Below are 72,089 nucleotides of genomic sequence, written 5' to 3'. Positions count from 1 at the left end.
CATTAAGAACCTCTAGAGTATCTTCCATTCCAGAAATATGTTCTGTTAATACAGTTACAAGACTCAGCATGTCGTCTCTAATTTTATCAACCTTAGCGTCAAATTTCTCATACAGCTCCTGTTTAAGTCCTTTTATTTCACTTTTGATTTCTTCTTTCATTTCTTTTATTTCCTCTTTTCTCTCCTCTCTATTATCTCTAAACTTATCTTCCATTTTAAATGTCTGTGCATTAAGAGCCTCGCTTAGATTACTCAGGAAAAATTCTTTCGTTAACACATCCCCAGCAGGGGGCGTAGGAAGCGGAGGCTGCAGCTTTGTGCCAGGCACTGAAGATGTGCCCCTGGAAGTAGAGGGTGACGACTTCAAGTTAATATTTGGTTTTGAGGCCATTTCAAAATTTATCTGCCTGCAGTTAGTAGAACTCTATTGCCTGAATATGCAGCTTTAAGTAAAGAGGCTTTTATTTTGAAGTTTAAGGCTTGGCAAAACTTTCAGTGAGTAAACATTGTATCAAAACCGTTCAGCAGATTCATCACCATTTAACTTCCAAATAAGCAAAGTTAATGAAGGAGTAAAATTCTTCTATTGTGAAACCAAAACATATGATAAGCAATCTCTTTTGTTTTGAATTCTTGTGAGGATTAGCAAAAAGTGTTCGTTATTACCGGAGAAACCAGCCTGCTCGGCGCCATTTTAAAAGCCTCTAAGTAAATAATTTTTCGGAGGAGAAAAAGAAAAGAAGCTAAAATGTTGATAAACAATTATTGTCCACGCAGTAAACGGATTCAGCTCGTGATAAGATTAAATCAAACAAAACTTTGAGCAGAGTGGGGGAGACTTACTTTGTCCCTGCATAAGGCAGTTTGAAGTTCCCAGCACGGACAGCCGTTCTGCCTTGGGCTAGCCCCCCTTGCAAGCACAAAAGCTGCAAAAATCGAAGAGCATTTGCCAGCAAAACAGTTTCTTCTTTCCTTCTTGCCTGAAGGATAAGAAAACCTGATAAGACGTCAGATGGAAGATCCTCTAAACAGGTACGTAGCCAGGAATTCGGAGGCAGCTGATTTTTTGCTGCCTCCACCAGCAAGCTCCTCCCAGGAAGTCCCCTCCTAACCATACTGATGGGCTGCCAATCAATTGATGATGTCCATTCTGCTCTACGAGTTCTAGGAGAGCTAAACCTAAACCTAAATGGAATTTTCGCAAATCGGATTTTTCCATGTATTTTGCCAGGAAATGTAAATAAGTCTGGCTCAAAAGGTGTGCACCATCCTAACCATACTGTTGGGCTGTTAATCCACTGATGATGTCCATTTTGCTCTATGAGTTCATGGAGAGCTAATCCTAACTCTAAGTGGAATTTTCCCAAATGGGATTTTTCCATGTATTTTGCCAGGAAATGTACATAAATCCTGCTCAAAAGTTGAGCACCCTGCTAACCATATCGACTGGCTCCTAATCCAATGGAAAAGTCCATTTTGGTCTACTGGATCATGGAGAGCTAACTCTAACTTTAAGTGGAATTTTCACGAATGGGATTTTCCCCACTATTTTGCCAGGAAATGTACAGAAGGCCGGCTGAAAAGGTGTGCCACCTCCTAACCATACCGACTGGCTCCTAATTCAAGGGCAATGTCCCTTTTGCTCTGTGAGTTCATGGTGAACTAACTCGAGGCCTAAGTGGAATTTTCCCCCATGGGATTTTCCTATTTATTTTGCCAGGAAATGTACAGAAGCCTGGAGAAAAAGGTGTGCCCCTTCCTGACCATATTGACAGGCACTGAGTCTAAGGGTGATGTCCATTTTGCTCTGCTAATTCATGGAGAGCTAATCCTAAACTTTAGTGGAATTTTCCCGAATGGGATTTTCCCATGTATTTTGCCAGAAAATGTACAGAAGGCTGGCTCAAAAGGTGCACCCTAACTATACCAATGAGCTTTGAATCCAATGGTGATGTCCATTGTGCTCTGCAAATTCATGGATAGCTAACCCTAACCCTAAGTTAGTAGTTCCCCTGATCCTGCATCAGGATCAAGGAGGGACAAGGGGGGAGGGAACCCGCTGCAACACCCGCTGCAACACCCCCAGGCACTGCAAGCATGCAGCCCTGATGGGAAATCTCATAGCCCTGATGTCAAAATCCCCACCGCACCAGTAGAGTAGCGCTTCTTGAGAAGCTTCCCTCCACCTGAAAATAGGCCCTGCACGGCATCCTGTCTCTATATGCTCTGCTCCACTCAAAGGCATGAAAACGGAATGCAAAAGGGGTGCCACACATGACTGCAGGGCACACGTGAACATGTGCATTTCGATGTCGAGTCCCATTGTGGAGTTCGCCATACATGGGGTGGAAGTGGTGAAGGGAGAGGCATGGGGGTGTCCATCTTGCTGATGGATGGCTCCCTGGTGCCCACACCAGCCATTCCTCAGCTTTTTATAGGCAGCAGCACAATCCACAGCAGCAGCATGCTCAGGAGCGGTCCCTTGTCAGCTATGGAGTCTGAATGTGGCCAGGGGGTGGCCAATTGTCAGGGCCATGCTGGGGAGCAAAGTGAGAGCCTGTAGATGCCGACAGCGCTTCTCTACCAAGAAAGCACTTCTCTACCAGTGGGGTGGGGAGTTTTGACACCTGGGCTTTGTGATTTCCCACAGCCATCAACGAGGCTGGAAGTGTTTTGGGAGGTTGTAGCTAGCTCCTCTTCCCCCCACCTTGTCCTGAGCTAGGATCGGGTGAACTTTCCTCCCTCCCTCCCTCCCTCCCTGCTTGCACAGTCCAGCACCTCTACCTGCATTTTTTCCTATCTCCCACCCTTTTCTTTCTGTTTTTATCTCTCCCCCCTCACTTGCCCGCTGGATTTATAAACACAGGCTTGGCCTCTGAACTGCAAAGTTGAATGCTTCAATTCCTTCTAGGAAACTTATGACTTTTCCTGGCTCTGTGCTCCGCAGCCCGCTCGGCCCTCTTGGCTGGGCACGTTCCATTGCCACCACTCAACTTACCCATTGCAGGAATTTGATGAAGCTGAGCAGCTCCTTAGCGGGCCCCAGATCCAAACTAAACCCAGACATTTCCAGTGGGGAGTTAGTGGAGCACAAAGGAGGTGTCTCTTCCAGTTTCTTACTTCAGGACTTGGGATGCAACCCTCTCCTGCCACTGCTGCCCTCTCCAGCATGCTTCCCCTGTCCTTGCCACAGCTGCAATGGCAGTGGCTTTGGGATACCCTGGCTTGTGGGGAGGGCGGGTTATGCTAGCACAGATTCTTAATTATGTAGACAGGATGTGGCAGTTCTGTGGATGCATGTGGTGAAGGCAGAGTGAGCATTGGAGCGGGCTGGTTCGGGGGCATGACCAGCCAGCCATCACTACCGGTTCAGTTACCTGTGCCCAATTACCCCTATTGGTTTGGCTAAATTGGGCTGAACCAGGGGCAACCCACCTCTTGTAGTGGTGTATTAAAAAGTGCAAAACAAGATATAAACTGGTATCATAGTGCCCAATGCAGCGGATGAGAAAAAGACAGCAGAAGAAAAAGAAGGAGCAAAGGTGTGTCACATCTGATACAGGTGTATCCTTATTTTAGAGCACCCAAAGAATAGTTAAGAAAATATGCATTAAATTTTAAATAGCATCCAAATAAACCTGGAAAAAAGTGCTTCAGAAGACCTGGGTGTTTACACACACACACACACACACACACACACACACACACACACACACACACACACTGAAAGAGTACTTAACTCCCAGGCTGGACATTTAGAGTCGCTTTCTTCTATGGCAGGGTCAAAATGATTGGAGGCCATATTGATTATGACATCACTTGCACAATTTGAATCACTTCCGTATCTTTATCAAGGCAAAGAATTTTAAGATCATATGTGTAAAGGGAGGAACACAGTAGCAATCAAACATTGAACTCTACCCTTTAAATATCCTGTATATGTACAGTAGAACCTCTGGTCACGGACACTTCTGACAACGACCAAATTGGGTTCCAACCAAAAATTCACAATTTTTTTACGTGGCCAATTTCCCCTTTTATGGCTTTTTTCCCCCTAAGAGTCAAATTTCCAAAATTAGGTTCGAGTCATAACCAAATCAGGTTGTGACCAAAGTTATGGGACAAATTATGGTTGTGACCAGAGTGTTGTGGCACGGCAGAAGCTATTGGCCACCAAGTGGCGGCAGAGCATTGGATCAGAGGGAGTGTTCAGGGAAACACTTGGGAGTTGTTGCAGGATGCACCCCATCGAAGGGTTACTCGACGGAAGGAACAACTGAGTACTTACAGGAGATGATTGCGAGCAGCTGTTGCTCATTGGGATCCTCTCCTGAGTATAAAGACACTGCTGGTGCCACGCCCTGGTTGCAGAAGTCAACGTTCCATTCCTGTTCTAGTGATTGTTCTTGTTTGCGTTCACAAACCAAGAGAAGCCAACTTGGGTAAGTAGTTTGAGATAAGAGAAGCTGTGTTTGCATTTTGGTGTGAGTTATAGGACTTTCTGCCGGAGCTATTATCTTTGTTTATTTGGGCTTGCAGCCAACAAGAGTTTGGACTGATTAAAAGAAACCTTTTTAGTTACGTGGCTTATGGCTTTCATTCCTAGATGGACAAGGGGGGTCAGAACAGAATGACTTCTGCCAAGACAAAGTGTTTACAATGGAGCAACTCCGTGCTGAGAATGCCTAGCTGGCTCAGCAGATTGCAGTATTGGCTGGTCAGGTTTCTCAGCTGCAGAGACCTGTAACCCCCCCCCCCCCCAAGACATGGAGGAAGTGCTTAGTGGCTATGCCGGATAAGTTTGATGGAAATCAATCCATGTTTGCAGCCTTTCTGGGACAATGCCAGCTGTTCCTGAGTTTGAGAGCGGAGGACTTTCCCACTGACTGGACGAAGGTGGGATTTATTATTAGTTTGCTCTCAGGCACAGCTGCCCATTGGGCTATACCCTTTTTAACCCAGCCTAGCCCTTTGTTGGATGACTTCCAGGGTTTTTGTCAGTATTTTAGGTTGATGTTTGAGGATCCCATTAAGGGGGAAACAGCAACCAGATGTCTTAAGTCACTGCAGCAGGGGAGTGGTTCATTACAAAATTATGTGAGTGAATTCCAGCTGCATAGCCAGGATTCAGCGTGAAATGAACCAGCTCTCATGGATACGTTTCAAGATGGCCTGTCTGATGACTTACAGGATGAACTGGCGAGGGTGGACAGGCCACTGATGTTCGATGCCTTGGTTCACTTGTGCCTCCGGATAGATGCCCGGCTGCAGAGGCGGAGGGCTCGCCATGCATCCTAGGAGACCACTAGCGTGCTGATTCATCAAGAGACTGCAGTCAAATGGGAGGAGCCCATGGAGTTGGGTGCTGCCAGACCTTGAGTATCACGCACAGAGATGGACAGACAGTGTGCTGGGGGGCTGTGTTTTTACTGTGGGGATCCTGGACACCTAGCTGGGAGGTGCTCCAAGAAGAGTAGGAGGGTTGCGCGGCCTGCAGCCTTCCCTCAGCAACGAACTATCGTGTCGGGAAACCGGCATGTTTGTGTGGCTCTGGTACCCCGCTCGCACAAGGTAACGTGCATCCATGGTGTGTGGAATCAAAGGGCGGATGCCCTGTCTAGGAAACCGGAGAACTCTGACCCTGCCGACTCACTTCCACCCCGGACTGTTCTACCCATCGCATCCTGCGCTGCAGTTCATCATCCCGTGAGCATACAGTCTCTGATACTGGATGCGCAGCAGGGTGACGAATGGGTGGAGCAACAAAAGGCGGAAGTAGGGCCGGCTTCCCCATGGACCTTTGAGGGGGATCTTTTGAAGTATCGGGACCGGCTATATGTTCCCACAGGGACCATCTGTAGACGGGTGCTCTCTCAGTTTCATGACGCTCCCGTAGCGAGACATTGTGGGTTTTTCCGGACATTGCACCTGGTCTCCCATACGTTTTGGTGGCCCCGCTTACGAAACAACATGCGGAAGTGCGTGATGTTGTGTGTCCAGTGTCAAAGGGCCAGGTCTGCGAGGGGGGTTTCTCCAAGCTTATTGCAGCCCTTGCCAACCCCGGTCCCTGCAGCACAGGACTTTGTCTCTGGAATTCCGGTGGTCCACCATGTGGGCTGCTATATGGGCCGAGCGAGGAAGGATCACCAAAGGGCAGCTAAAAAGTTCGGCCACCAGTGTCTTGGACCATGTCCTGTGGAGGCCGTCATCAACCCCTCCCGGCTGCATCCTGAGCATCGGACCTGGGGGAAGGGCCCTGCGGTGGGCGATAGTGTTGTGGCCCGGCAGGAGCCGTTGGCCACCAGGTGGCATCAGAGCATTGGATCAGAGGGAGTGTTCAGGGAAACACTTGGGAGTTGTTGCAGGATGCACCCTGTCAAAGGGTTACTCGACAGAAGGAACAATTGAGTACTTACAGGAGATGATTGCGAGCAGCTGTTGCTCATTGGGATCCTCTCCTGAGTATAAAGAGACTGCTGGTGCCACACCCTGGTTGCAGAAGTCAACGTTCCATTCCTGTTCTAGTGATTGTTCTTGTTCGCGTCCACAAACCGAGAAAAGCCAACTTGGATAAGTGGCTTGAGATAAGAGAGCTGGGTTTGCATTTTGGTGTGAGTTATAGGACTTTCTGCTGGAGCTATTATCTTTGTTTATTTGGGCTTGCAGCCAACAAGAGCTTGGACTGATTAAAAGAAACCTTTTTAGTTACATGGCTTTTGGCTTTCATTCCTGGACGGAGAAGTGGGGTCAGAACACAAGAGCATCTACTGTATATGCATATGTATATGCATATTTATATGAATCATTTTAGCCATTGCCTGTCCACTGGAGAATGAAGGCCTCTTCCACATGTTTCCAACCAAGTTTTTTTTTTGCCAACTGGGCTCTTGATACTTGGTGATGTTGTTGATCTGTCTTTTTGTAGGTCTCTTTCGTGGATGCTTTTTATCATGTGGGATCCAATCTACGACTGCCTTGGACCACCTGTCATCAGTTCTTCTTGCTATGTGACCAGACAATTTCCTTTTCAATTCTTCTACTCTCTTGATGACACCATACTTTTTTTTTTGTTCTCGAATCCATGTGCAGGTCTTTCTATTTTTTCTTGTAATTCTTGTAATTGTAATTTTTCTTGTAATAGTAAACCATGTATATTTCCATGGTTCCTTTCCCCACTCGTAGCTTTTATATCAATTGTGATACATACATACATACATACATACGTACGTACGTATGTACGTATGTATGTATGTTATATTTGTGCTGATAAATAAATAAAGGGAGACTAGTATAGGTCTATTTCAAGCTATTTAGCTCTCATCAGCTAGCCGATGAGAGCTAAATAGCTTGAAATAGACCTATACTAGTCTCCCTTTATTTATTTATCAGCACAAATATAACAAATGTAACAAAAAGGCAACAGTAAAAAATATTGGGTTTCTGTCTGGATGGTCTCTTGTGACGAGCCGAAGGACAGAGAATGGAAGTGTGATCTTCCTCCCATATTTGGGCATACCAGGGTGTGTGTGTGTGTGTGTGTGTGTGTGTGTGTGGTGTGTATGTATATATGTATATATATATATATATATGTGTGTGTGTGTGTGTGTGTATACATGTGTGCTCACACACACAAATACATGCATAAATACATATTCCTTTTATCACCCACCCTTCTCTTATTTTATCTGTTCCTCTAGAAGCCACCCTTCCTTTCTTATTCACACAAACACACATATGCACTGCCCTCACCTATTCATGTGTGTGCATTCACAACCCCACCACAAGCACACTTTATTTCTGTGTCTCTTATTTTTCTTCCTTGATTTTACACAAACATACACACAACACACACACACACTGTTGCCTCATTTTCTTTATTTGTAGCAGGCACCGTTACAACACACCCATTCAGCCAGTGAACACTTATCCATATTTCATCTGACCAAGGTGGACAGATTTCTCCAGCTAGTCAAAATACCCAGGAAAAGAAGCTTTCCCTTCCTCTTGCTCCTTAGTATTTTTGCTCTAATTTCAAACAACAGTTTGAAAATAGTGGTGAAAAGAGGCACCTTTGCTCACTATACAAATAGTGGTAAGAATACACAGAATCACTTCCTCCATCCTCCTCTCCCTGTCCCATACATTATCTTTTTTCCTGCTCTCCCCTTCCTTCTTGGTCTTCTGGGAAAAAAAAGATGGCTCCCATCCCATTTCTCTTATTAAAAATGTGTTTGTCTCCATTGAGCAAGAAATGGAAAAATTAAAGGCTGCTGGTAGAGTGTGTTGGAAGAGATGTATTCTTTTAGGTGGTTGGGAGGGTCTCACCTTAATCATAGCTATGTGGGATGGGCAGTTGCTGTGTTTTAGAAAAACCTTGTGCTGTTTTAGGGGGATGCAGCCAACAGGGCAGTGGGGTAACTGGTTTTCCATCTCTATAAAGAAGTCACATCTGTCTATAAATAAAAATAGATACCTCCTGCAGTCTTGATTTCTCCAAATACAAGGTAGAATGTAAATTACAAGAAGAAAAAGGAGGAGGAGGAGGAGGAGGAGGAGGAGGAGGAGGAGGAGGAGGAGATTAAAAAACTAACACTGGAATTCAGGAAAATATAAGAGCTCACAAACCTCATTCAAAAGCAGTGGCACCATATAGCACACCATGTTCCCAAGTCTGCTTTAGGAAGACAGCATGAGAATCATGTACAAATGTTTTTAAATGTTATTATAGGAAATTACATGATAAATCCACATGCCAGACTTAAAAAAAATGTGGCAATTTAACCAGCTGCCTGAAAAAGTGGAAAACAGTACTAGAGGAAGATTGAATCAGTGTTAATGAGATTCAAACAATACAGACTCAACTGACTCCAGATAAAGGAGAAATGCTGGTATCTCTGCATTTTAATCAGACAGATCACAGTTTCAGATGAACATGCCTGGGGGATTTTTTTTGCTTCCAGAGTGAATGAAAAGAAACAAATTGAGCAGTTTTTATATTGCACAGTTAGCGATGGATGATACCATCTTTAAGACTAGCGGTGGAAATATGGGGATAATGAACTTTGCCCCAACTTAATGAAGTGCTTGCAGCAGATTACTTAAAAAGGGATGTCAAAGCAAATTATTCTCTCAGAGAAAAACAGCAGGATCCAAATGTTGATTGGAAACACAAACAATCTTTTCTATTGCCAAGGTGCAACCTGCAAAATTTAAATAAAACAACAGTAACCATTTTGTCAGGCACAGATTGTACATGATATCAGAATTAAATTTTTCTCTTACAAAAAACTCATACATGAACACAAATAAGTGATCCATTCATATTTTTAAACAAAAATTCATTTGTTCTCTCTCTTCCTCCCTCCTTTTTAATTGATGTGCCTCCTGCCATCTTGCAAATGTGATTCTTGGCAGCTAATATTGAGTTAAGCACCCAAATACATAGTGTAAATGGAGGGCAACATAAATAATCAGGAGATGACATGTCAGTCTCATGGACCCAATCAATACCATGAACCCCCACAACAACAACAACAACAACAACAACAACAACAAACACCCACTCATGTATTTGAAGCATTACAAGATGCCATCAAGGTTGAAGCCAACTGGGTCTCAGGGATGGGTGTTTCAGAAGGCAAGGCCTGCAACTGAAAGGTCCATTTTTTAAAGGCTATAAGAGTGAAATTATTTGATGGCATGTCCCATCTGTTGACCTATAATAGGATGTCTAGAAACAATCAGAGAAAGTTGGTCCTGAAAAGTTAGAATCAAGTTAGAATCAAACCTCATGCCATGAAGGATTTTTATAAGTGACAACCTATCTCTTAAATTTCACTCAGAAGCATGCTGGGAACTAGTGAATTTGACAAGGCAGAAGTATAACATTGGTGTGACTAAAACACATCTATAATTATGTGCTACTGCATTTGGGATTTGCTAGTATCTGGCTGTTCTTCAACAACAGCCCCTTGCAGAGCATGTTAAAATATTCTATTTAGGAGGTGACTAAGTTAAAAGTGACCACAAGCAGTCCTTGACACAGAAAAAACCCAAAAGTGGTACAAAACCTTTGTATCTTCAACTAAAACATAGATTTCTGCCTTATTCTCAATCTCAAGTAGAATCTATAGTCTCTCTCTCTCTCTAGATATAGATAGATATAAATATGTCTGTCTGTCTGTCTGTCTGTTATCTATCTATCTACCATCTATATAACTATCTAATCTAGCCAATCATCCACTCAACTTCTAATGTTTTGCCCCACAAGTATAGCATGTTCATTAAGAATATGTTATATTTTATTAAACTTACATATTATTACATTTTACACCATTCTATTATTTCTGCATAAAGTTGCATAACATTGTTTAATTTATGGCAAAAAGAATTCCACAATAGTTTGACCTGATTCGAAGCTACATACAATATTTATACTCTTCAGGAAAAAATAGCATTTTTGTTCTAGTGAGAAACTACGGTGTTTTTTTTTTTTTTTTTGCTTCAATAAACTTTGTTCCAGTGAGAGCATTTTTTTTCCAGTAAAGTATGTGTATTTATTGAACATGAGAGAAAAATTGGATATATGTATATTTGTGCATATTAATATCAAATGAGGTTCAAATTAATTAATATCAAATGATATTCAAGTATTTTAAACATTTGTGTTCAACATTTATCTTCCAGAACTTTACACAGACCAGGTTAGCTATTAAGAAAATGCTGTGTATTTGTATTATTTTGTATTATATTTGTATGCAATATAATCATAGGTCACTTTGCTTACAACACCACTGGCCCAATTTAAAAAGCTTAAAGCCTATATAATCAAATGTTAGGGTAATGCCCCATGTGGAGCATCATCATGATTTATTCTTGATAACTTAATGAATTAGACTTAAAGGGGACTCTATCCAACAATGAGTTCCATCAAATTCATTTCCTAAATCATCAGCCCAGAGGTTGAATATATGGGAGACAATATGTCATGCTTAATTTAAGACTTTTATAGAACAATGATCGGATTCCCTTGATTTTCATTGAAGGAGATGGAAACTAATTTTGAAATGTTGTCAATGATCTGATGGATGGGATAGAGATTATTTTAGGAAATAATGATGTTTCTGGATTCATCTGAAATCAAGCTGTCCCATTTAGAGGTTTGAATTCATGTACTTGCAATATGACCGCCATGTGGCTTGGGAGCTGTTGCATTCATAAAATAACTGCCAATATGTATGTGGCCAGTCAGAAACATTGGCAGGCCAGATGGAAAATTGACTGAGTTGCTTTCTACCACCTGCTTTTAGCGTTCCAAGTTTCTTCTTACTATCCAATTTACTTTCGACTTTGGGAAGATTCACATAAAGCACAAAGTTGCAGCTATTGAACTTTTTTATTTTGTAAGAAGAGTGTCAAACTTGATGCTGAAGCAAACCTGGCTGAGGCCATCTTTGAAGCTTCAAGAGGAAGAAGAAGGGAAAAGGATTGGGGGTGGGGAATAGATAGCTGGGGGTTTGTTGTCAAAACAAAAAAGTTTTCCTATGGGAACCAAGGACATTCCAACAGGTGGCTGGGAGAGGAGACCTGGAGTAACCAAGCAACCGGCCAGCACCTCTATCGGACAATGTGACTAATGACTTGGGGAAAGGGGGAACTTTTACTTTTTAATCAAGTGAAAACCATGGAAACTTTCAGAGTCGGTTTTCACTAGTTGTGCCAATATGCTACATCCAATAAATCATTCCTTGAGAAATCTACTTGCCTTGGAGTTCTGCTTTCTACATTACTTGGAACACTGACAAAGAGTCAGTGCATTGAGTTACTCTTGTGTGTAAATACAATCTATTTATTTATGATTTATTGCATTCATGTCCCACCTTTTCTCTGGGAACTCACAGTAGTAAATATAAAGAAGGGCAATTCTTTTGCTCCTCATTCTGCAATAACAGAACAACAGTCGTCTGAAATTAGTTGGTCATGAAAGAATGACACCCTAAAATCACACTGGAGCACCATGATTGAATGGGAATTTGAATCTGGTCTCCATAATAAAAGTTCAACACTTGAATTATACATTTAGTGGCAGGCAGGCTATTTTAAAAAGGCTATTGTTTTAAAATTAAAACAATATTTTAAAAATCAAAGCTAATTGGGAGAGAGAACCTGGTGAGTATTAAATGAAGTTCCAAATATTGGATCCTAGAGACACTCTGTTTTTTGTCCATACCAAGGTGGGTTCTGACAGACACTACTGCCGGTTTGCTAATGTGTACGCTTTGCGAGTGCATGCTTGATGCATGTGCACTTCATGCATACTGTGCACGCATGCACAGTGTAATTAAAATTGTTCTGCGCATGCACAGAACTGAAAAACAAGATTCTGGTGCTGCCCGGGGAACCAGTTCAGGGGCATGGCAAGCCTGAGTAGCTGCCGGTTCCAGCAACCCAGGCTGCCAAACCACTACCAGTTTGACTGAACCGGTCCGAACTGGAAGCAACCTACCACTGATCCATACCCTAGGAATGTTTCTATGAAGACATTTCATAATACTGTAATATATAAATAAGATGTTCTCAAGATATATCTTACTTGCCAATTACAATTACCTGAACTTAGACAGGACTTCTATAGTCACCAATTCCTTAGTTACAGCCGACTTGGATTATTAAAATGTTCTGCTCTGTGTTGATGCACGTGAGCTTGATGCATGCTATGCACTCATGCACAGTGCAATTTAAAATGTTTTGTGCATTTATAAAACTAAAAAAACAAGATGGTGGTGCTGCCTCCGGCACCCAGGGAACCAGTTCGGGGGCGTGGCAGGCCTGGGTCACTGCCGGTTCCAGCAACCCAGGCCACCAAACCACTACCGCTTTGGCCGAACCAGTCCGAACTGGTAGGAACCCACCACTGCTCCTATTCCTATCTCTGTTTTTTTATACCAGTGTAATACATGAAAAGAACCAGTATATATGTAACAATTACATCAGTATCACATTCATTTTGGTTATTAATTAATGTGTTGCAAACACTTAATCACTTTCCTCTTCTCTTCCTCCCCCCACTCCCAATAATGCTTGCTGGAAAAAAAAATATCTGACAAAACAAACACATGGAAAACAGTTGGAGGATGGGTATTTTCTGTCATTCTAATTAGAAAAAAATATTTTTCTTCATAAGATTACACTGACTTCCTCCAAGTTGTCAAATAGGGAGTAAGAGCTGAAGAGGAAGCAAATTAATTTTCTATTTGTGTGTTAGAATTCTTCTTTTAAGAACAGTGAATCACTAGTTTTTCAAATATTGTAAGCAGATGGGCCATTGCTATAGCAACCACCAAAGACATCAGGTCAAGTGATTGGAAAAAAAAATTACACTTGGAGACCTATCCCTTACATTTATATTCTGACAACATTTAAACAAACAGCTTGCTACCTATGTAAAACTACCTGAAAGATGAAAGGCTCAAAAACTGAATGGCAAATAGAATCCTTCCTATCCAATGGTGGGATCCTACTGGTCATTGGTTTGGTGAGTGTGCACTTCACAGTAAAGCTATGCAACTGGGTCCCTAAACACATTCTGAGGCCCAGGTCTGAGTACATAGCCAAGTATTAAAGCCTTACAAAAGGCCAATGGTTTTGGCCCCTTCTAATTTCCAAGGGGATTCTCTGCAATTTTCAAAAGAAAGACTTCCATTTGAAGGGACAAGGAAGCACATCCCTACTTCTGGCTGATTAGTAAAATGCTACTGTTTTAATGTCAGTTTATTTTTATTCATTGCCCTACTTTAAGGTAGTGTTCCCCCATAAATTCTTTCCCCAGGGATTGAGATTTAGGAAACTCAAATGAGAATTGCTGTCTGCTGAAAGAAACTTTTCCTTGTGTTCATAACTAATTGTCCTATAATCTATGTTTTCTGACATGTGCATGACTTTCCCCCCTTCTGTGATGATGATCTATGAGATTAATTCATCCTGAGTTGCTGATATAGTGTGGTTTAGGATTTTTTATTATTATTATTACTAAAGGGGTATCTCCACAGGATTTGAGATACCTCCTGAATTTTCTCTTCTGTTACTGATGAGAGTTCCTTCATTAATATTGGGAGGAATCAGATTATCTTGGGATCCTGGGTGAGGCAGGTACAACCTCTCTTTTTCTTTAAGCCATCTGAACAAACTAACAACTTCCACAAATCTAGCACTCAGCTTTGCAAAGAGAATGGGTGGGAGGGAGAAAATGGAGAAATTGAATTCTGCCACCCCACCTAAGGGGATTGAAAACTACAAGAGTCTTGCTTGAGGGGGCAGCTATTTTGTTAACGATATTTAAAATTAGTACCTGGACAGTGGTAGGTTCCTGCCAGTTTAGAACCGGTTCCAGCTCCCTCCCTCTGCCCATCCACACATCATCAAGATGAAGAGCGAGAGGAGGAATTCTGGGAGTTGAAGTCCACAAGTCTTAAAGCTGTCAAGTTTGCACACCCCTGGGGTTTTTCCCCTAAAGGGTTAGGGGTGCAAGGGTTGTAAATTGACAGCTTTAAGACTTGCGTGCTTCAAATGCCAGAGTTTCTGAGCCAACATTTTGGTTGCTAAGCAAGAGCGTTGTTAAGTGAGTTTCACCACATTTTACAAGTTGGCCACTCTCACCTGGTCACATGGCCAGCAAGCCACTCACACAAAGCAGGCCACACCTACAAAAGAGGTTCTAAAATTTTTTGAAACCCACCCCTATACCTGGAGCAGTGGAACTATACAGTGGGCCAGAGTTACAGCTGATTGGTTGAAGAGTGCTGGTTTCTGCGTGAGGCAATCTGCGCTGTGATTGGTTGCTGTGGGTGTGAAGGGGGAGTTTCCCTTTCTTTCCCAACTTTCTCTTCTGTGTGCCCTGAGTGCTCTGTGATTTACCTCATGATGCTCCTATGTGCCTGACCATCTTGTTTGCTGTATATATTGATGTAAATATATATTTATTTATATAAAACTGCAAGTATCAGCATCTCTGACTTCATTTGGACACTTGCTGTGCAATTCCATGACACTTTTCAATCTGTCTACATCTTGTTGTGAAGCTTCTCCCTTTTTTAAAAATTATCTTATTGTGGCTGTTGATGCTTTTTGAGGAAAGAAGTTTAAATCACCAGCTGGTGAACTAGGGGGACCAAGAAGAGGATTTAAAGAAATAGAAGATCAGGAGGATAAAAAGGATTCATTTCCAGAGGAATATAACATAACAGCTGAAAAAATATATGGGTGGATGGCAGGATGGATTATAATTGTGTGTGAGAGAGAATGTGTGCGTAGTGTGAGACAGAAAGAGAGAGAGGGAGGGATAAGGAAGTGACATGTTTTCTGAAAGGAGAAGGAGCTTATTTCATTTCAGAAATAAATAAAAAATCCCTTTATATTTGGAGTGCTTTAGATTTTAAATATGTCTTATAGATGATAAACAATCTGGAAGGGAAATATAGACAAGATACAGACTAGATATATTTGGTGTGGAAAAGGGAGCTGTCTGAAAGGCTGCCACATATAGTCTTCCAGAAGACAGCCCCCCCCCCAAAAAAAGATGCAAATTTAGTGAAGTAGATTATAGACATTTTTAGGGGTCAAATGTTGAACACAGTGCCTTGAGAGGGACAAAGTCTCTTTCACTAGGCATACTATAACAGAAGCTACAATAATAGACTTCTGTACGTGTCAAACCAAGACCGATCTATGAAGATTCTTCTAAGCAGATTCCATTATTGTTCCTCGTCTATACAGTAGACAGAAATCTTGCCAAATTAAAGCAGATTACTTGCACCATTAAGCATATACTCTGAGAACTGCTAGGATCTGTTTTAATGCTATTTCTTTCACACAAAGTATCTCAAGTTCCCTGTCTTTTGCCCCATATAATGCATCCTCTCCCTCCTGGGAATCTGGATTACTGAACTAGATCATCTCAAAGGTGCTTTTTCAAAAGACCACTGGACTATGTTTCTTCTTTGAGGAAGAAGACTTTTCACTTCTCATTGAAGAAGCTTCCTGTTGTGGCCCAACAGTGGCCAGCTGAGCTGTTGCTGGAATCTGACAGTGATGAACACTATGGGACTGCCCTGGAGGCTGAGGAAGACTCTGGAGGGTGTTCGGAGTCAGAGCAGACCACCAGATGGCATCTGAGTCAAGGAGCAGTGAGGAAGAACAGAGGAAGGCTGTCCCTGAAGTAGGTATGCGTAGGGCTGAGAGGAGGAGGGAACAGCTTTGGAAAAAGGCTCACAGAAGGAAATAGGAACAGGTGGCTACTGATTGGCCCCTCCCAGAGAGCTTATAGGTAGGGCAACAGGAGGGGAATTTTTCAGGAAACAACAATTTACTAATCCAGGCATAGTGAATGATTTGGAGAATTTTGTGAGTTCAAACCTTGTTTTCATAGAGGTAATTTTCTGGGCTTCTAGCCAAGGGGTTGCTTATCTCCCTCCTTAGATGTAGCAGACAGCCAAGTCTGCATCAGTATATATTAGAGGCTTGGGAAAGAACACTTCCTCAGTTCTGACCAGTCAGAACTTATGTTCTTGGATGAAAAGTGAATGACTGAGAATTTCCATTGACACTTGAACTACACTATCTCTCAAATCCTTTCCATCTCTTGCATCTGATTCTATAGTCATGATATTTCTATCCATATGAAAAAGGCACATAAAAAATAATAGTCTCAGGCCTTTTCCATAAAGTTTGGAATTAGAGAGATACCTCTTTCTTTGTCCTGATCCCTCCTCATACATCACTCATACCTAGGACTTTGAAACTTTGAAACTTAGCATGCATTCAGTTATTTACATAAACATCTATAAACAGATCTGTTGATTAAGATATCCTTATGGTGAGGACATACATCTTAATCCTATGGATCCCATTCTTTTGAGGAACTACTTGCAAGTTTGAGTTCCCTTGCAAACAGTTTCTGCAGACAAAAGCTATCAGAATTCTGATGGAACAGAATTAAAACTGCAGTCCTGCTCTAGCATCAACCTAATAAACCTTTTCATATGCGCTGGTCATGAGAATTCCTCTGTTAACCTGTATGGGTATTGAGTCTTATGTAAAGAATGATATTTGAGAAAGGTGAGTCATATTTGACTCTGCCTGATTCTTAAGTGCATGGCCTACATTCATTGAATATGCTCTCTGGGTATGTTATCCTCTGGTTGGGCGCAGATTCTAATGAGAGGAAACTACTTTCCATTCATGAGGTTACAGAACATTGATGTTTAACTCTGAGTTCTAAACCTTGGAGAAATGAAAGAGAGCAAGCAGCACAGGGAAAAATTGGCACCATATGCACCACAACATATTATTGCATTGTTTGTGTGATGGCATTATGTGTGTAATATCATCATGAGTTCTCTTAAATAATCCTGAAACCTAACATTTTTTTTATTTTTTGCGGTGAATGCATCATTGAGTTCCTTATTCTGCTTTTTTCATGCACACATGGATATCTTTCCTATGATGCTAGCAAGAAGAATTTTCACTTTGATGGCTTAGTTTTCTTATAATTTTACAACTGAATGCAGACTATGATTTCAAAATGCAAAGTTTTAATTCAAACCAAAGTGTTAAACCATCCCTTTGAAACTGAAGAACTAATAAAGATAGCTATTTTCAGAAATCAATGAGGATAGCCATTTTCCCCCACCAAAAAAATATTCCTGAATAAAGCACCATATCATGTTCCATTTCCCCCCAATATTTTAAAAATGTGATCTTATAAAATTTAACTCTTAAAAAGAATTACATTGTGAAAAAGATTTATGTTGTGGAGGAGGAGAGCAGGTAAGCCTGTACTGGAATATAGTTGCACAAAATTTATTGAGCAACTTTAATTACATGACATCTAACAGTGATGGGTGGAGATGTTGTACATGTGTTTAAGCTATTAAAAATAACTTTCTTTAAAATTACAAGTGCATTGTGCAGTTAAGTTATCTGTCTGATTTCTTGCCATTATGATCTGTAAATTAGTTTACTAAAACATTATTTGGAGCAAAAATGCATCTTTACAATATAACATGAAAAAGGATAGGGAAGAAAAAGGAGGGGAAGAGATGCCATTTTTAAAACTGAAATGCCTCAATTTTATTTGCAATTTCAGTTAAACCCTACTACTAAGATAGTGTTAATTACAAGCAAAAACAGGTGTTTCAGATAATTAGAGATGACTAACAGTTCCTCTTTTGTCTCTTAAGCTATGCAAAAAAAGGACCTAAATAATATATAACATTACTTTTTTAACTTTCTTGTTCTAACTTAATTTAGTTTTCTATTTATTTTGAACATGAATGCTTGATGGGAGAAATTATATTTATTTTGAAGTTTGGTATAATGACCCATCCAAAGTTTAGCCTTTCAATTATCATTTGAAACGAATGGAGTCAAAAGTGTCTATCACCATTATGTCCTATATTTCTGATTAATCCCAGATGTTTATTGATTTATGAAAAACCCTTGATAATGATTGGGAGAGTTACAGAAGGAACTACAGCAGAATGTATTATTTATAAATGAATTATTTTCTATTTACATCCTACTATCTTTTCAGGTTGTTTCTCTAATAGTAATAATAATAATCTAATAATTGAACCAACTTGAAATATACATATCTTCTGTTTCTGATAAATTTGGTGGGAAAGGATTTAACAGTCCATTTTATCTAGCCCATTTTGATTTATGGACTGTATTTTTCTAGACAACGATAAATTAATTTTACTTCTGAATTTCCTATGCACAAGATCATTTGACAAGATATACATCTACCATCTACAACAATCCTCAACTTATAATCATTTGTTTAGAGTCCCTTCAAAGTTACACATTTATGATTGTTGCAGCATCCTCATAGTCACATGATCAAAATTCAGGCGCTTGACAACTGACAAGTTGGACTATTCCGGGTTTATGTGATCAATATTTGTCACCTTTCCAGCTGGTTTCCAACAAGCAAAGTCAGTGGGAGAAGCCAGCTTTACTTAACAACTACATGATTCACTTAACAGTTGTAATGACTAGCTGAACAACTGTGGCAAAAAAATGTTGTAAAATGGAGTGCAAGAGAAATTTGAGGCTCAATTGTGGTCGTAAATTGAGGATACCTCTGAAATGTATTGAATGGTAACAAGCACAGCCGATGTCCTTACAACCAGATAAAGAAGTTTCATGGGGTATTCTGCTGGTTAGTTGTTCACTAATGTGCTACAACCAAATTCCATGACATAAATTCCACCTGCTCAATAAGAATTCTCCATCGTCTTCATCTTTTCACCCTGTGAGCTCTCCACATCTCCAAAAGTTTGTTGCCCTTTGGAGCTGGATTATAACCCTTTCCCATTTTATTTGCTTGCTCTAGGAGTAGAGTAATTGTTACAATTATTCTTGCTTCACACTTGTTCCATGCTTGATTGTGTTTTTTGCTACCATCATGATATAAAGATGATGATGAAGATAGATGATAGATAGATGATATATCATTTTCATTACAAAGATCAGAAACAAGTAGAAATATATACAGAATATATATCATCACTTATTAAATTCCAGAGTCTTGTTAAGACTTCTCACACAGTTTGGCAATTAATTTTCCCAAGGGGTCAAATGAGTAACAGACTATTGTGGAGGGTCAAACCAAAAGGCTGCACATTATTGCCCATGTGTTGAGGGAGGACGGAGCATGGAGCCTTACCTCAACCTGGCCGCCACTCTAATGCTGCAGGCACAGAAAAGCACTTTCTCTCACCAGCTGACTAAAGAAGCACACTTGGCTTCTTCTTCTGTTCCTGCAGGGCTCTTATTTACATTTTATTTTCAAATTTCCAATTGACCACATGTGGGCCAGACAGGGATAGCCAAAGGGCTGGATATGGCCAAGGATCATAAAATACCCAGGTCTGATTTAGGATGATGCTAACCTTCAGGATCGTTGCTTTGCAGAATTATTGCCTTACTTCTATTTTACAATATAATATTGCATCAAGAAAGTAATATTTTTTCTGCCTGTCTTGGTGAAGGAGAGACTGTAACCCAGCAAGTGTCAGTTTACAATTCCTAGGCAAGGTCCTGCATGTGATTATTCTAACTGGAGTTCCAGCTCATTTCTTTAGCATTCCATTGGGCCCTCTTGAAATGGAAGATCCAACTGGAAATCAATAAGGCTGCACACAGCTGTCAGTTCCAGTTGAGCCTCAGGTTAACTTCCAAAGCCCAACAAATAACTGTTGATTGCAAGGAGTCATTCCTGGGTCAGCCTTCCCCAAAAGCTTTCCAGAACAGTTTCCCTAATCAAATTTAATTTTCACAGCAGTAGTTAATCTTCAGTATCTTTGCATTTGCAAACCCGACTGCAAACAGTTTGTATCTTTATAATGTTCTAAATGTCGATAACGTTGACCTGGTCTTCTCTATTAAATGTACATTTTGGTTTATCTAAACCATAAATTCATCTGCTACCCCACCCAGGGTGAGATTTAACACTTCTAAGTGGATATTGAACAGTATCTACCACAGGGAACAGGCAGAGCAGCTTGAATCAATTTCCTTATTTCCAGCATACAATATGATAGTCTGGAGTCTATATTTAATATATTTTGTGTATGATAAATAAACCTTACAGTCCTTCAAAAAAAAGGGGGGAGAGCACAGTTCTTGTTTTAACAGTTACTTTCTCACTGTGGGTTTCTTTCCTTTTTTTTCCCCACCCTTCAAAAATAGTCTAGCTGGAACAGCATGTTTCCTCTGACTAACCACAGTTTTAGCTTTAACACCTCCAGAGACAAGTTGCAATAATTTCATTCCAGAGGAGGCTGGGACTGATTCCAAAAACCTGGAGCATTCTGGGATGCATTGATTCCTTCCTGAAGCTCTCCATTGACTAAAGGTAAATAGGGCAAGGCATTCTGCCAACCATAACTGAAGCCACTTAATGGGGCTGGGCAAAAAAAATAAAATAAAAAGCAAAATCTAAATGCTTGCTTTGCAGAATGTTCCCTTTGATTCACGAATGAAAAGTAGGCCTAGAGACTCTGCTGCAGCCAGGTCCAAGTGCACAAAGTTTCAGTTTTGTACATAGCCATAGGTTAGAGGGAACTTAAGGATAGGAATGAATTTGAAAGTTCAACTTTAAAACTTGGGAATCATCTTGATTTTGTGCTGTGCCCCAAATTTGAAATAACCGTGGTAAAATTACACTTGGAATAACAAAAGTAAGCAGTGTGGAATCATTCTGATCAGACAAGTGTTAGCCACACTTCTGTTAAATTACTTTATGAAGCCCAGAATTAAGAAACTTTAGAAGTGTTAAGATCAGATCACAGAAAAAAGGACAAAAAATTTCTCCATCTCAGTTATGGTATCTGGGGGTTTCTTTTTTAAAGATTTGTTTTTAATCCTTGCTCCACTTATTTTCCCCACAACAACTTTGTGGTGAGGTGAGTTAAGCTGAGAGAAAATGACTGATCCAAAGTCACCTAGCCAGATTTTGCTAGAACTCATAGTCACTTGGTTTCTACTTCCAGCAACCTCACTATCTGGAAGATTCTAGGGAGCAGCCATAATAAGATTCCCACTCTACAGAGCAGTTATTAGTACTGACATTTGAAAAAGCTTGACACAGGTATTGAGAAGGTGATATTTCTAAAATACTGATCATCTTTAACTCAGGGTTTCAAACCATTTTAGGCAAAATGGCATATCTATGATTTTGAAAGTGTGCCCTTGGTATTCCCATATAATGACTCTCATGAGGTACAACTATCATAGCCACTGATTTATGGAAACTGAGATGTTCTTCTCTGTGTCTTTTGTAGCTTCTCCTTATTCACCCTGGTCTTCCCTTTCTCTTTTTTCTAGATGGGGTGAGGAGAAAGCACTGAATTGCTTCCTTTTTATTTTTAAAGAATGTTTATGAAAGTTATAACTCCGAAAGGTACCCCTTGAAATAAAGATTCAGAACAGAGTTGAAAGGAACCTTGGAGGTCTTGTAGTCCAACCCTCTACTCAAGCAGGAGACCCTATTTATGTCTGACAAGTGGCTGTCCAGACTTTTCTTAAAAACCTCCAGTGATGAAGCACCCACAACTTCTGAAGGCAAGCTGTTCTACTGGTTAATTGTTCTTGTTGTAATAAATTTCTCCTTAATTCCAGGTTGCTTCTCTCCTTGATGAGTCTCCATCCATTGTTTCTTCTCTTGCCTTTTGGTGTGTTGGAAAATAAGTTGACCCCCTCTTCTTTGTGGTAGACCTTCAAATACCACAACACTGCTATCATGTCCCCTCCCCCTTAGTCCTTCTTGTCTCTAGAGTAGCCATACCCAATTCCTGCAACCATTTTTCATGTGTGGTGCTAGAGGCTGGTATTTTGTGTATAGCAGCTTATTAATTTTCCATTTCCAAGAGAAGAAAAATATAAAAGTTGGTCAGGCAGAAAACCTGGGAATTATCAAAAGATATTCACAAGCATTATTTGTCTATGGGGATACTGAAGAGTCCAGGAGTCTGCAAACTATGGTGACATGCATAATGATGACATGTGGGCACTTAGGTTGTGTACAATTATCCCCCTTAAATACATGCATCCCAGTGTATAGCACGTATGTCAGACAGGATGTTTTGTGTCACAGTGTCATGACATACATTTTGCATTCTCTGGTGCATGTCCAATGCTAGGATTATAAAACCTTGTCAAGAATACCAAGATTGTGGGGAGTAAATTGTCCAATGAAAGGTTGTTCTCCTTACTTCAATCTAAAGTAGGAAGCTTCTAAAGCTATCAGCATATTGTTCCTGTTTGCCCCAGATTTGCTTCCATCAGCGGCCATAAATCATATCCTATCATCTGAGCCATTGTTGGCTGAGAGAACAGGTACTTTAATGGAGTAGGGAAGATGTCTAAGTTATCAAATGTGCCTTATAGAGCATTTGGAAGCTTCTATTAATGCAAAAATCCACATTAGGATAGCAAATAGATTTGGGGCAGTATTTCTCCAAAATATGATTGCTGTAGTTGCCAATTTTTCTGTAATTTTGCTGTCTTGAACAATATGCTGATAGCTTTACATTCAAAGGGCTGACTTAAGCTTTAAAACATGGACACGTTTTCCTGCATCTTAGAACAATAAAGATATGACATACTTAGGTTCAAGCATATTAACTTATTTCATTTGGTTACTTTTGAAAGATTTTTTAAATCCTTTTTTTACATATGTCTCAAAATGGCAAATATGACAGTTCTCCTTCCCTGTCCTCTTTTGTACACAACAACAAAAATAAATTATGTGAGATGTATGGGAGAGAGAGAGGGAGGGAGGGAGGGAGGGAGGGAGGGAGGGAGGGAGGGAGAAAGAGAGAGAGAGAGAGAGAGAGAATAAATGTGTGTGTAAGTTGCCTGGTTCAAAATCACCCAGCCATTTTTTTCATGGCTAAGGCAAAAGTAATGCTCACAGTCTTCTGCTTGCTAGGCCATGTTAACCACCACCATGTCTCAATTTTAATTAAATATGAATTAAAATACATTTCATGCTGGCCTCCCTAACTTGTATCCTAACCTGGCTTTTTAGTTTCTTTTTGATTGTGCCCTCTGGCATGTCACTCAGGAATTAAGGGTGGCCTTCAACCCTACCGCAATCCAAAGTTTGACCGTCTTACTTTAAAGCTTTGAATAGCTTAGACCTGAATATCTGTGGAACTTCCTGTGAATACTAAATTTTCTGCTTCACTTACATAACTATTTACACAGGCAGCACTATCACGATCACTGTTTAGCTTCAGGGTGCTGCCAGAAGCTGCATAAAGAACACTTGTGTATTGAACAAAGAACCTGGGTTTCATGTAGGTATATAAAAAGCATGGGAAAGGGAAAAGAAATCAGAGAGAAGCAGAGAAACACCACTATAGCCCCAGATCCTACACCAGCCTTAAAAAGCAGAACAGACTAAACAGATAACATTTGGAACAGTAACATTTTGGAAAGGCATATTTTAAAAATTACATTTATCACTCTTATCATCATGAATCTGAGAAAAAGAGAAAATTCTTTCATAGAATTGCTATAGTTAATAATGGTGGAGTTCAAAGATAATTTATTAGTGAGTATATAATCACCTTCAAGGAACTATGACTAGGATACACACAGGTGTTCAGAACAGATTGGCTGCCAGATGAGAAGATGTAATCCTGCAGATGGAGCCTACTCTTTCCTTCCATCCTAATTGAGTTTGAAATTGCACCAAGAACTGTTGGAGAGAGCTAGGTAATAGTTCCTTCAACTTTGCTCACCAATGTATCAGAATCAAGCAGACAAATATCTTCTTTCATCATTGGGGTTAAAGCATCATTTCCCATTGGTAATCTGATATTTCCCCTGAAGCATACACTCTTGTGATGTAGACATGGATGGATGATGTATGGATGGATTTATACATTATTCCATAAAATTCTGGGCAGCTTATAATTAGAAGTCTGTCTGTCTGTCTGTCTGTCTGTCTGTCTGTCTGTCTGTCTGTCTGTCTGTCTGTCTGTCTGTCTATCTATCTATCTATCTATCTATCTATCTATCTATCTATCTATCTATCTATCATCTATCTATAAAAGATACAACAGACTGGAAAATCAGAGTAATCAAACAAAACCAAAAAAACAACAGGACAAAGAGACTTTACAATCACTCTTGTGAGCTATAGCGCTACTGCTATTCAGAGATCAGACGCACTGAAAAATTAGACTTTTGTGCTCATATGGAGAAATAACACCTTTTTGGCAGTGCTTTCATTTTATGTTTGGTGAATACACTTGAAAACTAAGCCAATATATGTTGGCTTGTTTAGCATATTCTATAAAATATTTTCAAGGTTTGTTATTCACACTGAAATACTGGGGATACAGAGCAAAAGTTGGCAATAAGCATCTACTACATTATTACTAAAGAAAGTGATGCACTTGGAACACCAGAGAATTAAGAAGCTGATAAATGGAAACTTTTCAAGTTAAAGATATCACCTCGCTTTTTAAAAAGTGAGATGATTAATGAATTATTTTATGTATGTCTAAAAGGTTCCTTCAATCTTAACTTTCATTTAGTTTAAACAAAAAAAATTCATTATTGCAAACAAGTTGTATGAGTTTGCAATCATATCCATGAGACACTGTGTAGTAACTTGAAAATCATTGTAATCTACAAGATGGCAGGCAAGACTTCAAGACTGAATCTTTGTCATAATTCACAAATAGTCCAAATTTGGGTAGGGCTGTATATCTGAAAACAAATACAAAAACAACATTTGATTGAAGCAAAGAGATCCATGATATCTTTAGTGATCATCCAGTTTTTGCATAGCAGATATAGATATGTTGGCCCTAAACTCTAGTAAATGTGTGTGTGTGTGTGTGTGTGTGTATGTGTGTATGTATACACACACACACACACACACATCAATAGATAGATAGATAGATATAGATATATAGATAGATATTGATATTGATATTGATATATATTTATATATTTATATATATATATATATATATTGATATATATATATATATATATATATATATATATATATATATATATATATATATATATATATATATATATATCAATATATCACTTTTGATATATATATATCAATCAATTCTCCCAAAAGTGTGTTCCTATAGATCAAGGGTGGCAGCCTGGGGGCCAGATGCATCACATACACGCCATGCCTACTCCTGTTCTGCAAAGGCAAAAAAAAATGTGATATGTCATGTGACGGGATCAAGTTTGACAGCCGTGATCTAGATCAAAGAAACATTAATTAGTAAATACTAAAGGAGCCTAGCAAACTGGATGTAATTTCAACTTTAACCTGAACATAAACATGGACAATCACCATTAATCCATAACAGTTCTGAAATGTGAATTCAGTGAATTTGGTTACCACAACATTAAAAATATGTTGAGACTCTAGGAGTACAGAAAAGAGCAAAAAGATGATTAGGGAACTGGAGGCTAAAACATATGAAGAACGATTGCAGCACTTAGGTATGTCTAGTTTAATGAAAAGAAGGACTAGAGTGACGTGATGGAAGTGTTCCAATTATCTAAGGGGCTACCACAAAGAAGAGGGAGTCAAGCAATTCTCCAAAGCACCTGAAGGAGAACAAAAAGTAATGAATAGAAAGCAATCAAGGGGAGGATCAAACTGGATATAAGGAGAAATATATCTCTGATCGTCTAGAACGATCAGTGGAACAGCTTACCTTCAGAAGTTTTCCATGCTCCATCACTAGAGGTTTTGAAGAAGAGATTGGACAACATTTGTCTGAAATGGTATAGGATCTTCTGCTTGAGCAGAGGGTTGAACAAGAACTCCAAGGTCCCTTCAAATTCTTGTTATTCTGAAGAGCTGAATTGGATATTCATCTCTGTGGGCTTGAAAAATGTCTCTTAAAAGTTTAGATAGTCTTCTCTTATGCTTAGCATATGGACTTTTTCAGATAATGAGATACTTGAAGCTTAAGTTCCAACCTTGAACCAAGAAAGAATGGATTCACTCCTGATTGCCTATCAAGGTATTTTTAACACTATATAAAATGTCCTAGAAAGAAAAGGAAAGAAAAAAGAACTTTTGTTTTGTTGACAAAACTGAAATTTCTTATTTTTTCCCCTTTCATTTAATTTCTAGAAGGCAATAAAACCCTGAACAATCTCTTTTCAGGTTTATACTGGTTGACACCATGTTCCTTTATATTCTCTTCAGTCTCATTATCTTCTGTAAATAGTGTGTATTCTGACTGCTGTATTCATGAATTTCATCACTAGGTCTCACTGTAACAAAAACATAAGCTAAACATCACTTGTGTAACAGATTGAAAAGTTTTTGTGTCAGTCTTATTTTTTTACTGAGCAATTTAAATTCACTTGAGGCAATTCTTTGTTCATCATTTTGCAGTAACTTTCAATGGTTTCTTCATCAAATATGATTTTTTAAAAAACAATTACAATATTTCACAAAACTTTTTGGTTTGTGTTCTTGCCCACCAATAGTGATAAAATCTCATACACAACTTTTTGTTTTGTTTTTGCCCAATGGCAAAGAAATTCACACAGGCAAGTTCTACAAACATTTATTCATCAGCAGCTCAGCTGCATGAATATTGCTCAGATATGTGCTGTAGAAAGTATTCAAAGATAACCTTTTTTTCTGACTACGGAGTGCAAAGGTGAAAAAAAAAAGGGGGGGGGGGACCCAGCCAATGTTTTATTCTAAGAAGCATTTTACATCTTCCTATTTCTCAAATCAAACCAAACCCATTTTACGGTCATAGGAGGGAAGAGTACAAACAATTAAAAAGGATAAAAATATATTAGAGTCTAAACAAGAATGTTTTAAAAAGATACAAGCACAAGCCTAAAAAAAAAATTTAACAGGTAGACTAATAAAATATATGCACCGGAGAAGCCCATGCTCTGTTGTTACTGTGTGTCCAGAATCACAGGGGTTTTTCTGAGTGAGGAATCTTCCTGTGTTGGACATCAAGGACAGCTCAGGAGAAGATGTTATCAGAATTTGTTGCAGCAATCAAATCCAGAAAACACACACACATAACTGGTTCAGCAGGATTCATTAACTTCTCTTTATATACACATGAAGTAAATATACAATACTCCTTGCTGTCTCCTTGTTGCTCCCACAGCAAATACTGTTTTAATTTCCAAACAGCCCCCATTGACCCAGTTGTCACCTCTCTTCCGGTCATGAACTCTCAATACACTGACAGATGTGACATTGTGCCAAAGTAAAAGCCCTCCAGTGTTTCGTTCAAGATTAGTTAAATACATCATAGGGGAGGTAATCTGCTAGATTCATAGGCAATAAAGGCTGAGTATCTGGCTAGATCCAACTGGTGCTTTGAGTCTGATGCATGTTATTTAATGAGTTATTTGGGTTGATCATATCCCCAGCTGAGTAGAAGGTTTGGAGAGAAGCTCAAATATGATATCTTAGTTGCTACTCCCTGTTTCCATGTGGATTGAAAATGATCATAGTTCATGACCAAGAGGAAAAGGGGATAACCATCCCAATGCTAAAATTCTCCATGCCTGACCACAATTCACATTCTGTTCAAATGGCAAAGCTATTTAGATTAGCATTTGTGTCTGTGCGTGTAGTATGGAGGGAGATCCTTGCAAGAGTCAGCATGAGTTTATTTCTCCCCTCCTTTAAGACATTGTGATATAGTCATATGTTCATGATTTATTACTTGTTGGTTGCATGTACATTGAGAGTTTATGTACCGGTTACAAATTCCTTGGGTGCCCAATCACACTTGGCCAATAAAGCTTTCTACTCTACTCTACCCTGCTCTGCTCTGCTCTGCTCCGCTCCACTCCACTGATTTAGACCACACCAATTTTCCCACTGTTAAGAAGAGATACCTGTATAGGTTGAGGGAAGAGATTGCAGCTGTGGGGGAAAGTAGGAGAAGAGATGGTTGCAGGTCAGACAAGAGGAACTGCCACAAAAAGGCAGCTTGAAGTAGAAGGTGAAATGAGAAAAATTGGTGCAGAATTCAGGTGCATAAGCATTCAAAAACTGAGTGCTGGAGCCTGGCAGCCATGCCAGCTCCTCCAGAAAAGTCAAAGCAAGCAACAGATTGCTAGAAATGCTCTCCCCCCCAAGCAAAAAAAAGCTGTTGACTGTGAGTAGGTCAGGATGGCAGCAGCTGGCACAGGCCTGGAAATAATTAATGCTGGCCAGCAAATTTAAAGATAGCTAAAGATTGGCTAAGACGTAGCTACAATTCTGGCTGAATAATTTCCCCTGCAGTCCACAGTTGAAAAGCAGTCAGTGACAAGAGTAGTCAAGAATTTACACAGCTGTAGAGATTGAAAGCCTGCCTATAAGAATGGAGAAAAGAAAGAAATGGATTTATAAAAACTCATAATAATTGCAATAATTGCCTCCTTAGAATTAGGCAAAGGGCGCAGATGGAAATAGACCACCTAGGTAAACAAGTGATAGGGATTAGAGATAAGCAATTATTATACATTTTCTTTAATTGAGTTATTCTTTGTATAATGAAACCTTCGCTGACACACACAAAAAGAACACCACAAACTACTCTCTTGTCTGTGCTTTACCCCATTCCCCCAAAGAACCTGCCAGAAGTGTTTATTTAGGAGAAGCAAAGGGTAAAAGCCATGTAGATAAATGAGTTTGAACTAGATGCAAGTACATAAAAGAATTCCACCAGAATTTCAACAAAAGTGAAGTGGTACAGCACCATCATTCTCCTACTGAAAAGTTCACATGTGTAAAAGATAAGTAAGGTGAATCCCCAAATTTTTCCCAGTTGGGAACCTTCATTTATCCAAAGGCTGACTTAAAAGCCCTCCCCACTATCCTTGAATCTTCTGGAAACTATATGGTGCTGGCTGTGTCTCATCTCTGTTGCTTCTGTCCTGTCACATTGCTAAATAATGCAGCTGTGGATGTTCAGAACATGATGGCAAGTGACACCTAGATGAATCTTCCATCTTTACCGATGGTTTCAGTTGGTCGGGAAACAGCTGCCAATTATGGCCTGGTAGCAGAAGTCAGATGAACATCTGCCTGTTGTATCCAAGTTCCTTTTTATGCCTCTCTTCCTTCACCAAATTCTTTTACAATACAAGTGGAACAATTTTTTTTAAAACACACACACAACCAGATCAAAGCCAAGAAGGGATTGAATTACAAATAGTACCTTTTTCAAAACCTCTTTATATTGGCAACAATGGCTAGTTTCCAGATTCTTCTGCTTTATGTTCTAGCAATACTAGAGCCATTGTTCTACAATCCTTTTGCTAAACTAGTACTTACAGGACAGGTAGTCCTGACTTACAACCATCCATATAGTGACTGAAACACTGAAAAAGTGACTTACAGTTGGTTCTTGTACTTAAAACTGTTGCAGCATTTCAAGAGTCACACAATCAAAATATGTGTGCTTGGCAACTGGCATGTATTTATCATGTTACAGCATCCTATGATCACCATTTGCAACTTTCCCAGCCAACATCTGACAAGGAAAAACAATGTGGGAAGCTGGACTCAATGAATAGCACTAGCACTTATATACCACTTCATAGTGCCCACTCTAAGCAGTTTACAGAGTCAGCATATCCCCGTCCCCCCAAAAATAAGGATCTGAGTCCTCATTTTACCCACCTCGGAAGGATGTAAGGCTGAGAGAACCTTGAGCCGGTTAGAATCGAACTTCCAAACTGCTGGCAGTCAGCAGAACTAGCCTGCAGTACTGTATTCTAAACACTGCACCACCACGGCTTTTAATGACTGCATGAGTCACTTAATAACTGCAAAAGATATTTAAAAAGGTCATAAAATTAACTCATTTAACCATCACCTTCTTCCTTGTAATGAAAATTCTGATTCCAATTTGGTCATACTTTATGGACTACCTGTACATCTGGATCAATAGTTCAAAGCTAATGTACAGTTATGATAGACATTCTTTTAAATTTACTGGCTGCAGGTTGCTTCCATATATAGAGGTTACGACTATTAGTAGATGTGTGTGGTGGTGGCAGGGAACAAGCTAGAAAAGGTTTGCACTTCTCTAACGTTTTAGGAAGACAATACAGAAGGCTAAGTACAAATAGAAAAGGAAGAGCTATGTCTTCGTTAATCTGAAATATCAAATAAGTTTCTTGATCCCATGCACTATTGCTTTTTGACATTAGTGTGTTTACATACTTGCAGTTTACTTGCATTTTTTTGATATTAAGAGATTTTATACCTTGCAGTGTTTAGAATCAAGGGGAAAATTCAAGAGGGTAGCACCTCTTTAATACATGGAATGGGGTTCCCTGAAAGGCAACATCATGTGGACTTAACAAAAAAAAAAGTTGTCAGATCAGAGTAATATTAACCCACTAAAATGATTCATAATGATCAAATGTTGGCCAATACAAGAACACAATATTTCCATCACCTGGTCAAGTCTTGAACCTTGGCAGGGCTCCAGTAAAGAGAGCAGTAACCAAAAATACACTCATTGATCATGACCTAGAAATGATTTTATTGTGTCTTGGGATTTGTATAATACATTTGAAAAATAACACTGTGCGGTTGTTTTTAGATCAAATTACCATTTTCTTTTATAAACTGAGAGCAGTATAATGTTCTCCTCTTTTTCTTTCCCTTGTTGCAATTACTGTTGTTGTTGCTACTATTAAATTTCCATCCAAAATTTTCATCCATCACAAAAGACAGATCTTATAAATAATATGTAGATATTTGCTCTCTCTATTTTTTTTATTTTCAGCCAGCTACTGCTAAATCTTGGTTCTAGAGCATTTGGGGAGTTGAAACGGAATTTTGCCCAGATATAAAGTGCCTTGTTTTTATGTGACTTTGGAGCATGTGTGCCTGAAACATCAATTAATTCTCATTAAGCAAATGCAGTAATAGACATCCCATTTCTTCAAATCCAGCATGTTGAATTCTCTGCTGACATTAGTCATTCGAGTTTAGGTTATTTGTCTAAAATTCATTTGTATCGTGTCTCTTCATATCAAGAGGAAACAAGTGCTGCTAGTAAACGCTTCGTTTTCACTGGGTAGAAGCTGAACTAATCGGAAGTTAAGTGTTATTGGAAAATTCAGCAAGCAAGCCTTGTATGAAATTCATATCACACATGCACAATATACATACACACATGTGTGTGGGAGGGGTTGCATGTATGTATGTATATATACAGATAATCCTTAATTTATAAGTTATAAGTTCATTTAGTGACTGTTCAAAATTACAACAGCACTGAAAAATGTGACTTAGGTTTGTAGAGTTATGAACTATGTTCACATGGTCAAAATTCAGATGCTTGGCAACTGGCTCATATTTATGACCTTTGCTGTGTCCCAGAGTCAGCTTTGGCAACCTACTGACAAGCAAAGTCAATGGGAAAGCCAGATTCACTTAACAACTGGGTTGCTAATTTATCAACTGCAGTGATTCACTTAACAACTGAGGCAAGAAAGGTTGCAAAATGGGGCAAAACTCACTTAACAAATATCTCACTTAGCAACATTAATTTTGGGCACAGTTGGGGTTGTAAGTCGAGGGTTACCTGGATGTATATGTGTATGTATATATTGTATATAGAATTCTTTTGGAATTTTTGGAAATCCATCTATCTATCAGATAGATAATCTATCTATCTATCTATCTATCTATCTATCTATCTATCTATCTATCTATCTGATGGATGGAAAGAAAGAAGGAAAGAAAGAAGGAAAGAAAGAAAGAAAGAAAGAAAGAAAGAAAGAAAGAAAGAAAGAAAGAAAGAAAGAAAGAAAGAAGAAAAATAGCATAGATATATAGAATTATATGTATATATTAGATTTTTACAACCCCTGGTAAGCCCCAATTATGGGAGGAAGCTAACTGCTTCCATCATCTGTCCTTCGGCTCGTCACAAGAGTCCATCACGACAGAAACCCAATATTTTTACTGTTGCCTTTGTTATATTTGTGTTTTATTTGTGCTGATAAAGTCTTCCTTTATTTATTTATCAGCACAAATAAAACACAATTATATGTATAGTATATACATATATACATATACACATACATACATTCATACATACAGACATACATACATACATACAGACAGACAGACAGTATATATCCTTTCTTAAAAAAAGCCAAAATATTGATAGCTTTGGCACACAATGCAGATATTTGGTTTCTTCTTATGTTTGCACAGCTGTGCATCATCCCTTCCCATTGTTCTCCTTACTTGTTTTATTTCAGCAACGTTTCCATCAATCAATGTTTCAGAATCACTTTCAGGAGACTTATGCACTCTACCATCGAGCTCAAGGACTTACGAAAGTCATCCTTGCTGGGTACTGAAGTAAGCAAACATTTCCTCAGTTACTGACAGCATTATAGTCCCTGCCATGGATTCAAAGCTTCTCCAAATATAATGAAAATGACATCTGAACAGCCTCAGTACAATGCTCATATTAAGAACTAGAAAGTTACATAAAGTTAGGAAGCTATTTTCTTAAGCTTGGCGACAGGTTCATGGATGGAATTGGCTCAGTCACTGCATTAGCTCCTGCAACAGAAGGACACAGTTTGGAAAGGTGGAAGGTGGTTCAGACATCTCCCTGTGAGAAAAATGGAAGTTAAATTATCTTTAGGCCAACCAGGACCATGGATGCCCTGACTTCACTGATGCTTCCTAAGGACTTTCATCTTCCAATTGATCACAATTCCTATCAGCAACTAATCTCACAGCAGTCCTTTTTTCTTGTTGAGAGCCAGTTTGGCATAGTGGATAAGACCATAACCTAGTTCCTGTTATATATGATGTGTGCCATGTAACAAGTTTCTTAGTATATTATTATTATGGTATATATGATGTGTGTTATGCAGAGGTGGGTTCCAGATCCCGTTGCAACCAATATGGTGCAACGGGGCCAGGTGTCCACCACATGAACGTGCGCAGGGCACACATGTGTACTTACTGCCCGTGACACTCTGTGATGCCTCCGTGACACTCCAGCTGCTCAGCGGAGCATTGCGCAGGTGCCATACGCTCCTTGCGCATGCGCAGAAGCCCCAAAAACCTCAAATACTGGTAAAGAGTGTGGGTGGGCAGGTGGGCCCTTCGAGCACTGTACCGGAACGGTTCCTGGTGCTTCCGGCGCCCGTACTGGGGCGCACTGGTCGTAACCCACCATTGGTGCTTTGTAAAGAAGATCAACTAAGACGATTAAAGACCTGGAGAGAAAACATATGGAGGATTTGGGTTTGGCTAGTCTAGAGAAAAGAAGGACTAGGGGGAACACAATAGCAGTATTCCAGTATTTCAGAGGCTGCTACAAAGAGGAGGGGGTCAATTTATTTTCCAAAGCACCAGATGGCAGGACAAGTAACAATGGATGGAAACTAATCAAGGTGAATTAAGAAGAAACTTCCAAACAGTGAGGGCAATTAACCAATGGAACAGCTTGCCTTGGGATGTTGTGGGTGATTCATCACTGGAGGTTTTTAAGAAGAGACTGGACAGTCACTTTTCTGAAATAGTATCTCCTGCTTGAGCAGGGGGCTGGACTAGAAGACCTCCAAGGTACCTTCCAGTTCTATTCTGATCCTAATTCTGAAAATAAAAATGTTAAAGAGAACACATAGGTGCCTTGAATTTGTAGCAATAGTTGGATGGATGCAGCACTGTGGGCTGAGTGCTGCTGGAGCTGTGCGCTTGGAGTTTTGAGGATAGACAGGCCCTTCCATATAATATGTGAATGGGCATGCAAGTTATAGTCCTGCCTTAGGCACAAAGCCAGAGAGATTGACCCAATCATTTTGTCTCCACCATAAGGAGAAGGCAATGGCAAAGCACTTCTGAAAAATGAAATAATAGAAAATACTTGTAGCTGGGAGCTAGATTTTGGCAGTGGTTTGCTCTCCAAACTTGTTTCAATTTAGTTTCTGAATGTTTCATTACCAGACTAGGTAACATCATCAGCCGGATTTTGACAACAACGGAAATTTTGGGCTCAATTGTCGGCAAAAAATCAAGGACTACTGTATAAGCATAAGTTCAAGGACTGGGTATAAGTCACTTTCTTCAGTGCCATTGTAACATTGAATAGTCACTGAACAAATGGTTGTAAATCAAGGATTGTAACTATTACGGAAATCAATTGCTTGGAGAAGTCCAGAAGACATGATTATCCTCCTTTCCTTAGAGCAGAGGGTCTCCAAACTTGGCAACTTTAAGACTTGTGGACTTCAACTCCCAGAATTCTCCAGTCAGCTGCTGCTGGCTGGAGAATTCTGGAAGTTGAAGTCCACAAGTCTTAAATTTGCCAAGTTTGGAGGCCTCTGCCTTAGAGCAACCTCAGCAGGGAACCTTATTGTTCTACCTCACAAGATAGTTCTGTTTCATAGCCCCTATAAGAAATTAGCTACTCTGCCAATGAAACCAAAGCTGTTCAAAACCCACCAGAAGCTTCCCCAGCCAGAGGAGGGAGAAAGGGATATAAAGCACAGTAGAATCCAATGCCAGCAGGAGCATTTCTGCTGAAGATTGATGTCATCTAACTGGCTAGCAGAGAGCAGATTAGACAGGTAAAAGTTTATATTTGATACAGAAATTAAGTTCCCATTTCTCTTCTTTTATAAGCTCCTTGGCTTAGTGTGCAATGATTTCATAACCCACAAGAGTGTCTTTTTATCATGTCCTGGATATAGTCTTACAAGGAAGGATTAGTCATGAGTAATCCATCAAGTGTCATTTTGCTCATTTTTCTCCCTTCAGTTTTGGCTGTTAGTTTCCTGGCTGCCCTGCATGAGTTTGTCATTTTGAAAAAAAGTTGACATGGATTCGTTTTTCCATGTGAATTTCCAATCATGCGCATAATTTTGGTAGCAATTCTCTTCTGATGTGCTGCATTTCCCCTCCCCTCCCTTATTATCATAAATAAATGCCTTTTTGTCTACGTTCTTCCTAATATGCCCATTTTAACACGTTCGGCGTGAACAACTTCATTTGGAAGCAGAGCTGTGAAATTACAGTAGCTAAAGGAGAAAGTGGTTCGTTTTGTGCATGGCTCCAAGAACTAAATTATGCAGGTTCACATTAAAATAAACAAATTTCTCTCGCTTCCTAGCAACAATAACTGAAGTAACCTAATATTACATTTTGTGTTTTTAGATTGCATTTTCAACCCAAAGATCAATATAAGTGCTCTAATCAAATGGGCAATAGCATGAGCTATCTTAGATTATAGTTTAGATTATGTTTTTTGCAGGTTATCTTTTCTTTGTGCAGAAATATACTATTTATCCATTTATTTACCACATCTATTATTTCTGTAAATAATTCAAGGCAACAAATATATCTATTACTCTTCCTTTTCCTCATTACCACTATATGAGGTGTGTTGGATTAAGAGTGAGTGACTGATCCGAAGTTACGCTGCTGGTGTGCATGACTTGGGTGGAACCGGGACTCACAATCTTCTGGTTTCTAGCCTGATGCCTTAATCACTATGTATTGAATATTATTTATGAAGACAATTAGAAATTCTAAGTGCGTAGTAAAGGAACAGATTCATATACACATTCCACAGCAGAATTAAATGTTAATTTTATAGCCCCAAATTATCTGTTTATATTTACGAACAGTGAGATTGTTTCTTTAGAGCAGGAGTGTCAAATTCACATTGTCATGTCGTTGTCATGTGATATATTGTGACTCCCCCCCCCCAAACAGGTACGGGCTTGTCCAGCCAGGCCTGCAAGTTTCACAACCCTGCTTTAGAAATATTTCTCATCATACGGAGAACTGATTCGGGAGGGGGGAAAAGATATACTGCATGTTTTGTAAAGTTAGCTAAAGTATTGGCTGAGCAAGAAAGAAGCCATTAGTCATTTGTAAATTATATATTTTTATGCTTGAAGCTAGCAGAAACGAATAGGTGAGGTGTGTGGTGGTTTGATAATCTATAGCTAAAAATGCTTCTTCAATGTTGGCAAACTAAAATTAGTTTGGATTTACAGCAGCGCATAGATTTGCCGTGAAGAATATAAGAAGGGTTATATTCCTTGATGGAAAATAATAGATATGGGAAGAGAGCTAGGCAGGGTTAAAAAAAAGGAATAGAGTTTGCAGCTGGCTCAGAGATCTAGCAATTATCACAAATTTAATTTGTCACCCTTCTTCCAGAACCAGATTTAATTTCTGCTGAAATATTGGAGGGTTCACCATCTCTGTCATTCTATTATTAGCAACCATCAATTGGTAATTAATCTCATTTGTGGGCTGAGTTGTCTTTTGGATAACGCTATACAGGAAAATACTTGTAGTGATTAGGGTGGTTTAAAAAAAAAAACACCATTTCATCACAAAACTTGCCAGGAGGTCTTATGCGTAGCAGATCCAAGGCAAGTTGAAAACTATCAGTCCGGGTGGTATTTACATTTCTTTCTCTCTTTCAAAAATAGTGGTAGGTGGGAAGACTTTTAAAAATGTATGAGATGGTACATGTTCTTTGTGTCTTGCTTCTTACATGAGCAGAACTTTCTTGCATGCTCACTACATGGTGGGATCCAGGGGTTGGTTGCTCCCAGCATTATTGCCGGTTCAGTGCACGCAAAAATGTGCATTTACTCATAAATAGATCTGCTCATGTGCAAAACATTAAAAATGAAAAAAAAAATTGTGCAATGAGAATTGTTTTGTGCATGCGCAGAACCAAAAATCAAGATGCTGCTGCTGTAGGAGAACCAGTTTGGGGGTATGAAAGCCTGGGTTGCTGCCAGTTCCAGTGATCCGGGTTGCCAAACACTACCAGTTTGGCTGAACCGGGCCGAACCTGTATGAACCCACCACTTGTGGGGTCCCTACAGAGACACTCCTTTTTTTTTTGAACTAATCCTGTGACTATCCTGCTCATTTTGGGAAGGGCTACAAAGTTAAGCAGCTTTATGATCCCATGAGTGCATGAAATATATTTGCTAGAGAAGAGGCCAAGGAGAACCAACTGCCATCGTTTTTATTTTTAACAAGAGATGATTCCTACTATGCCTAAATAGTCCAGAAAAATTTTCTCTGTTTTTTTTAAAATTAAAAACCTGTGTTTAAAACTCCTATCATGGAATTCTACTGTACACAGCGAGCCTTGAAATTGATTAGGATTTTCATGGTTTGAACATCCCTAATAATAGATAGAATTTTATTTCATGGTTGATAATATGGCTTTCATGGTTGATAATATGGCCTGATTAATATTTAACCTGACTTGGAGCTATTTTTTAAGTCAGATGTTATGTTATATTGGCAGGAAAGCCTGGCTAAATGCAAGACTACACTACTAAACTAGTGATTCTGTGATAACCTCTCAGATCATGGGTGAAATTCAGCAGGTTCTGACTGCTTCTGGAGAACTGGTAGCAGAAATTTTGAGTAGTTTGGAGAGCCTACAAACACCACCTCTGGCTGGCCCCAGAATGGGTTGGGAATGGAGATTTTGCAGTATTCTTCCCCTGCCATGCCCACCAAGACACATCCACAGAACTGGTAGTAAAAAAAATAGAATTTCATCACTGCTTCAGATGGAGAACATTCTGGAATGTTTTGCTGAATATATACTTCACTTGTTTCAACAGTTCATATTGCTGTTCATTTCCATCTGCTTTGCTCCTAATAAGATATATGAGAAGGAAACAGTAATATCTCTTCAGCAATGCCAGGAGTAATCTCTATATATACCAAAATAAAACTTGAATGAGCTACCTTTAAATTAATGATTCCTTGGTGTATCATACAGTAAAAATGCTTAATGGGTCTTCAGAAACTTAAAATACTTCTAGATCAGTAATGGCAATAATAAAGGAGAAAACAATCAGAACAATAAGAGCAATAATATGAAGAACGTCTCTTTTTTAAATTTCTTGGCCATATTTCAAATGATTTTCAAGGGCAGACTCTGTTTCTAATGTGATGGAAAAATATGTTTCCAAGTCTGTACTACAGAATTAGTCATTTCAGTGTTTTTGTTAGTTATATTTGTTAACAGCTTGGGTTTTTTAATGCATAAATGGAAAGGAGCATAGTGCTGTGCTGTGCTGTGCTATGAATTGATCTGTCTGTCTAGCGATCAATCAATCATTTTCACTCTGTTTGAAATATTGGTTCATTTGAAGGAATTTTGAACTTTTGCTGTTGCAATGCAATCAATTCAACTTCTCATGGCTGTTGTTTTTCTACAAGAGTAGCAACAGGACTACCAAGCAAAATTAATTAAGAAATATGTATCTGGTCATATAGCAGTAGACATATACCGCTTCATAGGCCTTTCAGGCCTCTCTAAGCGGTTTACAGAGAGTCAGCATATTGCCCCCAACAATCTGGGTCCTCATTTTACCCACCTCGGAAGGATGGAAGGCTGAGTCAACCCTGAGCCGGTGAGATTTGAACCGCTGACCTGCTGATCTAGCAGTAGCCTGCAGTGCTGCATTTAACCACTGCGCCACCTTTATGTAATGATGCATATGGTCACTATCTTTCCGGTCTCCCTGTAGAGCAAAATGTTCATGAATGATATACAGGTAGTTCTCAACTTATGACCATAAATGAGCCCACAATTTATATTTCTGTCAGTTTTGCCCCACTTTGCAACCTTTCTAGCCACAGTTGTTAAGTAAATCATTGTAATTGTTGCATTAGTAACTCTGTTGTTAAGTGTATCTGGCTTCCCCATTGACTTTGCTTGTCAGAAGGTTGAAAAAGGTTAAAATTAAGTGTGGAACTGTATGAAAGCAGAGTGTACACATATGAACAATAAACTACATTATTATTTTTATGTCCCTTTTGAATGATACATGTATATGAAAGCCAGTAGCTGATAATGTGAAAAATTGAAAATTAGATGTTCTCCCTTATGTAAATTGGGTCTTTTTGGTAGCTCAGATTCACAGTTGGATTCACTTCAACTACAATAAAAAGAATTAGTAAGCATCTCAAAATAAGACATATTGAAGAAATATTGGTTAACTGAAGGACTTTAGAAAACTACTGAAGTCTAATTTTTAAAGAGAGATTCTCTTCAAAATATTAAAATCCTCAGTATTTCTTTTGGAATATTTTTTTAACAATGATCGTCTGTGTATTAAAAAGATATCATTGTAAACAGGGCATTATTTAAATGCACTTCAACATTGGCCAGCATCAAAATAATATTATCTAAATTCCAAGAAGAGTAGATAAATCAGGAGAAGGCACACCCCAACTTATTTTTAATTTTGGAGGAAACCTTTAACTTAGAATATTTGATGTGTGGCAAAGTGTCTGGAGATGTCAATACATAGGTGAACACGACTGTTATCATTTCATTACACTGATGATATTAGCAATGTTGTCCTTGTCATGTTCATTATTTACTCCTATTACTATGAAGAGAGAATAATTTGCTTTTACTCTGGCCACCTATTGGAAATCTTCTCTGTTGAGGTAGCCCGCAATACCTCAGCAAGACCAAATGTCTCATCAGTGGACATTCTGGCTGATCGACCAGGTTTAGAGAAATGATTATCTATCCAATAGCTCTTGTCACCTCCTCAATACTTAGTCTATGAGAGGACATACTGTGTCAGGAAAATGGGAAGTGAGGTGGCACCCAGTGGCAGATTAAGGCTCACTAAACACTGACAAATCTTTACAAACTCCTCTTTACATACTGTTCAAATCTCCTTTGTGTTTTTTCTTTCTCAACTTCGTGGTGCCCCCTTAGGCCTGGTGCAGAAGTGGTATTCAGCAGGTTCTAACCAGTTCTGGAGAACCAATAGAGAACATTTTGAGTAGTGTGGAGAGCCGGTAAATACCACCTCTGACTGGCCCCGCCCCCATCTATTCTCTGCCTCCCGAGTCCTAGCTGATTGGGAGGAATCTTCCCCTGGAGTGGGGAGGGAATGGAGATTTTACAGTATCCTTCCCCTGCCACGCCCACCAAGCCATGCCATGCCCACCAAGCCACACCTACAGAACTAGTAGTAAAAATGTTTGAATCCCACCACTGGCCTGGTGCCCTAAGCACGTGCTTAGTCTGCTTAATGGCTAATACATCATTGGTGGCACAGTGTCAAGAAAGCGGATTTTAGTGTGTTTGACCTACATCACCAAATCATGATATGCTTTCCTGAAAGAAACAGATCCTGACAGGCAAATGGTTCTTAACTTTAGTTAATGCTATCAGAACACAGATTTAGAGGATATGTTTCTCTCCATTGCTGCTTTAGATTTTGCAGTATCCCTGGAGACATTTAACTATTCTAGCAGGTTCTCTTGGCGAGTGTTGGAACATCCATCTTCATTTTATGAAGCACAGTAAAAGCTCTGTTAAAAGCAGAGTCTGTGTATGTAAAAATATAGGTAGTCCTCAATTTACAACAGTTTATTTAGTGTTTGTAGAACAGCACTGAAAAAAGGGACTTTTGACCGTTTTTCACAATTGCAACCATTGCAGTCTCTCCATGGTCATATTATCAAAATTCAGAGTCTTGGCAATTGATTCATATTTACAACAGTTATAGCATCCTGGAAGCATGTGATCAACTTTTGAGACCATGGTATCCTTCTGCGACGACTGCGAGAGGTGGGGGTGGGAGGCACTGTTTTGCAGTGGTTCTCCTCTTACCTCTCAGACAGGTCGCAGTCAGTGTTAGTTGGGGGGCAGAGATCGAACCCTAGGCCCCTAACATATGGGGTGCCGCAGGGTTCGGTCCTGTCTCCCCTACTTTTCAACATCTACATGAAACCGCTGGGCGAGATCATTCGGCGGCACGGGATAAAATACCACCAGTATGCGGACGATACCCAGCTGTATCTGTCCGCCCCGTGCCAACTCAATGAAGCGGTGGACGTGATGAGCCAGGGACTTGAAGCTGTTAGGGACTGGATGAGGGCTAACAAACTCGTGCTCAACCCGGATAAGACCGAGTGGCTGTTGTGTTTCCCTCCCGCCAATTTGGCAAGTATTCCATCGCTCAGGCTGGGGGGTCAAACATTACACCCCTCAGACAGGGTCCGCAACTTGGGAGTCCTCCTGGACCCACAGCTGACTTTCGAACACCATTTGTCAGCTGTGACCAGGGGGGCATTTGCCCAGGTTCGCCTGGTGCACCAGTTGCGCCCCTACCTGAACCGGGAGGCTCTCACAACAGTCACTCGTGCCCTTGTGACCTCTAGGCTGGAGTACTGCAATGTGCTCTACATGGGGCTGCCCTTGAGGAGTATTCGGCGACTTCAGCTAGTCCAGAATGCGGCCGCGCGAGCGATTGTGGGTGCACCTCTCTTCACCCATGTAACACCTATCCTCCGCGAGCTGCACTGGCTACCTGTCGATCTCCGGATACGCTTCAAGGTGCTACTTGCCACCCATAAAGCCCTCCATGGTAGTGGACCATGGTAGTGGTCAATGTCGACTGGCAACCACGCGGAGGAGAGCCTTCTCGGTGGCAGCTCCGACCCTATGGAACGATCTCCCCGTGGAGATTCGTACCCTCACCACCCTCCAGACCTTCCGCACAGCCCTTAAAAACTGGCTTTCCTGTCAGGCCTGGGGCTAAAGATTGCAACCCGCCCGAATGGTATGAATGTTGTGTTTTAATGATGTATTGTTCTATATGTTAAAAGTTTGTTCCCCCCCCCTTTTTAAGTTGTAAGCCACCCTGAGTCCCCCCAGGGAAAAGGGCGGCATATAAATAAACTTAAATACGAAATACGAAATACGAAATCTGACAAGCAATGGGAAGCCAGATTCACTTCACAACCTTGTTACTAACTTAACAAGTGCAGTAATTCACTTAACAGAAGTGGTAGTAAAAATGTTTGAATCCCACCACTGGCCTGCCACCACAGCTTGGCAAGAAAGTTTCTAAAAAGAAGCAAAACAAATGTCTCAACAACAGACGTTTTGGGCTCAATGGTGGTCATAAGTCGAGGACTACTGGTACAAATATCTAAAATCCTAAAATAGAATTTGCTTAATTCTCGAAATGGTTGCTATTTCTTTAGAAATAAAAAGAACCCCTTTTCCTGGCTGAAATATGGACATATCTTAAGAAAAGAAGTGAATTTCCCTTAGAAGAAATGAATGACCATTAGAAAAAATGACTATGTGATAATTTAACAGGTAGCTATAGTAGATGGAGTGGGTTTAAAAACCACCACCATTTTGTCAGGCAGATCAACATTCTCTGACCCAATTTTAACTGCCAGGAAAAATGTGCTCATTCCCCCTTTCCTCCATCACTTGATAGCTGTGATAGCTTCTCAGAATCAGCTGTTAAATATTTCCCTTTTGACCATCTTGTTATAATAATCTATGGTCATTCTGAATGACCTATTCTCCAAATCATCCAATCTGCTTCCAGTACAATCCAAAAGCCTAATGGTGTTCTCCAGGAACTGATCCATAAAGACAACTATAGACTTTACACATCTATGATATAACACTAAAATACACACATACCTACATGCATGCATACATACATACATACATACATTGCAATGGAATGGGCAATTCATCCTCAGATTCATATAATCTCTGAACACAACAATTTTTCATTGTTGCATCTTCTCCTAAAACCTATTGCTCTCTCATTCTTCCTTTTCTGAGGATCTATAATACCTGTGGCATTATACAAGACTATGAAGAGTGAGTAAAATAGTTCCTACCTATTGTTTTTGTAAGCCTGATAAGCAATTTTAAAACAAAGGTTAAAACACAAATCACCAGAACTCCAGTCTTTCTGTTGGAACCTATTTGTAGAAACATAAATCTCTGGGTAAAATGACTCAACTGGGACTATTTTACAGAAGGTTGTCTAGGTTTGTGGATGCTGTGGATGTTGGCTACTGTTGGAAGCTGTTTCTGGCACAGCTGAATAATAGAACCTGCTATGGATTACATTTTTGGGGTGGCAATGGCGGAGGCTTCAGTTACAGAATATATGAGAACTGAACTATCCGGCTCCAAAACCAAGAAAGACAGATCGTGATTCTTCCAAGCTGATTACTGTATTGTTCCATGCCAATAGACAGAATCTTGCCAAACTGTAGCTGATGTATTTTCTACATCATGTATGCTCTGAGAACCATTAGGGAGGGCCTGTTTTCGACCTCTTTCTCTCACACAAACTACCTGAACTGAGCTGCCCCTTATTCCTATGCAGAATACATCCTGGCAAACCAGCCGAAATATTCCATCATATGACCTTCCAGCAAAACAGTGTGATTCAGCTCCATTGATGAGTTGTGATGTACTTAGATCCTGTATTATCTGCTTTGTTTTCCTGACCTGCTCTTATGGAAAACAAACTCACTTCCTAAAAGGCATAAGGAGATGGGATCTTTTCTGGATCCAAATGGGACTGGATGAGCTGCAATGAAATGCAGAGCATTGGAGAATTCTGCAGTTCCTTTTGCAAACCAAAGTTATCATGCAGTGCAATGAATAATGTCAGTCTACAACTTTAATGATAAGCATTACAACATTGCATTTGCTAATGCCATTCTCATGGTCTAGTCTAGAGATGGTAGGTGGCAACTTTGTCTTTTACTGCCCTCTACTGAATATTCAAAAATGCATTTTATATCACTTCTAAAGACAACTACTTATTTTCTACACACATTTTATAGAAATGAAACCCTGAAAAATAGATGGATTCAAGAATGAATGTGGAGAATTTATTGAAAGTTGATGCATATTAACTTTATAAACAATTTGTGTAATCAATTATAAAAATTCAAAAACCAAGCAAAGGATAGTAATGTACCAGTGGTGGGATATGACCATTATGCCCCGGTACGGGCGTACCGGTGCCTGCTGGGCGCACCAGATATCATTCCAGTAGGTGCTCCAGAGGGCCCACCTGCTCTCTTTACTGCTATTTGAGCTGATCAGGGCATTTGCACATGTGCACAGAGCATACAGCACCTGCGTGATGCTCTGCCGAGCAGCTGGAACAATGCAGTTGGTGGGTACACATGTGTGTGCTGTGCGCGTGCTGTGTACATGCTGCATGTGTGCATGTGGTGGGCACGTTGCAGCGTACCAGTTGCAATGGGATCTGGAACCCACCACTGTAATGTACCAAATTCCTCTTTGACTTGGATGGCCTATAAATTACTTATTTGACTTCTGAACTCATATAGCCACCTGTAGATTATTAGAAATTTGCTAAGCTTGCTTTAATGGAGAAGTTTTAGTGCTATGACCCTCAGAAATCCCAATTATATCATTTGTTAATATATTGTGCATTCATTTCCTCTTCAAATGCCAATTTTCTCCATCCATCTGTCCATCCATATTTTTTCCAATGTTTTTACTGTTACATAGTCACTTTTATATATCTTAATGTTCCTTAGTTAGCTGTGAAAATTGCTGGAGCCAGTTTTACTATAACTATCCCAGATTTCCACACATCATGTATTCAGCATGGAATTGATTATTCTCCTTTCCTTCTTTTTCTGTAATTATCCTGCTGTTTAGATGTGTAGTATTAATCTTTTCCTCTAAGGTTCTTGTTTCAAAAATAAAAAAGTCATACTAGAGTACTAGAGAGCCCAGAGAAACTGAATTAGCTTTATCAGTTTAAATTTTACTTATACATTCCTAGCTTGATACCCATGCTTCACGACAAAACTGTGATCGGCCAATGCAGGAGAAATCCTGTTCATTCTGGTTCAATCTGTTGACTCAGTGGTGGTCGGTAATTAAAACACATAAGGGAACATCACTCCTGCCACCTTGAGTCTGGAAGCAGTTCCATAGGTGGAAGGTGTAGACATTTTGGTGAATTAGCGACGTTTAGTACTGTAAGGAGCCCCAGACGCATCCTGAGTGAAGGGGTGGAATGTCTGCCAGTTTGAACTGAGGTAACAGAATGTGAGGGAACTGGCAGTTGAAACAGAGTACTTTTCAGGTGGGGAGGGGGAGTAGAATGTCTAATTCCTTAGCATCAGAGATGTTAATTTCTGTATAAGAAATACTAATGATCTGATGGTCATTTCGAAAAATCCTTTCTTAGTGAGCACGTAGAAGCCAAGAGGAACATACGTGCTAAATTTCAAGTTTGTAGGCTTTACATGCCTGGAGATTTTGTGATGTGAATGGTATTTGGCATATATATATATATCAATTTTACCACTTAGTTATTAATTAAATAATTCAATCTTGAACTTTTAAATAAATAAATAATATCATATAACCATTTAACAGACTCCACTCGATCATGGATCCCCTGGCCAGTTGACAAAATGATGTTTTAAGAACCTTCTGGAAGATCCATAAAGTTGGGTCAACCTCACCTTAGGGAAAATATGTTTCACTTGGCAGAAGCCACAACAGAAAAAGGTCTCCTCCTAGGTCCCTCCCAATGAAATTCCATGCCTCTCCTGCTAGACCTGATGGGATGGGCAGATGTAACTAAGAGAGACAGTCCTGCAAATAAACTGGTCCCATGCTATGTAGGGCTTTAAAGATCATAACCAGAGACTGAAGCAGATCCAAAAAGTGGCAAGAAGTTGTTTTAATCCAAAGCTTTTAACAATAGGGCAGGGTCATCTCAGCCACTCAAAGCCTTATGCTGTTAACTTTGAGGTGCCTAGTTTACAGAACCTCAGAGATGACCTTGGAGAAAGAATGTACAGCTAGCAAAACATTATCTAACCCCAGGGGGAAAAATAAATATCAGAAAGAAAGTGAATCTACCTTAAGTCTCTTTTGTATAAAAAGGAAGGAAGGGGAAATTCTGTTGGGCTTTCAAGATAAATGTCAGCATTTCTAGGTAGGCAAGGTCAGGAAACTGATTCCACAAGAATACTAGAGCTGCATTTTGTTGATATAGGCTATAGTAGCATAAACCTGAAAGTCTGACAATGTCATTCCTCCCTTAATTCCGAACTTTTCCCTCTTATTCTAAACAGAACCAAGGCAGAGCCAGTATAAATTTCCTTCTGTTATTTGATTTTTTCTGGGATTAAATTGTGTTTTATGATAGCTGTGTTCCAATATCTCAGGGGCTGCCACAAAGGAGAGGGAGTCCATTTTTCTCCAAAGCACCTGAGGGCAGGGCAAGAAGCAACAGGTGGAAATTGATCAAGGAGCGATCCAACCTAAAACTAAGGAGAAATTTCCTGACAGTTAGAACAATCAATCAGTAGAAAAACTTGCCTCCAGAAGTTGTGGGTCACTGGAGGTTTTTAGGAAGAGATTAGACAGCCATTTGTCTGAAATGGTGTAGAGCAGTGATGGCTAACCTTTTCCATACCAAATGCCCAAAGCGTGCCCAAACCCACAAAATGCAATGTGTGTGTGGCCCCTTTGCATGAACCTCACCTTGTACATGTGCACATGCCTTCTTCATGCGCCCCCCCCGTGCATGTGCACACCCCCTGTGCATGTGTGTGTAGAGCAGTGATGGTTAACCTTTTCGAAACTTGGTGCCAAAAGCCAGTCCGAACCCCCAAATGCATTGTGTGTATGGCCCCCGTGCATGCGCCCCACCCCTGTGCATGTGTTTATGGCCCTCACATATGCCCCAAGATGCTGAAGAAAAAGCCATAACATTTTTTCACTCAAGATGAAAAGAAGTGAAGTTATGGAACAACAACAATAACCACATGTTGCATCACTGGCACATACTTGGTTACTTGGATTATTATGAAATATTTGGCAGTAGCCACCAACATCAATCTTTATCTGAACAAATAAATTAGTAATTTGTTTCACTAGTTTAGCCATGGGAAATGCTTCTATTTAATGTATATGGTTCTCATTTGAATAGAACTAATTTATTTTACTTTTCTCAGTCCAGCAATAAAGGGTTTAATGAAGAGCATCAAATTCACTTTCCTCTGAAGTTCGCCATCAAAGAGTTGTTATAATTCAACTATGGGATTAGCTATTGAACCAGGAAAATGTCTGTAATATGGAGTGTTCCATTGAACCCAATAAAATACACAGCTGAGTAATTTTGAAAAACTGTAACATATAATTGCAAAAGTAGAATATTAGCCTCTGAAAAGGTAGGGGGGAGAGAGATAAGAGAGAGGGAGCGGTAGTGCTATTCATCTGATTCTATCCAGTTTGGGCAAATCAGTATAAGTGGTTTAGGTCTACATTTGAGAAAATGGACATGCTTGTTGTCAAAGGGCTCAATGAACACAATAGCTTTATTTGATACCTATCCATATTTATCAGAGAGTTGCATTATATTAATTCTAGGAAAACATGAACGAAGTGATTCAGGAAGATGAAAATGTAAAGTTATTTTAGAGTTGAGTTTGACTGCTTTAACCTTACCTGGATATTTCTCACTCCTGGAGTTTTCTCAGTTTTACTTATATGACGGGACTTCCTAGAACTGACCAGGTTGAGTAATAGAATTTAGAATAACAGAGTTGGAAGGGATCCTAGAAGCCATCTAGTCCAACCCCCTGCTCAGACAGGAGGCTCTATACCATTTCAGACAAGTGGCTGTCCAGATTCTTCTTAAAAGCCTTCAGTGATGGAGAACCCACAACTTCTGAAGGCAAACCATTCCATGATTTATTGCTCTCACTATCAGGTAATTTCTCCTCAGTACTAGGTTGCTTCCCTCCATGATTAGTTTCCATTGCTTCTTGTCTTCTCAATTAGTTTCTATTGTTTCGTGTCTTGCCTTCTGGTACTTTGGAAAATAGGTTTGCCCCCTCAACTTTGTGATAGCCCCATAAATATTGGAACATGGCTATCTTATCACCCCTAGTCCTTCTTTTCAATGGACTAGACATACCCAATTCCTGCAACCACTCTTCATAAGTTTTAGCCTTTAGTTCCCTAATCATCCAGCTTAACTTCCTAGACCATGAATTTGATAAACTTTGCTATGCAAATAGTTTGCAAGATATCTCTGCTTCTGAAGTCAAAATAGTATATTGAGGGTTGAGAAATATTCAGATACATTTTTTTTTCAGGAAACTAGCTTAAAGACAAAAAGACTGCTCAGAAGAGGGATATCATAGGCAAGGACCCTTCAACACATGCACATGCATGTACGTGTGCGTGCGCGCACACACACACACACACACACTGCAAGCATGTCTTGAATGGGGCAGATTTTATTTGATTCCAGGCCTTAGAGACCATGTTGGACTTTCAAGGTGGTAATAGCACTTCTAATTCGTCCTTGAACAAAGCTGAAGAATCTTGCCAACACCTCCGAATAAGGGACCTTCAAGAGATGAGATGAAATTTGAGGTAAACAAAAATTTGTGAAACAATTACAGAGGTGTACAGTAACTGAAATGAGTACAAGAGTGTTTGAGTTACTTAACATCTGATTTATTATCAATATTATTTTAAATGCACGTAAAATTAGTTTAAAAAGTGGTAAAATGTTACATGTTATGTGACTCTGAGATGCGGAAATCGCAGCTAAATTTCAGACAAGAAGGTTGGGGGAATTGAGAATAATTGTGTGTGCATTTAGAAAGCATGATTTAACCTCTCCTTGAATTTGGTGGATTTGATTGATCGAGGTTATGTAGTTGTATAAGAAGTGAATTCAGTTTTTTTTCCCATGAGGTCAATCAATCAGTAAGGCAAGTCAACTATAGCATTAGGGTCCCAAGGCTGAAGATGAAAGAATGTAATCCACCCACAGATAGCTGAACCAACAGAGGTTTATTGAGCAAAGCATTCCATGGATAGCAGAATCAACAGCATCAACAGCAAAATTGTTAATCATGAAACATCATTCTTATAGCATTTGCAGCTTCTTAGTTCTCACCTACTTTACGTGTTATATCATTATTGGTTAACAAGTCTCCAAGGCACAATAATTGGTTAGTCATTACATCATTGGTGTTCGTGAGAATGTGCATGTTCTCACACACTGAATGAATCAAGTGTTATCAAATGAGTGAATGTTACAGGTTTATACTTTGTATCATCCCGTGCCCTTCATGCCTGGGAAACACACTGCAACAGCAAAGAATTACTGACAAGCAAAGATTTGCTGCAGATTGCTGCAGTTTGTACTTACACGTGTAACCTCAGTTCTAAGGACCATCCAGATGATTCATTGTAAAAACCCTACAGTCAACCAGTGAATGCAGCTTAAAAATGATCAATGCCATCAAGTAATATCATGCAGCAAGTCTATCATTTATCAAACCGTGGTTTCCCAAAAATAAGACCAGATCTTATTTTTTTGGGGGGGGGGCAAAATAAGCACTAGGGCTTATTTTCAGGAGCTGTGTTATTTTTTGTCCCGTGTATGGGAAGCCCATTTCTGTTTACTCATGGTGGGGCAGGAGACCAAGCTGCATGCCAGTGCCACTGCAGGGTGTGGTGGAGCTCCCCCACACTGGCTTACCTCAGGGCCCCCATAGGCAGGCCACCCATGCCGTGACACCTGCCTTGCCTCATGGTGGTGGCTCTAGCAGCCTCATCCAGTGTGGCCACTTCTGCTTGCTCACGACCACAATGGAGCAGGAGGCCAAGCAATGCACCACTGCTGTGTCCATGAGGTGAAGTGGGCGGTGGGGCTGCTCCATGCACCCCGCATCAGCTTACCTCAGGGCCCCCACAGCCAAGACATCCACAGCCCAACACCTGCCTTGGTTCACGGCCATAGCACCAGCACACCGCTTGACCTCCTGCTCCATTGTGACCATGAACAAGCAGAAGAAATCATTGGCAGCCATGTGGGTCTTGCTACACTTGGCTGCTGCTATAAGGCTGGTGTCAGGGCATGGATGGCTTGGATGTGGGGGCCCTGAGGTAAGCTGCTGTGGGACATGTGGGGCAGCTCCACCATCCTGTCTTCCTCGTGGCCTCAGCATTGCAAGCAACCAGATGGAATGGATAAACCATGTTTTATATATCTTTCTTATTTCTTATTCTCATTTTTTCTCTTTGCACTTCTCTTTCGAAATGTGTTTGAATATCAGTAGCTTGGGTTGAGAGTTAGGCTGTTGGTTTGAATTCCAAGCTTGGCAATTTGCTTGCAAACATTTCATCACCATTTGAGGAGACATCATCAGTATGCTCTGAATTGTCAATTGACAATTTGAATTGACAAACCACACTGATGACGTCTCCACAAATGGTGATGAAACGTTTGAAACCAAATTACCAAGCTCAGAGCTCAAACCAACAGCCTAACTTCTCTTTTTCTTTTCTTTTTATGTTTTTCTTAGTTTGTGCTAGCCTCTTAGCTTTGTATTTGTAAGCTCTAATAAAACTATTGCAAAAAAGAGGATGGGTTGGCAGATTGATAGCTCTTCCTTAATTTTATGGTAGGTGGAATATGTTCATTCTTAGTTGATGGTGCAAATTGTTAAGGAATGACCCTTTGGCATGCTAACCAGTTATACCACCTCAGGCTTTAAAGGATTTTTTTTTTTTGAAAAAAATCCTCAGTATGGAAAAACCTATAAAACAATCTTGCTAAACATTATAGGGTAAAGTCAGGGATGGCTACTAGGGGTTTGCAGGGATTCGGGAGAACCTCTAGCTAAAATTCTGTGCAATTCAGAGAACCCCCAAATCCCACTCCTGACTGGCCCCACCACCTGCCTCTCCCCTCCCAGAAGTTCCCATGCAGCCCATTTTGGATGCAGTTAAGTGCTGGGCACACACGGAAACTTGGGTAGGGTGAAAAATGGGCCTATTAAAGTTTGGTAAGGCCTGAAACGGGCCCACTTCCAGCCTCCAGAGGGTCTCCAGAGGCTGGGGAGGCCATTTTCACCCTCCCGGAGGCTCGATAAAAGCCTCCAAACTCCAGGAAGCGCAAATGCTACCTCCCCCACTTTGGTGCATGAGGCTGACTAGGCCACACCCACCCAGCAACTAGGCAGGGAATCCCTTGCTAAAAACTTTGAAGCCCACCCCTGGTTAAAGTCCACTGAAGGAGTTGTAATCCCTGGCATTTTCAGTCTGTTCTGCCAATCAGTGGGCAGCAGCAAATATTGCAACATCCTTCATGGTTAAGAATTTTTTGAAATCAAGTCTTACATTTCACATTGATTCAAATGGAATCACGCCAACTTCCAATCTGAAGAGTCTTGCCACATCAGAATCTCAGATCTGATTTTGATCCTGACTGATTTGCATACCCTTAGTCTATGTAGCTGAACCTTACATATCTTAAGGTAGAAAGAGCTCAGAAGAATATTTGCATACTAATGAAGCATTGCTCAAGGAGAACAAGGTGATATTAGTCAGAAGGCACAAATTAGTGAGTGCCACATCATGTGCATGAATCATACAAGTGACAAGAAAATAGGGGCAGTCAGGCATAACACAGGGTATGAAGACAGTAAACACAGGGTCAATCAAAATGGACTCAAATGTCTATACACCAATGCACAGAGTATGAGGAATAAACAGGGCAAATTAGAAATTCAAGTAAAAGAGGGCAGATACAATATTATTGCCATTACAGAAATTTGGTGGGATAAAACCGACAAATGGAACATACAACTAGAAGGATTTAAATTATTTAAAAGAAATAGACCAAATAAAAGAGGAGGTGGAGTTGCACTATATATAAGAAATAATTACCTCTCTACAGAAATAGAGCACAACAATGATGAGAACTATCTTGAATGCATTTGGATCAATATTAAAGGTTGGGGGGGAAATGACATTGCCATAGGTCTATACTACAGGCCACCCAACCAAGCAGAAGAAGTAGATGAACTTTTTGCTAGTCAGCTAACTAAAGTATGTAGGAAGCACACCACAATAGTAATGGGGGATTTTAACTACCCCGACATTAACTGGAAAACAAACTCTGCACCAAGTGGAAGATCCAACAGGTTCCTAACAAACCTAGCAGACAAATTTGTTTCCCAAAAAGTAGAGAAGGGAACAAGGGGATCAGCCATATTGGACTTAATTCTCACTAACAGAGAGGAAATGATAGAAGGTGTTGAAGCCACAGGAACCCTGGGGGCAAGTGACCATGCAATATTGCAATTCAACATTATGCAAACACAAGTAGTAGAACAAAGTGAAACTAGAGTCTTGGACTTTAAGAGAGCTAATTTCAATAAACTTAGAGAGAGCTTGGGGAAAATTCCATGAATGAGAATCCTCAAAAGGAAAACAACTCAAGAAGCTTGGGAAATTTTGAAAAATTAGATTACAAAAGCCCAGTCTAGCACAATACCAATGAAGAAGAAAAATAACAGCTCCCAAAAGAAACCAGCATGGCTGCATAAAGAACTCTCTGACAAATTGAAAGATAAAAAAGATAAGTATAAAAAGTGAAAAGGAGGGGGGGACATAGCTAAGGTAGAATATCAGCAGATAGCCCGAGTGCGTAAAGATGAAGTGAGGAAAGCTAAGGCTCACAATGAAAAAAGGCTTGCCACAAAAGTAAAAAATAACAAAAAAGCTTCTTCCAACATGTTAAAAACAAGAAAAAGGTTAAGGAAACAATTGGTCCATTGCTGGGAGAAAGTGGCAAGAAGGTGACAAGCAACAGGGAGAAAGTAGAACTGTTTAACTCATGTTTTGCATCTGTCTTTACACAAAGGGATAAAACAGTCCATCCTTTCAAAAAAGCACTACAAAAATCAGATTAGGAACACAAGTTGAAATAGGGAAGAAAATGGTAAGTGAGCACCTGTCTACCCTCGACGAGTTCAAATCACCAGGACCGGACGGATTACACCCCAGGGTTCTGAAGGAACTGGCAGATGAGATCTCACAACCACTGAACTATATCTTTCAGAGATCCTGGAGCACCAGAGAACTACCAGAGGACTGGAAAAGAGCTGATGTGGTTCCCATCTTCAAAAAAGGAAAAAAAAACAGATCCAGGAAACTACAGACCTATCAGACTGACCTCAATACCAGGAAAGATTCTGGAAAAGATAATCAAGCACCGAATTAGCAAACATCTAGTAGTAAACAAAGTAATAGCCAAAAGCCAACTTGGGTTTGTCAAAAACAGATCATGCCAAACTAATCTCACTGCATTCTTTGACAAAGTGACAAAATTAGTGGACCAAAGGAATGTCATCAATATAGTTTACTTGGACTTCAGTAAGGCATTTGATAAGGTAGATCATAACCTACTATTAGATAAAGTAGAAGAATGTGGGTTAGACAGCATCACCACCAGATGGATTCGTAACTGGCTGACCAACCACACTCAACATGTAGTTCTCAATGGAACTGCATCTTCATGGAGGGAAGTATGCAGTACCCCAAGGCTCTGTTTTGGGCCCAGTACTTTTCAACATCTTCATCAATGATTTGGATGAGGGAATAAATGGGGAACTCATCAAATTTGCAGATGACACCAAGCTGGCAAGAATAGCCAACACTCCAGAAGATAGGCTAAAGATACAGAAGGATCTTGACAAACTTGAACATTGGACACTATCTAATAAAATGAAATTCAATGGTGAAAAGAGTAAGGTTCTACATTTAGGCAACAAAAACGAAATGCACAGGTACAGTATAGGTGGTACCTTGCTCAACAGTAGTAACTGTGAAAGGGATCTTGGAGTCCTAGTGGACAACCATTTAAATATGAGCCAGCAGTGTGCAGCAGCTGCCAAAAAAGCCAACACAGTTCTAGGCTGCATAAACAGAGGGATAGAATCAAGATCACGTGAAGTGTTAATACCACTTTATAATGCCTTGGTAAGGGGACACTTGGAATACTGCATTCAGTTTTGGTCACCACGATGTAGAAACGATGTGGACACTCTAGAAAGAGTGCAGAGAAGAGCAACAAAGATGATTAGGGGACTGGAGACTAAAACATATGAAGAACAGTTGCAGAAACAGTTGTAGAATAAGAAGCAGTGGATGAAAACTAATCAAGGAGAGAAGCAACTTAGAATTGAGGAGAAATTTCCTGACAGTTAGAACAATTAATCAGTGGAACAGCTTGCCTCCAGAAGTTGTGAATGCACCAACACTGGAAGTCTTTAAGAAGATGTTGGATAGCCATCTGTTTGAAATGGTATAGGGTTTCCTGCCTAGGCAGGGGGTTGGACTAGAAGACCTCCAAGGTCCCTTCCAACTCTGCTATTGTATTGTATTTTTGTAAGATTTTGCCACCAGCACAGTTAACACTGTTCTCTTCACCTGCGTCCCTTAAAAGTTAAAGGTATATAAAGACATGGTTAAAGAGCAATACCCATAAATTACCATGACAGTTGAGGTGATTAAAGCACATGCTTTGATTGCAGCCATTAATCTATAAAAGTCTCCCCACATTTAATTTAATTATACCCAGGTGTATATATCTTTTTAATTTATCAGTTTTGTCAGGCACCACTTTCATTGTTATGATATAGTTTGTAAAGGGGTAACATAGCTATATAGATTGACATACCGGAAATTAAAATATAAACACTGATTCTCAATGTCAAACAGGTTTTTTTTAAAAGAGACATTTCATATGCAAGGCTGTGAGACACCAAGTTTGTCACAGTAACCACAGTTTAGTTTCAAATTAAGTGTATTTACTTACATGGATTTTTTAAAAAGTATGGTAATATGTTTCCATCATCGTTTGTTCATTCTCTGAGCTAATGTTTTTCGGTGTTATTCTGCTTTTAAGCTTGTTTGAGTCTTCAAAAAAAAATCTTTACACTTTTGAAAGTATCACATTTTTTTCCTAGTCTGTACGATTCAGAATTTCAGAGCCATAAACTAATGATTAAACTTAAAAAAAGATGGGTCGGCAAGGTGTAATAACTGCACACAGTGCAAATTATTATATTAAAATAATATTGGGAGAATATAAAAGGAAAATGGACTTGCTTGGCAATCTAAGCACTGACTTTGCTCAAAAGAAAATCAACATCCTGCTTCCTGGGGTTTTAAGGCAAGTACTGTGATACTTCATATATTTCTCAATTTTTTTATCGTTGGTATATATAGACTTTTTATTTCCAGCAATCTTTATCCTTAGTATTTTCTCATATCACGCAAATACAGACTGATAGAAATAATAGTTCTGTGTACAAACAGTGAAATCATTATTGGAATGACAAAATAATAGCTAGGCAAAAATAGTGTCTCTAGGACTGTTACAGAACCACACATTTGTGGCAATAGATAAAAATACTTGGGAGAAAAGAGTTTGAAAATGCAAAACTTCATGCTGTTCAAAGTGGAATGAACATATTAAGTGGTTGTAGAATCCTTTTGAGTGGGGAAGGAATTTAGACTGAGGACAACAGAATGGTGTCTCTTGAAAAAGCACATTATTTCCATAACTATAGTTGTTTGAGCATGATCATTCCTTATAAATAGCCTCACAAGTAGGAGTGAAATGCTATCAGTTCCGACCGGTTCGCCTGAACAGGTAGCAAAGATGCCAGCTGTTTGTCCACACCGGTAGTAAAAAAAACTGCTACTGGTGCGGGTGAACTGGTATTTCCAATGATCAGCTGTGCCGCATGATTTATATTAGCTAGAAAGCAGGATTTCATGCTTTCAAGCTAAATCGCGTGGCACAGCGGATTCCTCCCAGTCGCTGTTCACTTACCTCACTGTTCACTTACTAACTTACTTGCTTGCCAGATGTGCTCGGTAGCAGGTTCCGCCCACTTGTCCGGACATCATTTTGATGCCCTACTCATGTGTGGAAGGTCCTGCGCATGCACGGAGGTGACATGTTCAAGCGAATCAAGCGTGCATGCTCACATTGCTACCGAACCAGGACTTCACCTTTGCTCATAAAGGAATGGCAGATGGGGCCTGAATGATGAGATTGAAAGTTTGGGGCTTCATTGAGGTTCATCAGCAAGTCTGTGGCAGAGCTTGAAGAGAAAGTATCTGGTTTGGAGTTAGCTGTGTCTCTTCATCATAGCTGCATCTAGGTCTTCAACATAGCTGTGTCTCTTCAACAAAGGTGACTTTGTAATGTGATGTATCTTCTTTTCTGGTGCTCTAAATAATTTTTCTTGGACTGTCTAAGATAATTTAAATTACCAAATACCATGTTTGGTAATTTAAATTTCTCTATTTTGTTCCAATTCTTCTTATCATTATTACTATCCTATGTTTTTTGGCAAACGGAAAACATTTCCTTGCTCAATTATTGTAACTAGCCTTATTTAAGTCAGATCATCACATTTTATAGTGCTTTCTTTAGGGTTGTGGCCTATTCTGGTACCTGCAGTTCTGCAGGAAGAGTTCTAACTTTGCCTGCTGTTAGATCAGCTCTCTTGCAAAGACATGGGCAACTCTTTCTACTCAGAGAGCTAGATTACTCCTAATTGTCCAATTGATCAGCCTGTTGCTTGGTGGAATGGATTGGTGCAGAGGTGGTATTCAGTAGGTTCTGACCAGTTCTGGAGAACCAGTAGCGGAAATTTTGAGTAGTTCAGAGAACCGGTAAATATCACCTCTGACTGGTCCCACCCCCATCTATTCTCTACCTCCTGAGTCCCATCTGATGGGGAGGAAATGGGGATTTTGCAGTAATCTTCCCCTGGAGTGGGGAGGGAATGGAGATATTACACTATCCTTCCCCTGCCATGTCCACCAAGCCATGCCTATAGAACTAGTAGTAAAAATTACTGAACCCCACCACTAGATTGGTGGCTTTTTTCCACTTTTTCTGTCAACTAGAAGCTATAGCGAGCAGGATTATTGGGATGATGGTGGAGTAAGATGTGTGTGATGTTTGTGTGTATATCTCTGTGCTGTATGTAGGAATTCAAAAGCAGTAAAGTATCATTGTTATCATAGAGGTCAGAGGCCAATGTACAAGAACCAAAGAACAGTCAATGTCTTAAATGGATAGAGGCAGAGCAAAAGGGGAATTCTCTGACTTCTCCTTTTCCTAACATTCCCTTCTGCCCCCTCTCATTCCCTACTATGGAACAGGAAGTAGATAGATAATTTTACCAGAGGATTGGGCATGAGTTTTGGATAGGATTTTTCAATCTAGCCAGGGCTAGGTTGAAAAAAAAAATAGAGACCCTCTGATAATTGGACATAGACTCTCAGCTGAATACATATTATGTTCCTCATGGCCATTGTCAAATCAATTCTCCATAGATTTGTCTATTCAGGTTCTTAATCAAAGTTTACAATCAGTTCAAAGCTTGCTTTTCACTGAATAAACATTCTTAAAACAATGTTCATGTTCTCAAGAGTGCTGTTTTATTTTATTTTTTCAAAATGATAGATTTGACAACCTCTTTTTAGACCACTATACATCGTGTTTAAAACTCCAGGACACAGAACTGCTGCTATTATTACTTCCACATTGGCACTGTTAACAGCTTTGTCCAGTAGCTCTAATTTTTCACCAACAGTTGATTAAGAAATCTATGCAATAAAGTGACTACAGGAAAGGAATATTCAGCAAAGAATTTTTTATGGATCTTAAGTTCTAAAAATTGTCCCCAGGCAAACATCCGTTTTTGGCAGAAGTCGTATTAGGGAATGAGAAGTACTTATTATCCTATATGCATAGTATGAGCGTGCAATTTGCCAAACATACGTTGTGACACCAATGAGCACATGATAGAGCTCTTATTTTAATAAAATGTTAAAACAATAAAACCCAAAATAACAAAACATGAATAAATCCAAGGCTGGCTGGTCATATCATACCAACTTTCAGAGTGGGGAAGAGAGAGAAAGACATCAAATAGGACTGGGAAAACATTCATTTTGCATTCTTCCTCCCCCACTTTTTTTTTAAAGTTAGGATACCATCTCCTTCCTATTGTTTACACAAGTTTCTTTTACTTTTAATCACTTTATAATGACTGGAGATTGTTTTGAGATATTTTGAGACTGTAGTTGCAGTATTAATTACTCAATCTAGAGACTTTTTATAAGTAATGGAACTGAACAGATGCTGAAGCTTGGGTGGTGGGTGGTTGGCAACGCATGTACCGTCTTAGTATTTGATTATGTACTATTTCAAATGCAGAGAAGAAGGAGGAGGAGGAGGAGCTTTTATGGTTCTATAGATGAACATGAATGAGATGATTAAGAAATGAATGATGTCAGGGTGTCTATAAAGTAAGACAAATTATGTTCATCAATGAAACGGGTTTTCTTTTTATATTTGGAGATTTTCTGTCCTGCTCTGCCCTTCCCACCCTTGCCCTATCCTCTTCCTTTCCTTCATGGGGTGGTAGTGAATAATTAAAGGATATTTATTTACAAATGAAGATAAATATACGTCTCCCAGGATAATATTGCAGGATCCAATCTGGGTGGGTCTCCAGGACCAAAGGTTTTGTCTTCCGAGCTTCCAAGAGAAAAGTTCCCTGAAGATGGGCTCCAGCATGAGTTCAAAAGCTTAGAGGACAAAACCTCTGGTCACAGTAACCAACCCAGTTTGATCCTCAAAAAAATTATTTAAATAGAAGAAATTATTAAAAGAATGCATTATAAAGATGGGATGAATATCATTACTTTTCAGTATTGTTTGAATATATATATAGATAAAAAGTATTTGGGTTCTGGGGATGTGATCAGGGGTGGGATACTTTGGGTTCATTTGGGTTCAAGAGAACCCGTAGCATAACATATGGTCAAACCCCACCCCTCGCTGGTTCCATTCACCCTGCCCACCCATCTCCTCCCTTCCCAGGAGTCTCCCTGCAGTCCTTTTTGGATGTGAGGTAAGTGCAGGACCCACACGGATGCTCAGGAAGGGGGGAAAGTAAGCCTCCTGGAAATTCCAAAAATGAGCCCATTTCCAGCCTCCGGAACCTGGGGAAAACCACTTTTCACTCTCCCAGAGCCTCGAGGACAGCCTCCAGAGCCTGGCGAAGGCAAAAACGCCCCCTTCCCCTGCCATGATTCAGGAGGCCGACTAGGCGTCGCCCACAAGCCAACCAGGCAGAGAACCCATTGCTGAAATGGATGTGATACACAATATAACTGTAATATATAATATTCAAGTTCCATCATTTAATTATAAAAACATTTATTTTTAGTATACATGTATGTAACTCAATTTTTGCTAACAATATTAGAAATATATGAGACAGCCACTTCCATGCATTTACCTGGGAATATGTGCTATCAATATTACTTGGATTTACATCTGAGTAAATATGTAAAATTGGAGCAGTTAAGATACTGTGATAGATCACAACTACACAGCTCCAGAATCCCAGGCAACAAAAAAAGTTTGGTTTCAATCCAAAAATTGCAGCCAAATGAAAATTTTAATATAAAAGAAGAAATATTTAATATATGGGGACAACCATATTCACTGTATTTAAACAATGTGATTTTATTTTAATTATATTCAAAAAGCAATTAAATGAAATAAAATGTTGTTGTTGCAGTCCCCTGCTGGTTCATTTAACCTTTGTAATATGGTCTTTGACAGGTCCTTCATGTGAAGAAGATTGCTGATTCAGGGACACTTCCCAAAGGGCTGCTCTTTTCAGCAAGCAGCAGATTCATTAAAGTAGCTGTGGCCTTGCAATGCCCATTATTTTTTGAAGGAAGGCTGAGGAAGTGAGTGCAATTTTTTTCCTGTGTTTTTAAAACTTGCCTTCGAACTAGTATAACCTCTGCAGAATCCTCAGACTTCTTGGAGATATCATCACAGTACCTTTTCTTTTCCAATTACTGTTTGGTCAAGCTGGCTGCATGTGAAGGAAAAAGTCACAAACTGGAAAACAACTTCCTTCGGGGAAGTCAAAGGCAGATTTCATCACTTAAAGAATTCAAAAGAAGTTATCATCATTTCCACGCATCTTTGGAACAAGATATTCTGATCAAAACTGCAATCATATTCTGGAGCTAAAGATGGCAAACCAACATTTAAACTGCAATTTAGGAACTTTTTGGGGATGCTGACTTAGCTCTGCAATCCTTTCAGACTTCTGTCTGGGTAGAAAAATATATTTTTAGCAGTATATAGTCAGGCCTGGAAGCTATCTTTTGCATTTGCCCTTCAGGCCTGCCACATTTATTGCTATGGGAAACTGGGAGAGGGGATTATATGGTGGGGTAAATATAGTCAAAACAACATTCCTTTCTCAGAGAGTCAAGGACCTATTGCCCCACACTTGGAGTGGCATGACTGGGAGGCGTCTCCAGTTGGGATGGTGCCTGATTGGGCCATGTGATGGATATGTGGGTTCTGGGCAGGGTCTTGAGCTTTTGTTAGGGTGGAAAAAACCTGGAAGCTTTCAGATTCGGGTTTTCCCAAATGTAACAATATGACATCTCTAATAAAATGGAACTTGGAGGAAACTCAAGCCTCGGAGTCTTCTTTTGTTGGGGGTGTTACTTGGAACCCTGACAGTATGCTTAAATTACAGAAACCTTCTTTTGAATCATCCTGTGACAATGAATGGTCAGACTGTACAGCTAAAGTTATTCAATTCATGGAACCCAATTGGGACTTTTCTAATGCTTCTGAGTTAGTCAGAGTATGGTAAGAGGCAACACCTCTTGCATATCTTGTTATGGTTATCCAAAGGTGCTTTTTCAGGAGGCAACTGGACTTTCTTGTTTTTTCTTTGAAGATGTTTCGCTCATCATCCAAGAAGTTTTTTAAGCTCTGACAGGATAGTGAGGTGTTCTGACCCCCACCTCCCCTGCGAGTCACCCAGACACAGGCTTGGCTGTTTGTCACTCTTTAATCATGGAGTTATCGACTCCTTTGGCTGAAGGCCTAGACAAGACTCACATACAAGGATAGTTGGCAGCAACCCAAAATCCAACAGGCACGGATACAACACAGAGTTTTCCAATACTGTTTCAAACGGTTGTGTCCTGCAAATGTCCCCTCCCAACTTCTCCACTTATATACTCTCTTGGGAGGGGCCAAGCCACAACCACCTGGCTTAATTATCATCTCTGAGTCCGCCTCCGGAGCTGCTGCTTCTGTTTTTCCGCCCTTCTTAATCTTGCGTCAGGGACAACCTGCTTTGAATCCTCCCCACTTCTCCATGCCTTAGGCGCCTCCTGGTGGCCAACCAGCCTCTCTGGTCCTTGCTCTGAGTCTGAACCCTGCCCAGGGTCCTCCATATCTTCCCTGGCAGACTCATATGGTTTTTCGCTATCCGAGTCCACCAGCAGCTCAGCCAGATCCTGCTGGGCCACAACAGTGAGGAATGGAAGGATTTATATTCCTTGCAGACAGCTGGTTATTTGCATCCTTGTAGAGGGTCATTGAAGCACTTTGAGGTTTATCTGTGTCCTCAGGGTCACCTGAGTAGTCCTATTGGTTCCTGTAGTCTGAAATTTTTCCTCTAGAAATCTATTCCTATTCCCACACCATTCAAAGGGTGTTCATCCCCAAATTGTACAGCTAAAAGTCTATGGAGATTTTCAAAGAAAAATCACTTTTGGGACAACCATGACCTGGATGACTGAGAATTTCTACCATCTTGCTATGGTTAGTTAAAGGGGAGTTTTGATGGGTTCTAAGACACCAACGTAAATAGCCTGCAAAAGAGATTCATCCCCTACAGGAATCTTGCTGGAGAGGTTCTATGCAGCCATTCCTAAAAGGGATGCCTATATTGCTATCTTACTGATATTGAAAAGACAACAGCATTGTTTCAATGCCAGTGACATTCTTACACGCAGTGCCATTCACTCACAGGAAGCTTTTGTGTGATCTGACTAATAAGACATATAAATCAGGCCTGCATTTTAAATGCAAAAGTACCTTTCTCTTCCCCCAGTGTTTCAATATTGTCTTTTCTATCCATTCTTTTTATACTGGCTTACTCAAATGTGACTTGTGAGAAGAGCAAGGAAATAACAATGGCAATACAATTATTATTTGACAGGTGTTTGGAACCCTGATGGTGCAGTGGTTAAAATGCAGTATTGCAGGCAAACTCTGCCCACATCCTGGAGTTCAATCCTGATGGGGCTCAAGTTGACGTCTATTCTTCTGAGGTAGTTAAAATGAGGATCCAGATTGTTGGGAACGATATGCAAATAAACAGCTCAGAAAGTGTTGTAAAGAGCTGGGCGGGAGGTGTTATGTAAGTTAGAAGCTATTTTCCACAGTAGCCCCTTCTCTATGGCAGATCCTTCCCTCTGAAGTTCAGCAAGCCTCTTTCTTCCTAACCTTCCAAAAAGCACTGGAAACATAGCTTTTGTCCCAAGTGATCAAATAGGGTGAGGTGGTTGAAAGGATTTAATAATGGAATGTATGATGGAATTTAAACTTTGATGCCAGCTTTTTATTATTTATGGTTTTAATAGATTTAATATATTGTTTTATTATTGATATTGTTATAATTGTTGATTGGGAATCACCCAGATTTTGCTATATAAATTAAATATTTCAGGTTTGTATGAAGAGATTATGGATTATCAACGACTTGTGTATTTTAAGAAACAGAGATTCTATTTGTTGTTACTTTCATCTCAACAAAATTAAGCCATAATTTTAAGTGGATAATTTATTCAGTCTGCAATCTTGGACCTTTTATAGCCTAATATAAAGTGCAGAATTTAGAACAAATCTAGTATATATTTTTTTTTTGGGGGGAGGGACTTTTCAACTTATTCTTTCTTTTTCTCTCCCTTATTCTTACTTCTTTTTCTGGCTAAGTGAAAACATAAAGCCTATATATATTTCCCTGGCAATATGGTTGGTCTTAATAAAGGAATCTGATTTTTCTCATGGATCAGTGGCGCTGTCTTCCCTTTATATGAGTCAAAGGGCAGTAATCACTGTGGATTCCCACATTGACATCTTGACTAAAATAAGATAGCATAGATTCTCCTTCCTCTGATTACCTCTGGGCAATGCTATTAGAACCGGCATTCTAAATACTGGCAGCTATTAATCAAAGCAAGTGTCAACCAACTTCTATCATTCTTTTTCAAGTGAGGAAGTTTCGTATTTGGTTGACATATCAGTTAGAGAATTATATGATAAAGAATTAGCAGAAATAGAGAGGGGAAAAAGAGACCTAGGAGATTCAGAAGATGTCCATAAAAACTCTTGTATCCTGGGATCTATTTTGATTCTCACTCTTCTCTTTTACTTATTCTACTCCTAGTATTATCTTACTAATTATGTGGAATCCAAGGGGAAATAAATACTACACTACAATATAAGCACCAATCAGAAAGAAACTTCCATATTAATAGCTGAACATCACATGCCGTAGGTGATAGATCTAATTTTGACAAAAATGATAGGATGGACTATATGATTTATCTTTTTTAATTTCTTTCTGGCTGTTAACATGAAGAAAGCAACAACTGGGCAATGGTCATTTCAGAGTATAAAAGAATAATATGAAAAATCTGGCTCAGGACTGTTTATTACTTTTTGGATGAATGAAAAATGTATGGTGTGAAATTTCTTCTTCTTTCTTCCTTTGCCGTTCAACAGTCTGAGTGAAGGGAAGGACAGATCATGATGCAAAGAATTATTCTGAGCTGAATTCATTTTTTTCTCATTAGTTCTACATAATACTTAAGTAACATATTTCTGGGATTTCCTTGTTGAATTGAGGCTGCCTTTCAAAGGATTTAAATCCAAGGACTCTGATGGGGAAGGTCTGACTTTCTTGTGATTTGAGGATCTTGATAACTCCCTTTGGAAGGAAACTATTTTGCATTAAAAAAGAAAAAGGACAGATCCTCTGCAGTGACTCATACAAATTAGAGATGCACCTAATATTATTTGGTTAAAATGTCAGTTCAACATTTTCTCAAGAGCAGAAAATAATATTTGTGCCACAGTGGTTGAATTATTGGGTTTTTGGTTGTTTCATTGCAGTTTCATTACCCAACTAAGTAATATAGATAAATAGATGATTGATTGATGATAGATAGATAGATAGATAGATAGATAGATAGATAGATAGATAGGACAATAGACACTGAAATTAAAATTTTAAAATTAACAACAGGGAGATAAAAGAACCAATGCTTAGAGATCCGGGGGGAGGAGCCTGTCGCCGAGGAGGGCTCAACTGAGCTCCTCTCAGAGATCTGGTCTGTATATCTAAATAAGATCATAGATATCACCCCTTTTTGGCATAAAGGGGCAGGGAGTAGCTCTGTGTGCTAGGGTCTATTCGTAATTCACAGCCTTTCTCTTTTTTTTTGGCTGTGGACAGAGATTAGATCCAGCGTGAGTGGAGCTTTTATCTCCAGCCAGTTCTTCTCAGCTGCCTTTTTTTGGCAGCCCTAGACAGGCGACCCCCCCCCCAGGACAAAGCAAAGCTGTTTGAAGCTAAGATTAATACGGGCGGGTCCCACCCCTGTGAGATTTATGCTTTTATTACTATCGTAAATACCAGCACCATTTGTCTTAGAGGCTTCTTTGTTTAAACGGACTTCAAAATGGCGATTTCTCTCCGTTGGTGACTGATAGGGGATGTACGTAGCCGGTTTTACCTTCATGCAGACCGCTCCTTAACAAAATAATTTTTTTTTGGTTTTTTTGGAAACAGAGGGGAGCGAAAGCGCTGTTTATTTGTTTATTTATAATGGCACCCAGGTCAAAATCGAAGTGTCTCTCTACAAATGTGCCTAAAGAATCTGTGAATGAACTTAAAGAATTTACACTGGCATCGCAGCCCTTGTCTCCTACGCCCTCTACTGGAGAATTCTTAACACAGGAATTTTTTTTTCAAATGTTTAATGATTTTAAACAAGAAATTAAGGAATTTGTATTGGAGCTATATGGTGATTTAAAGTCTAAAATTGACCAAATGAAGGCGAATACGTTTGCGCCGTGTCTGCCCTGTCAGATTATACCGCTGAAATAGAGAATAAATTAGAAAGTTTGGAAGAGGCTAATTCTAATTTGACTACTAATATTCAAATATTACAACAAAAAATTAGAGACACTCAAGAACAGCTCGTTATGATAAACTTTAATAAGAAGGCATTCGCAATAAGAGTCAGAGGATTCCGCGAAAAGGAGCGAGAGAATCTGAAACAGACCTTTGTTGAAGCCCTCAGCCATGCGGTGGGAAGCCCGGGACTTAACTTTGATTGGCAGATTCGGAAAATTTATCGCCAGAATTCGTTGGTAGCGGAACAGCGACAGCTCCCGAGGGACATAATTATATATTTCTCCACAAAAGAATCCAGAAACGCGATCATGCAAAAATTTTACAATAATAGTTTGAGAGTTGATGGCCAGAACTTGATTGTCTTCAAAGAAATACCTTTCCAGATGTTAAAGGCAAGAAGGGACTATACCTTTTTAACTAAAGAGCTTAGAAATCATCAGATTCAATATAAATGGGAGGCCCCAGCCGGCATTACGGTCACATTTGAGAATCAAAGACTTCGTCCCAATTCTGTTTCGGAGGCTCGAGATTTCTATTACAAGACTTTGAAGGCGGGACTTCCTGATTCACTTGGAAAAGAGGAGAGACAAGCCGAAGGAGAAGGCAAGCAACAGACCACATGGCTGCAAGATGGAGGGGGTAGCTCCCCCTCCTTCGGAGAAGCAGAAAAGCGGAGTTTGAGGATTTAGACATTCTAAAATATTCACTAAAGTTATGGATTGAATGGGGGTTTGCGACCTCTCTCCGGCAGAAAAAGCGGAATTTATTGGTGGGGTGATATTGAATGTATATATGTAAAATGCATGCAGAATGATTTACGCTGTTTAAATCTTGTTAGAAGGGAAAGTTTGAAGAGATTATTTTAAAATAGAAGGTAAACTGATTCTTGCTGAAACTATTATTTGAATATGTGGAATGATCTATGCTATTTAATTTTTATTAGAAGGGAAAGCTTGGTGAAATTATTTTGAGCTAGATTTTAAACTAATGTTTGCATAAATTTGATAGTGGCAAATATTTGAGAAGCAAGGGATGAGGGTAAAATGCATGCGGAATGATTTACGTATATTGGTGGGGTGATACTGAATGTATATACTGAATGATTTACGTTGTTTAAATCCTATTAGAAGGGAAAGCTGGTCGGGATCATTTCAAGATAGAATGCAAACTGATTTTTGTGTAAAGTAATACTTGATCCACGCTGCTTAAATTTTACTAAGAAGGGAAAGTTTGGTCAGATTATTTTGAATTATTGTTTGAAATTAAGGTTAAGAAAGGGAAAGTTTGATTATTCTTCTGTAAAGTAATATTTGAATATGCGGAATGATCCACGCTGCTTAAATTTTACTAGAAGGGATTATGTTTGAGTTAGATTGTATATTGATGTCTATACAAATTTGGATAAATGTTTATCTGAATACAAGGTTAAGGAAGAGGAATGGGAGAGTCTACAGGAGGTCGGGGTAAATAACAAAGAAGCAAGAGACGAGAATAAAATATAGATAGAATGACTTATACTATTTAAGCATAGATAAAGATGGGGGGCTGAGCTTAACACAAAGAGTTTCTTTTTTTTCTTTTTCTTTTTTCTTTTTTCTTTGTTCTTTTCTTTTTTTTCTTTTTTTCTTTTTTGGTTTTTTTTCCCTTTAATATATTACTTTTATTTTTAATCCATACGAACATAAGATACTTTAGATAGAAGGCAGTGCCAGGTGTGGGCCCTGGGAAGTCGGGAGGAGTAGGGATGGGGATTTATGGGGGGTGGGTGGGTGGGTGTTAACATAGTCGCAATAAGAACAAGAATGTACTTATATACAGTTGTTCTTTTTTTTCCTTTTTTTCTCTTTTCTTTCTTTATATTTTTTCTTTCCTTGGTTTATTTTACTTTTTATCAGATTATAATAAACAACACTTGAATAAAGGAATACACCAAGGAGGGAGGTAGAGGGAAAGAGGAGGGAGGAGTAAGGAAGGAGTAAGGGGAATGCAAGGAGGGCGTGTTGGGAGTAAGGGGAGAAGGAAGGTTTGAGGGGAAAGGGAAGTAGGAGGGGAGCGTTAGAGGGAGGAAAGGAAAGTTGGAGGGGGTAGATGGGGTGTATGGAGGATGGAAGTGTCAGGTGGGGTTGTGAATGATGAGTTGTGTTTTCTTTTTTATTTTTTTTTATTTTTTTTATATTTTTTTTTCTTTTATAGCAAATACCCTGTATATAAGTGATTGTAAAATGGAATGTGAAAATGAATAAAATAGATTTAAAAAAAAAAAAAAACCAATGCTTAGATGGCATAGAGGTGGGATCTCTTTGTAACACAAATAGACTAACAAGTTGTGTTCTCACCAAAATATTGTTTGGTTTACTCAATTTTTCAAAAGTCTTAGCAAAAGTTTCAGTATTCTAAATTTGTCTGGTTCTATAATCCATTTTTATTTCATTTTTATTTAATGTAAGTTTTTGGGGCATTTCTTTTGCATTCTTTAAGATGAAATTTTACTCACCAGGTAGTTTTTCAAATTTGTTGTTTGGAAAATATTTTTTAACTGAAAAATTATCATAAATTAAACAGTGATTAGAAAGTAGACAAACCCAGTGTTCTTAAAAGTTCCACCATGGTTTTCTTAACTCTTGGTTCCCACATTTCAATTGCTGTCCTATTGTCTCCTTGTGAGGAGTAGCCATTTAGAGCACAAATGGGAAATCTTTCTCTTGTCCTTGTCCAGAGAAGTTCTGTTGAAAGCAGCTTGCTGTTGGTCCATAAGTAATTGCTGCATCATCTTCTCCACTCTTTTGGAGACATTTAGTTTGCCATTTTACTCACCCAGAAGTCCAATACTAGGCATATGGTTCCTAAAATGATTTTACTGTTTCTAAAAATGTAATAAAACTTATGACATTTAGACTGTATCATGTATATGTTGATTAGAATATTATGTTTGTGGACTGAGAATAATGTAGTAAATTTATTTGTTTTTTAAATCAGATTGCTTATCAAAAAATGTAAAGCAAAATATCAGGGCAGTGTTTGCTGCAACTAAATAAAATCATCTATTTTCCCTGCTCTGTTTTTTGATACTACTTCTAAGCACTTTTAATGTTCCAAAACAGAAATGTGCTTCTGATAGGCTTCAGAAGATTATTTTCAACTCCTATTTTCATGTGTTATTTCATTAGAAATGCAAAAGTTTCAGTTCCCTGGATGATAGAATAAGGTATATATTTAAAAATCACACAATGCAATACTATTTCTGTTATTCATAGTTTAAACAGAAATTAGAGGATATCTGTGTAATGCTTACCTCGTTCAAATAAGCACAAGTTTTCCTCCTTTTTGGCACTAAAATAGAAGCTTCTGAATATTGTTGTCAAATAATACCATGGAAATATGAAATCTTTTTAAACTTGTTCCTACCTGCTTGGTTACATTCTCTTCTATGCTTAAACAAAGAATTTTATAAATCATAGGCTTGTGCTGCAGTTGTAGTGGCCAAACCTTACACTGTTATTTCCTTGAAAAAAAGACACAGATGTTCACCAAAAAAGAAAGAAAAAAAGAAAAAGAAAACAGGGTTAGTTTCTTCCAAAATGCAACTCATTCTATTCTCTACCATTTCTCATTCAAAACCATTGCCCCAATTTTATTGTTTAGAGGAGGGTGTCAAACTCAATTTCATTGAGGGCTGCATCAGGACTGTGGTTGTCTGAAGAGGTTTGAGCTCTGGGTCTAAACCAGTAATTAAGACACCATGCATTGTGAGGCTTACTGGATTTAATGAGCCAGACTTTGGCACACAAGGAGTTCCAAAAAGCAAACAGATGTAAACTCAGTGCTGGAGCATCCCAGTGCTGGGAGCATCCCAGCACACTTTGTCTAGGCGAGCCATGCCCTTCTGACAGCCCAGTCCTTGCCCCATTGTCAGCTGTGTATCAGAATGGCCGATTGGATGCTGCCCAGTCGATCCACAGCCACAAATAGCTGATCATTGCTTCATTGCTGTGGTGACGAACAGCTGATCATTGGCCTATAACTGGTGCTTCTAAGCCCAGCATGCAGCTTGTCTTGTGCCTCCCTGCATCCCTGTTGCACAGCTGATCCGTGGGCCACTCTCTGCCGAACACCTGATCTGCAGTATTCTTTGGCATGCCGCTGAAGCCTTTGGGCCTACAATCCCCATCACCAGTGCAGGAGCATCCCCAGTGTTATATATGCAAATGTTAGAGGAGTGTTGAGTATGCAAATAACTGGGGGGAAGGAGTGTTGTATATGCAAATGTTCCCTGTTACCAGCTCTCTGATTGGCTGGTCATTTGACAGTTGCTTTGGGCTCGAGTATAAATACCCTGATAGTTGCAGGGACGTTATGAATCGCTTGTCATCTGGCAATAAACATCTTACTCTCTGATTCCATGGCTCCTGCGTCTATCCCTCACACAACACGTATGTAACACTGGCGACGAGGATGGGATCGCGATTCCGCAGAGCCTGGAAAACAACGCGCAGAGCCTGGAAAACAACGCAGAAATCAGAAAAAAACCACATTGGAGAACAAATGGCCAGCATGCACTCAGCAGCAGCAGTAGCCACCATGAAGCCTTCCATCTACGCCAACTTGAAGGATGAGCCACGGCAACTCCAAGGACGAGCCAAAGACCGCAAAGGCCAACCTCGGCTGGAACTGCCTGCCTGTCTTCAGCCGCTGCTGCCATCCGTCTCCTCACGGCTTTCTATCTGCCTAATACAAACTGTCTGCAGCTGCTGCTGCCTGGAGCCTCTGCTGCTCCACCTGCATTACAAGGCTGCCTGCCTCCCAAGGCCACCTGCCTGCCCAGGAACTTCCACGCTGCCGCCTCCAGGGCCAGCTCCGCTCTCAAACTACCAGCTCCACTCAGAAACCGGTGCTCCACCAGGGCCTTTTCCTAAGCTGCCTGCCTCTCAAAGAACAACTCTAGCAACTCTAGCCGCTCATAAGCCTCTAGCTGCTCGGAAGCCTGCCTGCTGCACAGAAGCCCTCTAGTCGCTCATAAGCCTGCCTGCTGCCTTCTGAACGAGCCAGGATCTCCAACGCCGCTCTCTAACACTCTCAAAGTGCTGTCTCAGCTCTCAAACGCTCCCAAATTGCCGTCTCCGCTCTCAAATCACCTTCCTACACAACCAAAACGCCAGTCCTGCTCGCAGCAAACCCCGCCCCGCAGAAACCGCAATTTCAAGTTACCAACAGGCTTGGACTTCTTTGAGTTTCCCTCCATGTACGCTCTCCAGCCTCCTTGACCGGAAAAATCTTCCCTAAGGTCTTGCCAAGCATGCGCAGAGGATGAATATGCAAATAACTGGGGGGAAGGAGTGAATTGTAAATGTGAACATGGACAACACACACACAAAAAATGCAAATAAATAACACACAAAGCAAATAACTGGGGGGAAGGAGTGTTATATATGCAAATGTTCCCTGTTACCAGCTCTCTGATTGGCTGATCATTTGACAGTTGCTTTGGGCTCGAGTATAAATACCCTGACAGTTGCAGGGACGTTTTGAATCGCTTGTCATCTCGCAATAAACATCTTACTCTCTGATTCCATGGCTCCTGCGTCTATCCCTCACACAACACGTATGTAACACCCAGTATGGCAAACCCTGGGATTTCAGGGTTCGACAGGTGGCTCCCTTCTACCAGGGCCATATCTGGAAGACAGTAAGCAAAAGCAATGAGTACGTATGGCAACAGACCATTACATCCGACCTCCCAAATCCAGCCCCAGTTTGTGGAGATGAAAATTGTTAATCAGTTGAGCCTTCTGTACATCTCGATTCACCACCCATGGGATATCCCTTCCATCAGACTTTGTATTGCAGCTAATCCTGATGTAATTGGGAATCCAATACCCAGTCGATCTTGTAATGGGTCTCCCCCACCACCTCCATAGGGCCAGGTAATGGTGACGGTTGTGGCAGAGTGGAGACCTCCTCTACAGATTTCATCAGACTGCTGTGGAATATGGGGTTTACTTTAACCAACAATTTGGATAGCAGCAGCTCCACTATTACAGGATTAATTACCCCCACAATGGGGAACAGGCCCAGGAACTTTGTACCTAATTTCCAACAGGTGACCCTTAGTTTTAAGTACTTGGCTGACAGATGCACCCTCTCCCTCACCTAGAATGGCTTCTGTGGAACCCATTTTCTGTCAGCCTTTACCTTCTGGGTCTCTGCGGCTTTCTGCAAGGCCATTTTCATGACTTCTACACCCCCTGCAAGGTGTCTATCAATTCCTTCAGGATGATAGGGGTAGGGGCTTCTCAAAGGTATTCAGGTATGGGAATAAAGCCTATTCCATGCACCACTCTGAAGGTGGTAAACCCGATACAGCTATTGACAGCGTTGTTTTATGCCACCTCCACAAACGACAGGAGTTCTGCCCAATTGGTTTGCTAGTTGATGACATAGCATCTTCCTCTATGGCATTGGTTCTCTCTGTTCTCCCTGTAGTACTTGGGTGGAATACCAAGCTTAAACCCTGAGAAGACCCTATAATCCAGATGAACACCTGCCAGAACTTGGCTGTGAATTGTACTCCCTGATTCAAAATGATCCTCCATGGCATGCCATGGAGGCGATAGATATGCAGCAGAAAGTGTTTAGTCAATTTCCATGCCGACAGCAAACTGGGGCAGTGTTCAAAATGGACCTATTATGAAAACAGATTGATGACCATCATTATGTTATTTCCTCTTTGCATTGGGTAGACCGAGCT

The sequence above is a fragment of the Thamnophis elegans genome, chromosome 3 (genome assembly GCF_009769535.1).
Source record: "Thamnophis elegans isolate rThaEle1 chromosome 3, rThaEle1.pri, whole genome shotgun sequence".
In the NCBI taxonomy this organism is placed as follows: domain Eukaryota; kingdom Metazoa; phylum Chordata; class Lepidosauria; order Squamata; family Colubridae; genus Thamnophis; species Thamnophis elegans.
This window is presented reverse-complemented; position numbering follows the sequence as displayed.